This window comes from Musca autumnalis, unplaced genomic scaffold (assembly GCF_047663935.1).
Source record: "Musca autumnalis isolate F117 unplaced genomic scaffold, ASM4766393v1 scaffold_1, whole genome shotgun sequence".
Lineage (NCBI taxonomy): Eukaryota > Metazoa > Arthropoda > Insecta > Diptera > Muscidae > Musca > Musca autumnalis.
This window is the reverse complement of record NW_027411644.1, coordinates 41450996-41523084: the sequence shown is the minus strand read 5'-3', so window position 1 is coordinate 41523084 and position 72089 is coordinate 41450996. Positions and strand designations below refer to the sequence as shown.

The following is a 72089-nucleotide window of genomic DNA, read 5'->3' as shown; positions in this document are numbered from 1 at the left end:
AAATATTCTTTAAAAATCCACGTTTAATGCTCCACTGATCCTTGAAAAAATATTCTTTAAAAAATCCACGTTTAATGCTCCACTGATCCTTGAAAAAATATTCTTTAAAAAATCCACGTTTAATGCTCCACTGATCCTTGAAAAAATATTCTTTAAAAAATCCACGTTTAATGCTCCACTGATCCTTGAAAAAATATTCTTTAAAAAATCCATGTTTAATGCTCCACTGATCCTTGAAAAAATATTCTTTAAAAAATCCACGTTTAATGCTCCACTGATCCTTGAAAAAATATTCTTTAAAAAATCCACGTTTAATGCTCCACTGATCCTTGAAAAAATATTCTTTAAAAAATCCACGTTTAATGCTCCACTGATCCTTGAAAAAATATTCTTTAAAAAATCCACGTTTAATGCTTCACTGATCCTTGAAAAAATATTCTTTAAAAAATCCACGTTTAATGCTCCACTGATCCTTGAAAAAATATTCTTTAAAAAATCCACGTTTAATGCTCCACTGATCCTTGAAAAAATATTCTTTAAAAAATCCACGATTAATGCTCCACTGATCCTTGAAAAAATATTCTTTAAAAAATCCACGTTTAATGCTCGCTCCACTGATCCTTGAAAAAATATTCATTAAAAAATCCATGTTTAATTCTCCACTGATCCTTGAAAAAATATTCTTTAAAAAATCCACGTTTAATGCTCCACTGATCCTTGATAAAATATTCTTTAAAAAATCCACGTTTAATGCTCCACTGATCCTTAAAAAAATATTCTTTAAAAAATCCACGTTTAATGCTCCACTGATCCTTGAAAAAATATTCTTTAAAAAATCCACGTTTAATGCTCCACTGATCCTTGAAAAAATATTCTTTAAAAAATCCACGTTTAATGCTCCACTGATCCTGGAAAAAATATTCTTTAAAAAATCCACGTTTAATGCTCCACTGATCCTTGAAAAAATATTCTTTAAAAAATCCACGTTTAATGCTCCACTGATCCTTGAAAAAATATTCATTAAAAAATCCACGTTTAATGCTCCACTGATCCTTGAAAAAATATTCATTAAAAAATCCACGTTTAATGCTCCACTGATCCTTGAAAAAATATTCTTTAAAAAAATATTCTTGATAAAATATTCTTTAAAAAATCCACGCTTAATGCTCCACTGATCCTTGAAAAAATATTCTTTAAAAAATCCACGTTTAATGCTCCACTGATCCTTGAAAAAATATTCTTTAAAAAATCCACGTTTAATGCTCCACTGATCCTTGAAAAAATATTCTTTAAAAAATCCACGTTTAATGCTCCACTGATCCTTGAAAAAATATTCTTTAAAAAATCCACGTTTAATGCTCCACTGATCCTTGAAAAAATATTCTTTAAAAAATCCACGTTTAATGCTCCACTGATCCTTGAAAAAATATTCTTTAAAAAATCCACGTTTAATGCTCTACTGATCTTTGAAAAAATATTCTTTAAAAAATCCACGTTTAATGCTCTACTGATCCTTGAAAAAATATTCTTTAAAAAATCCACGTTTAATGCTCTACTGATCTTTGAAAAAATATTCTTTAAAAAATCCACGTTTAATGCTCTACTGATCCTTGAAAAAATATTCTTTAAAAAATCCACGTTTAATGCTCCACAGATCCTTGAAAAAATATTCTTTAAAAAATCCACGTTTAATGCTCTACTGATCCTTGAAAAAATATTCTTTAAAAAATCCACGTTTAATGCTCTACTGATCCTTGAAAAAATATTCTTTAAAAAATCCACGTTTAATGCTCTACTGATCCTTGAAAAAATATTCTTTAAAAAATCCACGTTTAATGCTCCACAGATCCTTGAAAAAATATTCTTTAAAAAATCCACGTTTAATGCTCTACTGATCCTTGAACAAATATTCTTTAAAAAATCCACGTTTAATGCTCTACTGATCCTTGAAAAAATATTCTTTAAAAAATCCACGTTTAATGCTCTACTGATCCTTGAAAAAATATTCTTTAAAAAATCCACGTTTAATGCTCTACTGATCCTTGAAAAAATATTCTTTAAAAAATCCACGTTTAATGCTCCACTGATATTTGAAAAAATATTCTTTAAAAAATCCACGTTTAATGCTCCACTGATCCTTGAAAAAATATTCTTTAAAAAATCCACGTTTAATGCTCTACTGATCCTTTAAAAAATCCACGTTTAATGCTCCACTGATCCTTGAAAAAATATTCTTTAAAAAATCCACGTTTAATGCTCTACTGATCCTTTAAAAAATCCACGTTTAATGCTCTACTGATCCTTTAAAAAATCCACGTTTAATGCTCTACTGATCCTTTAAAAAATCCACGTTTAATGCTCTACTGATCCTTTAAAAAATCCACGTTTAATGCTCTACTGATCCTTTAAAAAATCCACGTTTAATGCTCTACTGATCCTTTAAAAAATCCACGTTTAATGCTCTACTGATCCTTTAAAAAATCCACGTTTAATGCTCTACTGATCCTTTAAAAAATCCACGTTTAATGCTCTACTGATCCTTTAAAAAATCCACGTTTAATGCTCTACTGATCCTTTAAAAAATCCACGTTTAATGCTCTACTGATCCTTTAAAAAATCCACGTTTAATGCTCTACTGATCCTTTAAAAAATCCACGTTTAATGCTCTACTGATCCTTTAAAAAATCCACGTTTAATGCTCTACTGATCCTTTAAAAAATCCACGTTTAATGCTCTACTGATCCTTTAAAAAATCCACGTTTAATGCTCTACTGATCCTTTAAAAAATCCACGTTTAATGCTCTACTGATCCTTTAAAAAATCCACGTTTAATGCTCTACTGATCCTTTAAAAAATCCACGTTTAATGCTCTACTGATCCTTTAAAAAATCCACGTTTAATGCTCTACTGATCCTTTAAAAAATCCACGTTTAATGCTCTACTGATCCTTTAAAAAATCCACGTTTAATGCTCTACTGATCCTTTAAAAAATCCACGTTTAATGCTCTACTGATCCTTTAAAAAATCCACGTTTAATGCTCTACTGATCCTTTAAAAAATCCACGTTTAATGCTCTACTGATCCTTTAAAAAATCCACGTTTAATGCTCTACTGATCCTTTAAAAAATCCACGTTTAATGCTCTACTGATCCTTTAAAAAATCCACGTTTAATGCTCTACTGATCCTTTAAAAAATCCACGTTTAATGCTCTACTGATCCTTTAAAAAATCCACGTTTAATGCTCTACTGATCCTTTAAAAAATCCACGTTTAATGCTCTACTGATCCTTTAAAAAATCCACGTTTAATGCTCTACTGATCCTTTAAAAAATCCACGTTTAATGCTCTACTGATCCTTTAAAAAATCCACGTTTAATGCTCTACTGATCCTTTAAAAAATCCACGTTTAATGCTCTACTGATCCTTTAAAAAATCCACGTTTAATGCTCTACTGATCCTTTAAAAAATCCACGTTTAATGCTCTACTGATCCTTTAAAAAATCCACGTTTAATGCTCTACTGATCCTTTAAAAAATCCACGTTTAATGCTCTACTGATCCTTTAAAAAATCCACGTTTAATGCTCTACTGATCCTTTAAAAAAATCCACGTTTAATGCTCTACTGATCCTTTAAAAAATCCACGTTTAATGCTCTACTGATCCTTTAAAAAATCCACGTTTAATGCTCTACTGATCCTTTAAAAAATCCACGTTTAATGCTCTACTGATCCTTTAAAAAATCCACGTTTAATGCTCTACTGATCCTTTAAAAAATCCACGTTTAATGCTCTACTGATCCTTTAAAAAATCCACGTTTAATGCTCTACTGATCCTTTAAAAAATCCACGTTTAATGCTCTACTGATCCTTTAAAAAATCCACGTTTAATGCTCTACTGATCCTTTAAAAAATCCACGTTTAATGCTCTACTGATCCTTTAAAAAATCCACGTTTAATGCTCTACTGATCCTTTAAAAAATCCACGTTTAATGCTCTACTGATCCTTTAAAAAATCCACGTTTAATGCTCTACTGATCCTTTAAAAAATCCACGTTTAATGCTCTACTGATCCTTTAAAAAATCCACGTTTAATGCTCTACTGATCCTTTAAAAAATCCACGTTTAATGCTCTACTGATCCTTTAAAAAATCCACGTTTAATGCTCTACTGATCCTTTAAAAAATCCACGTTTAATGCTCTACTGATCCTTTAAAAAATCCACGTTTAATGCTCTACTGATCCTTTAAAAAATCCACGTTTAATGCTCTACTGATCCTTTAAAAAATCCACGTTTAATGCTCTACTGATCCTTTAAAAAATCCACGTTTAATGCTCTACTGAACCTTTAAAAAATCCACGTTTAATGCTCTACTGATCCTTTAAAAAATCCACGTTTAATGCTCTACTGATCCTTTAAAAAATCCACGTTTAATGCTCTACTGATCCTTTAAAAAATCCACGTTTAATGCTCTACTGATCCTTTAAAAAATCCACGTTTAATGCTCTACTGATCCTTTAAAAAATCCACGTTTAATGCTCTACTGATCCTTTAAAAAATCCACGTTTAATGCTCTACTGATCCTTTAAAAAATCCACGTTTAATGCTCTACTGATCCTTTAAAAAATCCACGTTTAATGCTCTACTGATCCTTTAAAAAATCCACGTTTAATGCTCTACTGATCCTTTAAAAAATCCACGTTTAATGCTCTACTGATCCTTTAAAAAATCCACGTTTAATGCTCTACTGATCCTTTAAAAAATCCACGTTTAATGCTCTACTGATCCTTTAAAAAATCCACGTTTAATGCTCTACTGATCCTTTAAAAAATCCACGTTTAATGCTCTACTGATCCTTTAAAAAATCCACGTTTAATGCTCTACTGATCCTTTAAAAAATCCACGTTTAATGCTCTACTGATCCTTTAAAAAATCCACGTTTAATGCTCCACTGATCCTTGAAAAAATATTCTTTAAAAAATCCACGTTTAATGCTCCACTGATCCTTGATAAAATATTCTTTAAAAAATCCACGTTTAATGCTCCACTGATCCTTGAAAAAATATTCTTTAAAAAATCCACGTTTAATGCTCCACTGATCCTTGAAAAAATATTCTTTAAAAAATCCACGTTTAATGCTCCACTGATCCTTGAAAAAATATTCTTTAAAAAATCCACGTTTAATGCTCTACTGATCCTTGAAAAAATATTCTTTAAAAAATCCACGTTTAATGCTCTACTGGTCCTTGAAAAAATATTCTTTAAAAAATCCACGTTTAATGCTCTACTGATCCTTGAAAAAATATTCTTTAAAAAATCCACGTTTAATGCTCTACTGATCCTTGAAAAAATATTCTTTAAAAAATCCACGTTTAATGCTCTACTGATCCTTGAAAAAATATTCTTTAAAAAATCCACGTTTAATGCTCTACTGATCCTTGAAAAAATATTCTTTAAAAAATCCACGTTTAATGCTCCACAGATCCTTAAAAAAATATTCTTTAAAAAATCCACGTTTAATGCTCTACTGATCCTTGAAAAAATATTCTTTAAAAAATCCACGCTTAATGCTCCACTGATCCTTGAAAAAATATTCTTTAAAAAATCCACGTTTAATGCTCCACTGATCCTTGAAAAAATATTCTTTAAAAAATCCACGTTTAATGCGCTACTGATCTTTGAAAAAATATTCTTTAAAAAATCCACGTTTAATGCTCTACTGATCCTTGAAAAAATATTCTTTAAAAAATCCACGTTTAATGCTCCACTGATCCTTGAAAAAATATTCTTTAAAAAATCCACGTTTAATGCTCCACAGATCCTTGAAAAAATATTCTTTAAAAAATCCACGTTTAATGCTCCACTGATCCTTGAAAAAATATTCTTTAAAAAATCCACGTTTAATGCTCCACTGATCCTTGAAAAAATATTCTTTAAAAAATCCACGTTTAATGCTCCACTGATCCTTGAAAAAATATTCTTTAAAAAATCCACGTTTAATGCTCTACTGATCCTTGAAAAAATATTCTTTAAAAAATCCACGTTTAATGCTCTACTGATCCTTGAAAAAATATTCTTTAAAAAATTCACGTTTAATGCTCCACTGATCCTTGAAAAAATATTCTTTAAAAAATCCACGTTTAATGCTCTACTGATCCTTGAAAAAATATTCTTTAAAAAATCCACGTTTAATGCTCCACTGATCCTTGAAAAAATATTCTTTAAAAAATCCACGTTTAATGCTCCACTGATCCTTGAAAAAATATTCTTTAAAAAATCCACGTTTAATGCTCCACAGATCCTTGAAAAAATATTCTTTAAAAAATCCACGTTTAATGCTCTACTGATCCTTGAAAAAATATTCTTTAAAAAATCCACGTTTAATGCTCTACTGATCCTTTAAAAAATCCACGTTTAATGCTCTACTGATCCTTTAAAAAATCCACGTTTAATGCTCTACTGATCCTTTAAAAAATCCACGTTTAATGCTCTACTGATCCTTGAAAAAATATTCTTTAAAAAATCCACGTTTAATGCTCTACTGATCCTTTAAAAAATCCACGTTTAATGCTCTACTGATCCTTTAAAAAATCCACGTTTAATGCTCTACTGATCCTTTAAAAAATCCACGTTTAATGCTCTACTGATCCTTTAAAAAATCCACGTTTAATGCTCTACTGATCCTTTAAAAAATCCACGTTTAATGCTCTACTGATCCTTTAAAAAATCCACGTTTAATGCTCTACTGATCCTTTAAAAAATCCACGTTTAATGCTCTACTGATCCTTGAAAAAATATTCTTTAAAAAATCCACGTTTAATGCTCTACTGATCCTTTAAAAAATCCACGTTTAATGCTCTACTGATCCTTTAAAAAATCCATGTTTAATGCTCTACTGATCCTTTAAAAAATCCACGTTTAATGCTCTACTGATCCTTTAAAAAATCCACGTTTAATGCTCTACTGATCCTTTAAAAAATCCACGTTTAATGCTCTACTGATCCTTTAAAAAATCCACGTTTAATGCTCTACTGATCCTTGAAAAAATATTCTTTAAAAAATCCACGTTTAATGCTCTACTGATCCTTTAAAAAATCCACGTTTAATGCTCTACTGATCCTTTAAAAAATCCACGTTTAATGCTCTACTGATCCTTTAAAAAATCCACGTTTAATGCTCTACTGATCCTTTAAAAAATCCACGTTTAATGCTCTACTGATCCTTTAAAAAATCCACGTTTAATGCTCTACTGATCCTTTAAAAAATCCACGTTTAATGCTCTACTGATCCTTTAAAAAATCCACGTTTAATGCTCTACTGATCCTTTAAAAAATCCACGTTTAATGCTCTACTGATCCTTTAAAAAATCCACGTTTAATGCTCTACTGATCCTTTAAAAAATCCACGTTTAATGCTCCACTGATCCTTGAAAAAATATTCTTTAAAAAATCCACGTTTAATGCTCCACTGATCCTTGAAAAAATATTCTTTAAAAAATCCACGTTTAATGCTCCACTGATCCTTGAAAAAATATTCTTTAAAAAATCCACGTTTAATGCTCCACTGATCCTTGAAAAAATATTCTTTAAAAAATCCACGTTTAATGCTCCACTGATCCTTGAAAAAATATTCTTTAAAAAATCCACGTTTAATGCTCCACTGATCCTTGAAAAAATATTCTTTAAAAAATCCACGTTTAATGCTCCACTGATCCTTGAAAAAATATTCTTTAAAAAATCCACGTTTAATGCTCTACTGATCCTTGAAAAAATATTCTTTAAAAAATCCACGTTTAATGCTCTACTGATCCTTGAAAAAATATTCTTTAAAAAATCCACGTTTAATGCTCTACTGATCCTTGAAAAAATATTCTTTAAAAAATCCACGTTTAATGCTCTACTGATCCTTGAAAAAATATTCTTTAAAAAATCCACGTTTAATGCTCTACTGATCCTTGAAAAAATATTCTTTAAAAAATCCACGTTTAATGCTCTACTGATCCTTGAAAAAATATTCTTTAAAAAATCCACGTTTAATGCTCCACAGATCCTTAAAAAAATATTCTTTAAAAAATCCACGTTTAATGCTCTACTGATCCTTGAAAAAATATTCTTTAAAAAATCCACGTTTAATGCTCTACTGATCCTTGAAAAAATATTCTTTAAAAAATCCACGTTTAATGCTCTACTCTTGAAAAAATATTCTTTAAAAAATCCACGTTTAATGCTCTACTGATCCTTGAAAAAATATTCTTTAAAAAATCCACGTTTAATGCTCCACTGATCCTTGAAAAAATATTCTTTAAAAAATCCACGTTTAATGCTCTACTGATCCTTGAAAAAATATTCTTTAAAAAATCCACGTTTAATGTTCTACTGATCCTTTAAAAAATCCACGTTTAATGCTCCACTGATCCTTGAAAAAAATTCTTTAAAAAATCCACGTTTAATGCTCTACTGATCCTTAAAAAATCCACGTTTAATGCTCTACTGATCCTTTAAAAAATCCACGTTTAATGCTCTACTGATCCTTTAAAAAATCCACGTTTAATGCTCTACTGATCCTTTAAAAAATCCACGTTTAATGTTCTACTGATTCCTTTAAAAAATCCACGTTTAATGCTCTACTGATCCTTGAAAAAATATTCTTTAAAAAATCCACGTTTAATGCTCTACTGATCCTTGAAAAAATATTCTTTAAAAAATCCACGTTTAATGCTCTACTGATCCTTGAAAAAATATTCTTTAAAAAATCCACGTTTAATGCTCCACTGATCCTTGAAAAAATATTCTTTAAAAAATCCACGTTTAATGCTCCACTGATCCTTGAAAAAATATTCTTTAAAAAATCCACGTTTAATGCTCCACTGATCCCTTGAAAAAATATTCTTTAAAAAATCCACGTTTAATGCTCTGCTGATCTTTGAATAAATATTCTTTAAAAAATCCACGTTTAATGCTCTGCTGATCTTTGAATAAATATTCTTTTAAAAATCCACGTTTAGTGCTCTACTGATCCTTGAAAAAATATTCTTTAAAAAATCCACGTTTAATGCTCTACTGATCCTTGAAAAAATATTCTTTAAAAAATCCACGTTTAATGCTCTACTGATCCTTGAAAAAATATTCTTTAAAAAATTCACGTTTAATGCTCTTCTGATCCTTGAAAAAATATTCTTTAAAAATCCACGTTTAATGCTCCACTGATCCTTGAAAAAATATTCTTTAAAAAATCCACGTTTAATGCTCTACTGATCCTTGAAAAAATATTCTTTAAAAATCCACGTTTAATGCTCCACAGATCCTTGAAAAAGTATTCTTTAAAAATCCACGTTTAATGCTCTACTGATCCTTGAAAAAATATTACTTAAAAAATCCACGTTTAATGCTATGCTGATCCTTGAAAAAATATTATTTAAAAATTCACGTTTAATGCTCTACTGATCCTTGAAAAAATATTCTTTAAAAATCCACGTTTAATGCTCTACTGATCCTTGAAAAAATATTCTTTAAAAAATCCACGTTTAATGCTCTACTGATCCTTGAAAAAAATATTCTTTAAAAAATCCACGTTTAATGCTCTACTGATCTTTGAAAAAATATTCTTTAAAAAATCCACGTTTAATGCTCTACTGATCCTTGAAAAAATATTCTTTAAAAAATCCACGTTTAATGCTCTACTGATCCTTGAAAAAATATTCTTTAAAAAATTCACGTTTAATGCTCTTCTGATCCTTGAAAAAATATTCTTTAAAAATCCACGTTTAATGCTCCACTGATCCTTGAAAAAATATTCTTTAAAAAATCCACGTTTAATGCTCTACTGATCCTTGAAAAAATATTCTTTAAAAATCCACGTTTAATGCTCCACAGATCCTTGAAAAAGTATTCTTTAAAAAATCCACGTTTAATGCTCTACTGATCCTTGAAAAAATATTACTTAAAAAATCCACGTTTAATGCTATGCTGATCCTTGAAAAAATATTATTTAAAAATTCACGTTTAATGCTCTACTGATCCTTGAAAAATATTCTTTAAAAAATCCACGTTTAATGCTCTACTGATCCTTGAAAAAATATTCTTTAAAAAATCCACGTTTAATGCTCTACTGATCCTTGAAAAAATATTCTTTAAAAAATTCACGTTTAATGCTCTTCTGATCCTTGAAAAAATATTCTTTAAAAATCCACGTTTAATGCTCCACTGATCCTTGAAAAAATATTCTTTAAAAAATCCACGTTTAATGCTCTACTGATCCTTGAAAAAATATTCTTTAAAAATCCACGTTTAATGCTCCACAGATCCTTGAAAAAGTATTCTTTAAAAAATCCACGTTTAATGCTCTACTGATCCTTGAAAAAATATTACTTAAAAAATCCACGTTTAATGCTATGCTGATCCTTGAAAAAATATTATTTAAAAATTCACGTTTAATGCTCTACTGATCCTTGAAAAAATATTCTTTAAAAAATCCACGTTTAATGCTCTACTGATCCTTGAAAAAATATTCTTTAAAAAATCCACGTTTAATGCTCTACTGATCCTTGAAAAAATATTCTTTAAAAAATCCACGTTTAATGCTCTACTGATCTTTGAAAAAATATTCTTTAAAAAATCCACGTTTAATGCTCTACTGATCCTTGAAAAAATATTCTTTAAAAAATCCACGTTTAATGCTCTACTGATCCTTGAAAAAATATTCTTTAAAAAATTCACGTTTAATGCTCTTCTGATCCTTGAAAAAATATTCTTTAAAAATCCACGTTTAATGCTCCACTGATCCTTGAAAAAATATTCTTTAAAAAATCCACGTTTAATGCTCTACTGATCCTTGAAAAAATATTCTTTAAAAATCCACGTTTAATGCTCCACAGATCCTTGAAAAAGTATTCTTTAAAAAATCCACGTTTAATGCTCTACTGATCCTTGAAAAAATATTACTTAAAAAATCCACGTTTAATGCTATGCTGATCCTTGAAAAAATATTATTTAAAAATTCACGTTTAATGCTCTACTGATCCTTGAAAAAATATTCTTTAAAAAATCCACGTTTAATGCTCTACTGATCTTTGAAAAAATATTCTTTAAAAAATCCACGTTTAATGCTCTACTGATCCTTGAAAAAATATTCTTTAAAAAATCCACGTTTAATGCTCTACTGATCCTTGAAAAAATATTCTTTAAAAAATTCACGTTTAATGCTCTTCTGATCCTTGAAAAAATATTCTTTAAAAATCCACGTTTAATGCTCCACTGATCCTTGAAAAAATATTCTTTAAAAAATCCACGTTTAATGCTCTACTGATCCTTGAAAAAATATTCTTTAAAAATCCACGTTTAATGCTCCACAGATCCTTGAAAAAGTATTCTTTAAAAAATCCACGTTTAATGCTCTACTGATCCTTGAAAAAATATTACTTAAAAAATCCACGTTTAATGCTATGCTGATCCTTGAAAAAATATTATTTAAAAATTCACGTTTAATGCTCTACTGATCCTTGAAAAAATATTCTTTAAAAAATCCACGTTTAATGCTCTACTGATCCTTGAAAAAATATTCTTTAAAAAATCCACGTTTAATGCTCTACTGATCCTTGAAAAAATATTCTTTAAAAAATTCACGTTTAATGCTCTTCTGATCCTTGAAAAAATATTCTTTAAAAATCCACGTTTAATGCTCCACTGATCCTTGAAAAAATATTCTTTAAAAAATCCACGTTTAATGCTCTACTGATCCTTGAAAAAATATTCTTTAAAAATCCACGTTTAATGCTCCACAGATCCTTGAAAAAGTATTCTTTAAAAAATCCACGTTTAATGCTCTACTGATCCTTGAAAAAATATTACTTAAAAAATCCACGTTTAATGCTATGCTGATCCTTGAAAAAATATTATTTAAAAATTCACGTTTAATGCTCTACTGATCCTTGAAAAAATATTCTTTAAAAAATCCACGTTTAATGCTCTACTGATCCTTGAAAAAATATTCTTTAAAAAATCCACGTTTAATGCTCTACTGATCCTTGAAAAAATATTCTTTAAAAAATCCACGTTTAATGCTCTACTGATCTTTGAAAAAATATTCTTTAAAAAATCCACGTTTAATGCTCTACTGATCCTTGAAAAAATATTCTTTAAAAAATCCACGTTTAATGCTCTACTGATCCTTGAAAAAATATTCTTTAAAAAATTCACGTTTAATGCTCTTCTGATCCTTGAAAAAATATTCTTTAAAAATCCACGTTTAATGCTCCACTGATCCTTGAAAAAATATTCTTTAAAAAATCCACGTTTAATGCTCTACTGATCCTTGAAAAAATATTCTTTAAAAATCCACGTTTAATGCTCCACAGATCCTTGAAAAAGTATTCTTTAAAAAATCCACGTTTAATGCTCTACTGATCCTTGAAAAAATATTACTTAAAAAATCCACGTTTAATGCTATGCTGATCCTTGAAAAAATATTATTTAAAAATTCACGTTTAATGCTCTACTGATCCTTGAAAAAATATTCTTTAAAAAATCCACGTTTAATGCTCTACTGATCCTTGAAAAAATATTCTTTAAAAAATCCACGTTTAATGCTCTACTGATCCTTGAAAAAATATTCTTTAAAAAATCCACGTTTAATGCTCTACTGATGTTTGAAAAAATATTCTTTAAAAAATCCACGTTTAATGCTCTACTGATCCTTGAAAAAATATTCTTTAAAAAATCCACGTTTAATGCTCTACTGATCCTTGAAAAAATATTCTTTAAAAAATCCACGTTTAATGCTCTACTGATCCTTGAAAAAATATTCTTTAAAAAATCCACGTTTAATGCTCTACTGATCCTTGAAAAAATATTCTTTAAAAATTCCACGTTTAATGCTCTGCTGATCCTTGAAAAAATATTCTTTAAAAATTCCACGTTTAGTGCTCTACTGATCCTTGAAAAAATATTCTTTAAAAAATCCACGTTTAATGCTCTACTGATCCTTGAAAAAATATTCTTTAAAAAATCCACGTTTAATGCTCTACTGATCCTTGAAAAAATATTCCTTAAAAAATCCACGTTTAATTCTCTGCTGATCCTTGAAAAAATATTCTTTAAAAAATCCACGTTTAATTCTCTGCTGATCCTTGAAAAAATATTCTTTAAAAAATCCACGTTTAATTCTCTGCTGATCCTTGAAAAAATATTCTTTAAAAAATTCACGTTTAATTCTCTGCTGATCCTTGAAAAAATATTCTTTAAAAAATCCACGTTTAATTCTCTGCTGATCCTTGAAAAAATATTCTTTAAAAAATCCACGTTTAATTCTCTGCTGATCCTTGAAAAAATATTCTTTAAAAAATCCACGTTTAATTCTCTGCTGATCCTTGAAAAAATATTCTTTAAAAAATCCACGTTTAATTCTCTGCTGATCCTTGAAAAAATATTCTTTAAAAAATCCACGTTTAATGTTCTGCTGATCCTTGAAAAATATTCTTTAAAAAATCCACGTTTAATGCTCTGCTGATCCTTGAAAAAATATTCTTTAAAAAATCCAAGTTCAATGCTCCACTGATCCTTGAAAAAATATTCTTTAAAAAATCCAAGTTCAATGTTCCACTGATCCTTGAAAAAATATTCTCAAAAAATCCACGTTTAATGGTCTACTGATCCTTACAAAATATTCTTAAAAATCCACGTTTAATGCTCCATTGATCCTTAAAAAATATTCTTTATAAAATCTGTGGTATATTTTTAAGACAAAAAAATATTCTTAGTGAAAAATTCTTAAAAATTTCTTCCGAAAATAATATTGTTTCCTTAAAACCACAGCCCTGCTCTCGACCCAGTAGTATGCGTGTATGTATGTATGGATGTATGTATGTATGTGTTTATATCTAACATTGTCAAGAAAGCAATCTTTAAAAACTTTTTCTTTCAATGATATTTTCTTGTTGTTGTTGTTTTTGGCATTTCTTTCTTTTGGTTTTTTTTATTTTCACTTGCCATTCCTGCTGCATTCATTGTTTTTATTATTCGTATACAATTCGTTTTCTCAATTTGTTGTACTGTTTCTTCCATTGTTCTGCACTTGAATTCTCTTAAAGTGCTGTTGGCAATTTTTCATTGTACCTTGATGTGTGCGGCGCTATCGTGAAAATTTCTTATTGGCCAAAAAAATGAGGCATGTTTGTTTGTCCAAAACCACATTCCGGTGCATCCTGATGTGCAGCGACATGTATGCTTTACATCGTTTCGTTAGTACTGGTAAAATCCCCTTCTTGATTTCTGTTTTTCTTCTTTCGAAGAAATAAATAATTATATCATGTGGAGGTTGTAGCAAAACGCAGCGATGTGGCAGAAGTCAGTTCAAGTTAATTATTTATAATAACACTAATAATAATTCGAAGCAGTGCTTCACCGTACTGAAATGGGGCAAAGTTCAGGAAACAGGTTATACAAGTAATAATTATACATACGAGTACATACATAGGACTGCGCAGATGATATTCTCTCTATCTTTAAATACATATCACTAAGTTTTCCGACTATACGGCCGCTTTCGACAATCTAGTACAATACATACATATGTATGTATGTATAGGAATGCTATTGCAATAATGCCAAAAATACACTAGCTATAGCTCTATTCCTTTACGTTCACGAATTTTCAAGTTTTGCCACTTTTTGCTCGAAAAGCGTTCCTTTACTTCAGATACCATACAATTCATATGATAGCTGTTTACAACTTTTACTACTTTTGCCGATTTTACCATTTTCAAAGGTAAAGGAACAGACCTATTGAGATCTCATTACGTTCTCTTAGTGGGTATTTTACACGATATGATTTTTAATATGGGTTATAACTTTTTATATACAAAATGAATATGCAAAGTGAAAACACATACAGTATGCAAAGTTCATATTCGTACACCCCTAAAAAATGAATAAAATCGTTATTAATTCCATATTTTATGTGCAAATATGAAATAATTGATGGGAATTACCATAACGAAGAAAGATTTAGGAATAACAAAACAAATTTTTAATTTATTCCGTCATTTAGGTATAGATGGCGCCTGTGTGGGTGGCAAAGTTCGTATTCGTACACCTATAAGCACTATATATTTGGAGTTTTTAAGGATTTTCAAAGCAAACTACCCCAGATTCTTGTTCTTTTCGTTTTTTGGAATGCCTCTGCTATAGAAATATGTACAAATAACGGAAATTTTATTAAAAATTTTGCATGAATAAAAAGTCGGACGAATATTTGAAATAATTAAGAAAAATGTGCTAGATGTGATTAACTATTGCAATTTATTCCCCAATATTTGACGAAAATAGCTAATAACAGTCCTTCTGAAACAATATTCGAGGTCTAATATGAAAATAAATGTTGTCAGCGTTTGAAAATGCAAAGAAACGTAATCCGGGCTTAGGTAAAGTAAACACATTTTTGGTTTTTACTTGGTGAAAATCGCACGTTTAGTTTTATATTTGACATTAAATGTATTGAAGTTTTAGAATACGGATTCGAACGTGATTTTATGTCAAGACATATCGGAAATTACGAGGAATAATAATTTTTTAAGGATGAAAATTTCCCCGAAAATAATGCATTTCTTCAAAAGGTTACCCCACGTTCTTTTCTGGACAATTTACTTCATTCTTTTGACATTTTTGCACTCATTTTGGATCCTTCGGTAAAGAAATATAATTTTCAAGAAGTAAAAACCATTATTTTCCCAATTTTGGCAGCCATAACCCTCGTTCATAGTAGGCGTAGAATTTCAGTCGTACGCGGACAGTATGAAAACTTGTACAGTTTCATTTTTCTTCATAATTTCTCACACTTTTTGACATAAAATGATTTTCGAACCCGTATTCTAAAACTTCAATACATTTAATGTCAAATATAAAACGAAACTTGCGATTTTCACCAAGTAAAAACCAAAAATGTGTTTACTTTACCTAAGCCCGGGTTACGTTTCTTTGCATTTCCAAACGCTGATAACATTTATTTTCATATTAGACCTCGAATATTGTTACAGAAGGACTGCTATTAGCTATTTTCGTCCAAAATTCGGGAATAAATTGCAATAGTTAATCATATCTAGCACATTTTTCTTAATTGTTTCAAATATTCGTCCGCCTTTTTATTCATGCAACATTTTTAATAAAATTACCGTTATTTTTACATACTTCTATAGCAGAGGCATTCCAAAAGAAGAAAAGAACAAAAATGTGCGGTATTTTGCTTTGAAAATCCTTGAAAACTCCAAATATATAGTGTTTATAGGTGTACGAATACGAACTTTGCCACCCGGACAGGCGCCATCTGTACCTAAAAGCCGGAAGAAATTAAAAATTTGTTTTGTTATTTTTAAATCTTTCTTCGTTATGGTAATTCCTATCAATTATTTCATATTTGCACATAAAATATGGAATTAATAACGATTTTATTCATTTTTTAGGGGTGTACGAATATGAACTTTGCATACTGTATGTAAAATAACATATCGTGTAAAATACCCATAAGCGGTGTTTACTCTAGCCATCTCTAGCCTGAATGTTGCACATAGTGTAACCACTGTAAAAAATGCATCTTTCAAAATGTTGTAGCAAGTTAATGGGAAAGAAAATTGAGGGAGCAAACAGGGGTAAATGTCAAAAATGACTATAAAAACTCGACAAAATTGATTAGTTGTCAATGAGAGCCGTACCTTAAATTTTCCGAGCGGCATTTTTGCTGAACATTTCGAAGCTGAAAAACGTCATCTTGTGGTACTTTTATAGCGGCTCTTAAAATAAAGGACGAAACGGGCATTGAAGGAAGCAAGTTAGAAGGTCGAAGTGCTCTACGAAAATAATCCTCATTCGATTCGACTGAAGACATGTCATCTCAATAATAAGCTAAAGCAACAGTGAACAAAGATATAACGCCAATTTCTGACAGATTACAGGGTCTCTAGCAAAACCTTCAGCACGTCATAACGCGGAAGTTCGACTCACGGCGGAATGTCCTTCGGGGTTCTTAATATACTCACCAAGGCCTTTCTTCCCAAAGAGGAATTTTGCGTGCCCCAGACTTTCACCTCCATTTTGTTGCACAGTGTTATCCGTAAAAATTAATAGTAAACATATACATATGTATTTAATTAATTTTTAATGAACTTTAATTTAATTTCTATGAACAATATCGCATAATCAAACGAGGAAATGAATGTGAAGAAGAATCTGAAAATTGACACAAACATTATTTGCGTGCCTAAACTGCAAGGAAATTTTAAAGGAAATTGAGAAGAAAATTTGCCATTCCAGTTTGAACGTATAAACACGGACTTATTAATGCATGACATCTACAAAAATAAATGGCCTGTTCCCGTACTTTATAAAGTGGTAAAAGTCGTAAAAGTTGTAAAAGTCGTAAACGATTTTCATATAAATTCTGTGTACGGGAACGCAAAATGTGTAAAAGTGGTAAAAATTGTAAAAACTTTTTAGTTCTGGAACAGAGTTAAAAATATCAACCCTGTAGTGGGATTCTGTAACTCATTTTTGCTGTTACCGACAAAAATCGGTAAAATTAAATCGCAAAATTATGACTAAAAACATAAAGAAAAGTTGGCATCACTGTTTGTGTAGGTAGATGCTAGCGACTACTTTTTATTCATCGTTAACTTACCGAAAAATTTCGTTAATTATCGAAATTATAAGCATTTTAATTTTACCGACAATTATCGATAACAGCAAAAATGAGTTACAGAATCCCACTACTGGCGTCTTTGCTTCTTTATATGTATGTACATACAGTGTTGAAAGTAAGTGATAGCATGTGTTCGCTTATACACAAACACCTGCTATAAAAAGAGACAAATGGAGAATCTATGGTGATACATACTAAAAAACCACATTCGCATAAGAACGCTTGAAGAATACGATTGATTCAACAGCGCGGGAGAAAAGTAAAAAAAAATGTGGCAAAAATTATTGAAGTGACTGGAAACCAACAAAAATCACAGGTAAGATTCTCTAACCGAATGAAAAGTTCACATAAAAGGTAACACTCTTGCTATCGGTGCTTTTTTACGACTGCTTTTTTATACAAAATGTTAATCCAGAGGAATTTTTCTATAGGTAAAGTGAATCCTGATGATTTTTTTAGTAGAACAAGTTCATTTTATGATTTTTTGAGAAAAATTGCATCCTTATTAATTTTTCCTACAAAAAAATTAAATACTTTGTCCTGATGAATTTTTCTTAGGAAAAGATCTTCATCATTAAATTTCTATAGGAAAAGTTCATCCTGATGATGGACTTTTCTATGGGCATTCTTCTATAAAAAGTTTATCCTTACGATGAAAAGTTTATCTTTATAATATTTTCTAAAGAAAAATTTCGTCCTGATCAAGCCTTTTTGGCGGCTTCATCATCGCTCCTAAACGCAATCGTTTCGATACGTTTAACTATACCAGATACACTCGTGGTTCATACGTCAACGCAGCTTGGTCCATAGATCTTTTGAAGAATGATGTCAATGTCGTCGGCATAAGCTAGTAACATATGGTTTTGACTGACGACCGAGTATTCTGCTGGGTTTACATTTACGAAATCCACTCGATTTCAACTGTCAATTGCATTGCTCAAACGTCAAATAAAATCCAACTGACAATTTATCATCGTTTTCGTATCTCAATACAATGAGGTCTTCGAGACATTGCCTTTGTTATATTGAATTTAGTAAATGCATTTTGTTTTCGAACTTAAAATGCTAATAACAATAATAATAACAATATTTTTTTTTTTTTGTAGGAAAAAAATTGATACCAAAATAAAGCCAAATCTGGCAAAAACCTTAAAGGTATCCAAGACCTTAAAAAACATTTTGAAGCCTAACAAGTAAAAAAGCGTTAAGTTCGGCCGGGCCGAACTTTTCATACCCTCCACCATAAACTATTCTGAACTAAAATGGAATAATTAGTTTTCATTCCTGTCCCCAACTTTAAGTGGGTACGTTAAAAAGTCAGATAATGTACATAAAATGCTTCATTCGGGAGGCGCTTTTTTATGGTGCCTATATCTAACTATGTATGTTGACAATTTTTGGTGTGCGAGAAATTGGGAGGTACCGTTATATAGGGGTTATAATAAAACATGGACCTATGTTGACAGTTTTTGATGGGAGCCTTTAATGTCAAATAACTCCTAATTCGGTTAAAAATTTTAGCTAGAATCCTCAAAATACCGAAAATCGGTACATAACGTGGGAACTTCAAATGTCATTAACAGCTAGTTTGGAGGTATGTGGGCTATACGAAAATATGGACTTAAATGAACACTTTTTGTTGCAGAATTTTTGTTGGCTTTTAAATTTCAAATTACAGAAAGTTCGTCCAAAAAATAAAGCTAAGGTACGGAAAATCGGGAGGTTTGTTTTGGGGCTATACCAAAACATGAACCTACGTGGTTAAACATTTTAAGTAAAATCCTCAAAGCACCGAAAATCGGGAAGTATCGTTATATTGGGGCTATGTTGAAAATTGTTGATGCAGATGTGTGGTGACCACTACAACCTTCAAAAGTCAAATTACAGTTAGTTCGGTTAAAAATTTTAGCTAACATTGCCAATTACTGAAAGTTGGGAGGTACCGTTATATGGGGGCTATACCAAAACCTATGTCCACAAGTTTTGTTATATAAGTTTATTGAAACTTAAGAACCCTAAATGTCAAATTATAGCTAAATCGGTCTTAAAATGTAGCTAAAAACGTCAAAATACCGTAAATCGGGGTGTACCGTTATATGGGGGCTATACCAAAACGTGGACCTATGTCCACAACTTTTGTTATGTAAGTTTATTGACACTTAATAACCCTAAATGTCACATTATAAATACATCGGTCTGAAAATGTAGCTAAAAACGCCAAAATACCGTAAATCGGGGGGTACCGTTATATGGGGGCTGTACCAAAACGTGGACCTATATACACAACTTTTGTTATATAAGTTTATTGACACTTAAGAACCCTAAATGTCAAATTATAGCTACATCGGTCTGAAAATGTAGCTAAAAACGTACCGTAAATCGGGGGTACCGTTATATGGGGGCTATACCAAAACGTGGACCGATATAGCCCATCATCGAACTTGACCTGCCTGCAAACAAAAGACGCATTTTCCTAACATTTCAGACAATTTAGGTGGAGAGGTGTGGTGACCACTAAGAACTTCAAATGTCAAATGTTCAAATTACAGCTAATTCGGTTTAAACTTGTAGGTAAAAATCTCAAAATACCGAAAATCAGGAGGTACCGTTATATGGGGCTATACCAAAACATGTACTTATGTTCATAATTTTTTCGAATATAAGTTTTTTGGTCACAAAGAACCCTAAATATCAAATTTTAGCTAATTGGGTCTAGAAATGCGACTTAAATCGTCAAAATACCTGAAATCGGGCGGTAACGTTATATGGGGGCTATTCCAAAACATTGATCTATTACCACTAGTTTTGTTTTATAAGTTTATTGACTTATTAAATCGGTCTGATGTAGCTAAAAACGTCAAAATACCGTAAATCGGGGGGTACGTTTATATGGGGGCTATACCAAAACGTGGACATATGTCCACAACTTTTGTTATATAAGTTTATTGACACTTAATAACCCTAAATGTCACATTATAGATAAATCGGTCTGAAAATGTAGTTAAAAACGTCAAAATACCGTAAATCGGGGGTACCGTTATATGGGGCTATACCAAAACGTGGACCTATGTCCACAACTTTTGTTATATAAGTTTATTGACACTTAATAACCCTAAATGTCACATTATAGATAAATCGGTCTGAAAATGTAGCTAAAAACGTCAAAATACCGTAAATCGGGGGGTACCGTTATATGGGGGCTATACCAAAACGTGGACCTATGTCCCCAACTTTTGTTATATAAGTTTATTGACACTTAAGAACCCTAAATGTCAAATTATAGCTAAATCGGTCTGAAAATGTAGCTAAAAACGGCAAAATACCGTAAATCGGGGGGTACCGTTATATGGGGGCTATACCAAAACGTGGACCTATGTCCACAACTTTTGTTATATAAGTTTATTGACACTTAAGAACCCTAAATGTTAAATTATAGCTACATCGGTCTGAAAATGTAGCTAAAAACGCCAAAATACCGTAAATCGGGGGTACCGTTATATGGGGGCTATACCAAAACGTGGACCTATGTCCACAAGTTTTGTTATATAAGTTTATTGACACTTAAAACCCCTAAATGTCAAATTATAGCTAAATCGGTCTGAAAATGTAGCTAAAAACGTCGAAATACCGTAAATCGGGGGGTACCGTTATATGGGGGCTATACCAAAACGTGGACCGATATAGCCCATCATCGAACTTGACCTGCCTGCAAACAAAAGACCCATTTTCCCAAAATTTCAGCGTCCTAGCTCCATTTTTGTGGGTGCTAGAGTGATTACCACAGACGGACGGACGTGCACAGATCGACTTAGAATTTTACCCTGATCAAGAATATATATACTTTATAGGGTCGCAAATGAGTATTTTAATGCGTTACAAACGGAAAAACAAACTTAATATACCCTCCATACTATGGTGGAGGGTATAAAAATTAAAATAGTTTAACAACATCGATTTCTACCTCACAGTGAAAAGTATGCACTCTAAAAGTTTCATGAAACCAAAAGGATTTCTTAGGAGTTTAGCACTTGGTATGACATTCTTTGTTATCCTTTACAGCTTTTAGCCTTTTTAGCAAAGATTTAACTAAGTTTTCGGGGCAATATATCGGAATTTTCCCCCATTCTTCTTGCAAAGTATATTTCAGGGTTCCTATACTTTAGATGTTACGATTTTTTATATTTGCCTCCAAAATACTCCATAAATTATAGGATTCAAATCCGGGGATCGGGGAGGTGTTTGAATCACTTTTGGACAGTTACATAGCATCCATTTTGGAAAAATATGTGATTTGTGCTCGGGCTCATACATTGATAAAATTGGAATGTTATCCCAAATCCCATTTTTAAGCGCCTAAATTTCAAATTATCCTTTCTGAATGTTTAAATAATACATCTTATCCTTAATTCCTTCGATAAAGACACGATTTCCTACACCGGAGGCACTCATACAACGCCATACCTCTCCTCTCCTCTGGGCTTTACTGTTGAAATTGTGTGTTTAGGGTCCAAGGCGGTATTTGCCATATGACATACCTTAATTGGTCCATATGACCAAAACAGGCTGCCAATGAAAGCAATGAAGACAACTTTAACCTGTTTTGGTCATATGGACCAATTAAGGTATGTCATATGGCAAATACCGCCTTGGACCCTAAACACACAATTTCAACAGTAAAGCACAGAGGAGACTCTGTTGTGGTATGGCGTTGTATGAGTGCTTCCGGTGTAGGAAATCGTGTCTTTATCGAAGGAATTAAGGATAAGATGTATTATTTAAACATTCAGAAAGGATAATTTGAAATTTAGGCGCTGATAAAATGGGATTTGGGACAACATTTCAATTTTATCAATGTATGAGCCCGAGCACAAATCACATACATATGCTATGTAACTGTCCAAACGTGATTCAAACACCTCCCCGATGCCCGGATTTGAATCCTATAGATAATTTATGGAGAATTTTGGAGACAAATATAAAAAATCGTAACATTTAAAGTATAGGAACCCTGAAATATGCCTTGTAAAAAGAAGAATGGGGAAAAATTCCGATATCTTGCCCCCAAAAATTTAGTTAAATATTTGCCAAAAAGGATAAAGGTTTTAAGGATAACAAAGGATGTCATACCAAGGGCTGAAACCCTAAAAAATCCTTTTTGTTTCATGAAACTTTTATAGTGCATACTTTTCACTGTGAGGTAGAAATCGATGTTGTTTAACCAAATTTTTATTTTTTTATCAAACCTACCAGAATTTTATTAATTTTATTTTATAATATTTAAGTTAAGACACTAATGTAACAATATAAAAAAGAATGAAATCGCTATCATTTGGTCTATTCCTTCTGAAAATAGTAAAACCGGCAAAAGTTGCAAAAGTTATAAACTGCTCCCATATGAATTGTATTGTGTCTGAAGTAAAGGAACGTTTTTCGAGTGAAAAGAGGTAAAACTTGAAGATTCTTGAACGTAAAGGAACGTATGTAGCTATTAATTAACTCTTAGAAATCGCAGTTTTAATGAAAGAAAGTGAAGTGGATACTTTTGACTGTGATTCACTGTATACACAGTCTTACATAAGTATACGTACGCCCCATAAATCTCGGGTTTTAGAAAAAGTAATGATATTTATGAAATTCCAAGTACACAGGTTTATTTCGTCTCACTAATAAACAATATTTAATACAACATAAGTATATTCCATAATATAAATAACGGTAAATTTTACAGAAACCAAAAAATGATACTTACAAAAGTATACATACGCCCCAAGGAAATATGAGTATTATCGTACAATTTATGGAATTAGCAGCAAAATTTATACATTTTATTGTTTTGGCGAATGTGTCTGGGTGTCCGAGATATATTTTAAAGAAAAAAAATAATTTTTGGGTGTTAAATGCCGTTATTTAATGCCAAACTTCTTGTATAGCTCGTTAAAGCGGACCCTTGCCGATTTCTTTCCGTTTTAGGTAATTGAGTATACAAAAGCCACAATATTAGTGTCAGATTATAGATTTTGATATCCTAGAAAGCTTTTTAGTTGACCTTGTGCATAATACACCTTCCTGGGTGTCGATAAATTCACATTTTTCCTGGAATATCTCAGGAAGTTAATAGATTCCTCGGAATTCTTGGCTCAAATTACATACAGACGACCTTGAATTGTGTTTTAATATGGTGTTATATAATCCTTGGACACCAATTGAATCAGAAATGTACAATTATCCGATACTTTCCGACCTTATATTGACGGTAATGTTCATAATACGAAAACTACGTTGTTCACAGTGTAAATTTCATGCTTTTTGGTAGTGATTATATTTTGATGCTCTGGGAGCAGGTTTTTAACAGAATAGTTCACATTTCTCATTCAATTGGTGTCCAAGGATTATATAACACCATATTAAAACACAATTCAAGGTCGTCTGTATGTAATTTGAGCCAAGAATTCCGAGGAATCTATTAACTTCCTGAGATATCCCAGAAAAAATGTGAATTTATCGACACCCAGGAAGGTGTGTTATGCACAAGGTCAACTAAAAAGCTTTCTAGGATATCAAAATCTGACACTAATATTGTGGCTTTTGTATACTCAAATACCTAAAACGGAAAGAAATCGGCAAGGGTCCGCTTTAACGAGCTATACAAGAAGTTTGGCATTAAATAACGGCATTTAACACCCAAAAATTATTTTTTTTCTCTAAAATATATCTCGGACACCCAGATACATTCGCCAAAACAATAAAATGTATAAATTTTGCTGCTAATTCCATAAATTGTACGATAATACTCATATTTCCTTGGGGCGTATGTATACTTTTGTAAGTATCATTTTTTGGTTTTTGTAAAATTTACCGTTATTTATATTATGGAATATACTTTTGTTGTATTAAATATTGTTTATTAGTGAGACGAAATAAACCTGTATACTTGGAATTTCATAAATATCCTTACTTTTTCTATAACCCGAGATTTATGGGGCGTACGTATACTTATGTAAGACTGTGTATATAAATAATGTATTTCTATTTTTTTTTTTTTGTCAGAAGAGAAAAGATGTGACATACATATTTCGAAAGTAATAGGAACGGCTTAAAATATGTGCAGTTAACAGTTGGCGACGAAAAATTTGAAGCCAAAGCTACCCCAAGTTAAAATAGCCAGGCCAAAGCTGTCATCTTGGCGTGTAATTCACTTCTCAAAACTCAATATATGTATTTAAGAAAATATATATGTATATGTACATATTATTATATTAATGCAGTTTGTATAAAATTATTTTATTAATATATAATATACTAATATTAATAATTAATATAATTTTTATAACATTATATATTCCAAAGCACTGAAAATTAAAAATAAATTGAATTTTAATTGAACATATTAATGGAGTTTGCATAAAATTATTATATTAATATATAATATACTAATATATAATAATATAATTAATATTAACAATTAATATAATTTTTATAACATTATATATTCCAAAGCACTGAAAATTAAGAATAAATTGAATTTTAATTGAATATATTAAACACAGAGTGTTATTTTTTTTGACTTTCTTTTCAACATAGGGTTTGGACTTTTTCAACATGGGGTTATTTTTAGGACTTTCTTTTCAACATAGGATTTTTTTTGGACTTTCTTTTCAACATAGGGCTTGGACTTTCTTTTCAACATAAGGTTATTTTTTGGACTTTCTTTTCAACATAGAGTTATTTTTGGAGCGCTCGATTTGATTCTCCATTCTCGTATGTTAACAAAAATGTATCAGCTGTTTTGTTTGGCGGACGCAAATAAATAATTGAAAAAACGAAATAATTTAAACAAGAAAATTAAAAAGTATGTATTTTTAGATACTCAATGAAGTAAATAGTCTTATGATACCACAAAGATCTGTACTTTTTTAATTTATTTTCTCCTTTCCTCTTTTTTATTAAACTCATTTTTCTTCAGCCAAAATTAAAATTTGCAACTTAACGATAAATGTACACAACGACCAAAATACAGCTGTTATAGCCTGTTTATATTATAGCTTTTTGCCGGGTTAACCTTTTTATGAAGATTTATTTGACACTATGCAATGGAATTGACATTTGAAGCCCGGCGGGTTTATTAAATCCAGTTATATGTAAACGTATGTGCTATTATTTATTATTTTATTATTTATGTCATATGGTTATGTCTGCTACCACAGGCTACCAGACAAATTTCAACATGTAAAAAAATGGTAGAACTGATTTTTCGACAATTGTTTGACGATTATTTCACAATGAAGAAAAGATGAACAGATGAAAAAGGCGAACGTTGCAAAAAAAATAAAAACTGTGAAATAAAAGAAGAGAATTGAACTTTTATTTTTGACATTGCTTTTCTCATAAAAATGTTCATGAGAGAGCAAATTTGAGCAATTCTGACAAATTTTCTCTTTTACCACTTTTACCATTAAAAAAGTAAAGGAACAAAGCTAACGTATAACAATATGAGAGTAGGATTAAAAGTTAATCTAACCTCTGTAACAATTGCTCAATTGTCTTATTTTTCTTCTTCTTTTTTAACCTTAACAATGCCGTAATTTAATTTCTAAATTCATTCCTACGCTCTACAACACAGTAGCTCAAAAGAATTTCAATGAGCTTTATTAACCCACTTATGTATGTACGTATTTATAAAATATCCCGCCACAATTTCAGGGCTTAATTAAATTTTTCACACAGCCCACCAACATTCGAATACGTAGCCAGCTATTCATGTGAGTGTGGGCACCAGGCAGGCATTATCATCATGGCCTAACATTGGAATTGGTATGTAGTAGCAGCAGTGGCAGTAGTAACACGTTTAAATTTTCGGCCTCCTGGCATTCTAATCAGCATAATTTCCGTTGGCTATTTGTTAACATCCGTTTCCGTTTTGCGGTAAAAGGGATTTTACACAGTAGCAGTACCATAGTAGTCGCGTATATGAGTCAGTTAGTTTGCCTAGGCTAAGCATTGATATTTTCACACACACATACATATACATGTCGTGGTGGCCAGAAAAGAAAGTCAAACATTTGTTAAACCGACCAGTAAACGACGACATTCACATACTAGCTGAAGGTTTTCTTAAGCGCCAATAACCAAAACAGTTTTAAGGTAAGTATGTGTGTTCGAGGAGATGAATACAGTAATAGAACAATCATATTGCTTGTACATGGGATGTAAAGCAACTCTGTCAACTTTCTCGTAAGGTAATTGTATTGTCTAATTCTACTTATAGGTTATGGTTGAACGTCAAAACAATGATAATTAGGTTTACAAAATAATCTCTAATTAGAACATGATAAAGTTATAAAAGCTGGTGATGGTTTTAAGCATGGTGCAACACATAAGGTAAAGTGATAAGGCCAGCTGATTTCGTACAATCTGTCAAACTCATTGTTATTGTAAATTAATCGTATGAAAACGTAAACAAAAACAAGGGAGGGTTATAGTCGGACAGGGCCGACAATGTGAAACCCTACTCTATTACACCTGGGCACTTTTTCCAAAGAAATTCTTTTATATGATTACGACATATTTTAGCCGTCCGGTCATACATATGCTCTGTTCCAGAACCTGCAAGAAGCTACTACTTTTTACTACGATAACAATTTTCACTTTATGTTATCGGAAAAAGTAGTAAAAATAAGTAGATTCTTGCAGTACTGGAACAGACCTATACATAACTTAATATACATATGCTTTGTTCCAGAACCTGCAAGAATCTACTATGTTTCACTACGATAACAGTTTTTCCTTTATGTTATCGGAAAAAATAGTAAAAATTAGTAGATTCTTGCAGTTCTGGAACAGACCAATATATACGCCGTCATTGTTGGAAACGTAAGGTATTATTTTCCGTATTTTATAAAGAACAGTCGGTGCTTTTCCGCTACATATTATTAAAAAAGTTAGAAAGTATCAGTCAGTTGTGCGACGGAGATATACCCTCGCATCGGACACAAAGAAAATAAGTAAACTCAATACTTATAACGTCAAAATAGTTTTTTTAAAAAGACGAAAAAATGCAAAAAATTGCAACAATCCGAGACGAGTCCTTAAACGGCACTCTTTCCAAAATTTGTGTCGGTGGCACCCGAAGGAGTGTTTTGAAGACGTAATCCAAGTCTCTAAGAAATAATACGATGTACACAATTAAGACCAAACCGTCTTTTATTAATCTACCAGAAATGACACAAAACTTTACTCAAACGTTGGATGTGTTTAGTGCCTAATGCTTGGTTTACATTTACGAAATCCAATCTGTCAATTCCTTTGTGTATACGTCAAATGAAAACTCATCTGAAATCAATTGGATTTCATTTGACGTTTGAGCAATGGAACTGGCAGTTGAAATCGAGTGGAAATGCTGCTTATTTTGGAATATCTAGTCGAATATAGTTGAAATAATGTGCAAAAGTCACGAAAGTATAGAAATAATCGATTTCGTGAAACACATAAGCCAGCCAAAACCAAGAACTGGGAGGGAAGGTAGAGGAATCTCATGAAGAATTACGACTAAACCGCCCTTAATTTTCTTGAAATTGGTCACTGAGTCCTAAATGACTTTCAGAAGATAGAAAATATGCACTTACATTACAAAAGAATGGTAGGGTAGCTGAATTTTTTTCATAAATTATCTTTGTAAATGAACTACTTAAATTATATTTCTAATTATAAATTTTAAAACCAGAGTAGATGTCATTCAAATCAATTTATTTTTAATTTTAAATTTTTTTAAATTATTGTTAGCATTTAAGAAATGTACATTGTATTTATTGTAGTATACTAGCCACATATGGCCATTTGGCTTGGCTTTGAAATGAATAAATAATAATAATAACAAGTAAAAAAGCGTTAAGTTCGGCCGGGCCGAACTTTTCATACCCTCCACCATAAAATATTCTGAACTAAAATGGAATAATGGGCTAGAAATTGGGAGGTACCGTTATATAGGGGTTATAATAAAACATGGACCTATGTTGACAGTTTTTGATGGGAGCCTTTAATGTCAAATAACTCCTAATTCGGTTAAAAATTGTAGCTAGAATCCTCAATATACCGAAAATCGGTACATAACGTGTGAACTTCAAATGTCATTAACAGCTAGTTCGGAGGTATTTGGGCTATACGAAAATATGAACTTAAATGAACAATTGTTGTTGGCTTTTAAATTTCAAATTACAGAAAGTTTGTCCAAAAAATAAAGCTAAGGTACGTAAAATCGGGAGGTTTGTTTTGGGGCTATACCAAAACATGGACCTGCGTTCGGTTAAACATTTTAAATAAAATCCTCAAAGTACCGAAAATTGGGAAGTATCGTTATATTGGGGCTATGTTGAAAATTGTTGATGCAGATGTGTGGTGATCACTACAACCTTCAAATGTCAAATTACAGTTAGTTCGGTTAAAAATTTTAGCTAAAATTGCCAATTACTGAAAATTGGGAGGTACCGTTATATGGGAGCTATATCCGAACATGGACCTATGCTGACAATTTTTTATGGAGAGGTGTTGTGACCACTATGAACTTCAAATGTCAAATTACTGCTAGTTCGGTTTAATATTGTAGTTAAAATCATCAAATACTGAAAATCGGGAGGTACTTTTATATGGGAGCTTTATCAATACATCGACCTTTCTTGACAATTTTTGGTGGAGAGGTGTGGTGTTCAAATTACAGATAATTCGGTTAAAACTTGTAGGTAAAATTCGCAAAATACCGAAATCCGTTATACCGAGATACCGTTATATGGGGCTATACCAAAACATGGACCCACGTTCATAATTATTTCGAATATAAGTTTTTTGGTCACTAAGAACCCTAAATACCAATTATAGCTAATTCGGTCTAGAAATGTGAATTTAAACGTCAAAAACATGGAGCTATGTCCACTAGTTATATAAGTTTATTGGCATTTAAGAACCCCAAATGTCAATTTATAGCTAAATCGGTCTGTAAATGTAACTAAAAACGTTAAAATGGCATAAATCGGGGGTACCGTTATATGGGGGCTATACCAAAACGTGGACCTATGTCCACAACTTTTGTTATATAAGTTTATTTACACTTAAGAACCCTAAATGTCAAATTATAGCTTAATCGACCAGAAAATGTAGCTAAAAACGTCATAATACCGTTATATGGGGGCTATACCAAAACGTGGACCGATAAAGCCCATCATCGAACTTGACCTGCCTGCAAACAAAAGACGCATTTTCCCAAAATTTCAGACAATTTTGGTGGAGAGGTGGGGTGACCACTAAGAACTTCAAATGTCAAATGTTTAAATTACAGCTAATTCGTTTAAAACTTGTAGGTAAAAATCTCAAAATACCGAAAATCAGGAGGTACCGTTATATGGGGCTATACAAAAACATGTACCTATGTTCATAATTTTTTCGAATATAAGTTTCTTGGTCACTAAGAGCCCTAAATATCAAATTATACCTAATTCGGTCTATAAATGCGACTTAAATCGTCAAAATACATGAAATCGGGCGGTAACGTTATATAGGGGCTATTCCAAAACATTGACCTATGTCCACTAGTTTTGTTATATAAGTTTATTGACACTTAAGAACCCTAAATGTCAATTTATAGCTAAATCGGTCTGAAAATGTAGCTAAAAACGCCAAAATATCGTAAATCGGGGGTACCGTTATATGGGGGCTATACCAAAACGTGGACCTATGTCCACAATTTTTGTTATATTTAATTTTCTTGACACTTAATAACCCTAAATGTCACATTATAGATAAATCGGTCTGGAAATGTAGCTAAAAACGTCAAAATAGCGAAAATCGGGGGGTACCGTTATACGGGGGCTATACCAAAACGTGGACCTATGTCCACAACTTTTGTTATACAGTGACACAGAAAAGTATACATACACCCTACAAAAATGCAGTTTTGGCTAAATCGTTGGGTTTTTACAGCAACAAATGCACTGTGTGGCTCCTTGGTGACAAAATAACCATAATTACACAAATTTATTTTAATCTAATGCATATGTTTAATACAATTGAAGAAATTCAATTTTCACAACACAGAAAAGTATACATACACCCCAAAGAAATACGAGTATTATCGTAAAATTTATGGAATTAGTAGCAAAATGTATACATTTTTTAGTTTTGGCGAGTGTCTCTGGGTGTCTGAGATATATTTTAGAGAAAAGAAAACAATTTTGGGGGGGTCAAATGTCGTTATTTAGGGTCAAATTTCTTATATACCTCGTTAAAGCTGACCCTTGCTTAATTTTTTGCGTTTTTAGGTATTGTACCTTACAAAAAGCACAAAATTCGTATAAGATGGCAAATCTTGAGACCCTAGAAAGCTTTGAAGTTGTTTTTGTGCGTAATATACCTTCCTGAACGTCGATAAATGCACGTTTTCCCTCAGATTTCTCAAGAAGTGAATAGATTCCGCGGAATTCTTGGTGCAAATTACATAAAGATGGCCTTGAATTGCCTTGTAATATTGTCGGATACAATCCTTGGGCATCAATTGACTCAGAAATGTACAATTATACGAAACGTTTCGCGCCTATAGTAACGGTAATGATCATAATACGAAAACGACGTTGTTCATAGTACAAATTTCATGCTTTTTTGGTAGTGCTTATATTTTGTTGCTTTAGAAGCTTTGGGAACAGGTTTGTAACGAAATATGTCTCATTTCTGATTCAATTAATGCCCAATGATTGTATCAGAATATTATTACAAGGCAATTCAATGCATTTTGTATGTAATTTGCGCCAGGAATTCAGCGGAATATACTCACTTCCTAAGAAATTTGAGGAAAAACGTGCATGAATCGACATCCAGGAAGGAATATTTTGCTCAATAACAACTCCAAAGCTTTCTTGGGTCTCAAGATTTGCAATCTGAAACTAATGTTGTGCTTTTTATAAAGTACAATACCTAAAAACGCAAAAAATTAAGCAAGAGTCAGCTTTAACGAGGTATATAAGAAATTTGACCCTAAATAACGGCATTTGACCCCCAAAAATTATTTTCTTTTCTCTAAAATATATCTCAGACACCCAGAAACATTCGCCAAAACTAAAAAATGTATAAATTTTGCTACCGATTTCATAAATTTTACGATAATACTCGTATTTCCTTGGGGTGTATGTATACTTTTCTGCGTTGTGAAAATCGAATTTCTTCAATTGTATTAAATATACGCATTACATTAAAATAAATTTGTGTAATTATGGTTATTTTGTCACCAAGGAGCCACAGAGTGCAGTTGTTGCTGTAAAAAACCCAACGATTTAGCCAAAACTGCATTTTTATAGGGTGTATGTATACTTTTCTGTGCCACTGTATAAGTTTAGTGACGTTTAAGAGCCCTAAATGTCAAATTAAAGCTAAGTTGGTCTGAAAATGTTGCTAAAAACGTCAAAATACCGTAAATCGGGGGGTACCGTTATATAAGGGCTATACCAAAACGTGGACCTATGTCCACAACTTTCGTTATATAAGTTTATTGACACTTAAGAACCCTAACTATCAAAGTATAGCTAAATCGGTCTGAAAATGTAGCTAAAAACGGCAAAATACCGTAAATTGGGGGGTACCGTTATATGGGGGCTATACCAAAACGTGGACCTATGTCCACAACATTTGTTATATAAGTTTATTGACACTTAAGAACCCTAAATGTCAAATTATAGCTACATCGGTCTGAAAATGTAGCTAAAAACGTCAAAATACCGTAAATCGGGTGGTACCGTTATATGGGGGCTATACCAAAACGTGGACCTTTGTCCACAAGATTCCTTATATAAGTTTATTGGCACTTAAGAACCCTAAATGTCAAATTATTGCTAAACTGGTCTGAAAATGTAGATAAAAACGTCAAAATACCGTAAATCGCGGGGTACCGTTATATGGGGGCTATACCAGAACGTGGACCTACAGTCAACCAAAAAAGTCTACATACACCCTATAAATCTCGAGTTTTAAGGGTAAGGAAGCATTTTTATGAAAATCCAAGTACATAGTTCAATTTCATATCCCTAATAAACAATATTACATACAACAAAAATATATTCCATAATACGAATAACGGTAAATTCTATAAAAATTAAAAAATTAATAGGGAAAAAGTGTATGGGGTTTCATAAACTCCCAGACTGAAAAACTCAAAGATATCTGCAAGGCTCCGCCTTAACGAGCTATACGCGAAGTCTGACCTTAAATAACGGCAATTAATCCACAAATATGTTCCTATTTTGTCTAAAATATATCATAGACAACCAGAGGCATTCGATAAAGCAATAAAATGTAAAATTTGTATTGCTTATTCCATAAATTTTACGGTAATCTTAATATTTCATTGGGTGTATGTACACTTTTTCCCTATTATTTTTTTAATTTTTATAGAATTTACCGTTAATCGTATTATGGAATATATTTTTGTTGTATGTAATATTGTTTATTAGGGATATTAAATAGAACTATGTACTTGGATTTTCATAAAAATGCTTTCTTACCCTTAAAACTCGAGATTTATAGGGTGTATGTAGACTTTTTTGGTTGACTGTATGTCCACAACTTTTGTTATGTAAGTTTATTGACACTTAAGAACCCTAAATGTCAAATTATAGCTACATCGGTCTGAAAATGTAGCTAAAAACGTCAAAATACCGTAAATCGGGGGGTACCGTTATATGGGGGCTATACCAAAACGTGGACCTATATCCACAAGTTTTCTTATATAAGTTTATTGACACTTAAGAAACCTAAATATCAAATTATAGCTAAATCGGTCTGAAAATGTAGCTAAAAACGTCAAAATACCGTAAATCGGGGGGTACCGTTATATGGGGGCTATACCAAAACGTGGACCTATGTCCACAACTTTTGTTATGTAAGTTTATTGACACTTAAGAACCCTAAATGTCAAATTATAGCTACATCGGTCTGAAAATGTAGCTAAAAACGTCAAAATACCGTAAATCGGGGGGTACCGTTATATGGGGGCTATACCAAAACGTGGACCTATATCCACAAGTTTTCTTATATAAGTTTATTGACACTTAAGAAACCTAAATATCAAATTATAGCTAAATCGGTCTGAAAATGTAGCTAAAAACGTCAAAATACCGTAAATCGGGGGGTACCGTTATATGGGGGCTATACCAAAACGTGGACCTATGTCCACAACTTTTGTTATGTAAGTTTATTGACACTTAAGAACCCTAAATGTCAAATTATAGCTACATCGGTCTGAAAATGTAGCTAAAAACGTCAAAATACCGTAAATCGGGGGGTACCGTTATATGGGGGCTATACCAAAACGTGGACCTATGTCCACAAGTTTTGTTATATAAGTTTATTGACACTTAAGAACCCTAAATGTCAAATTATAGCTACATCGGTATGAAAATGTAGCTAAAAACGTCAAAATACCGTAAATCGGGGGGTACCGTTATATGGGGGCTATACCAAAACCTGGACCGATATAGCCCATCATCGAACTTGACCTGCCTGCAAACAAAAGACGCATTTTCCCAAAATTTCAGCGTCCTATCTTTATTTTTGTGGATGCTCCATTTTTGTGGATGCTAGAGTGATTACCACAGACGGACGGACGGACGGACGGACGAGCACAGATCGACTCAGAATTTTACCCTGATCAAGAATATATATACTTTATAGGGTCGCAAATGAGTATTTCAATGCGTTACAAACGGAAAAACAAACTTAATATACCCTCCATACATACTATGGTGGAGGGTATAAAAATATACTGAAACACACAAAAATTGTGAGAAAAAATAGAAAACATGAATGAAACTAATATAATTTAATATTAATGCCTTGTTCAGACTGACGGTGTTTCGCTCTCTATTCGTTGTTCGACCCCAAATTACGATGTAATTACTTCATTTCCCATACAAAATATTGAGAACGAACAACGATTTGTGTACATTGTTCAATTTAAATTACTCTCAGAACGACGATAAAATATGTCCCATCTCTAAAAAATGAGAGAACTTATCGAAATAAATTAATTATGGCAGGAAAAATACAAAATTTAAAAATTTATTAAAAACCCAAACATTTTTAGAAAAGCTGCAAAATATGAATGAAAAGTAAACGGTTTAACGTCTAGTATATATTCAAATCATAGGAAATTGTGTCTTCTCTTTCATTGCACTTGCATTTCTTGTCCATCGTTTCAAATTCGCGTACAAATTTAGAAACAAAAATCAAATGCCTGCCGGAAAGTCTGTATACCAAAAAGCTATTTTGGCAGGTCTCTCTCGTGTATTTATAAATAGAAAAATTTGAAAATATACTGAAAACACCAAAATTGTGAGAAAAAATAGAAAACATGAATGGAAATAATAAAATTTAATATTGAATAGATATCTGAAAGAAGGACAAATATTTTTTCAGTTCATATCAATTAACTTTACTCCTCTTTTGGCTGAAACTTTCTTTAAAATCAGTAAACAAAAACTATGAAAATATGAATCATGTTGCTATGAATGATGAACCATGTCGTATGAACGGGTTAATTCGTGTACGTAATTATGAGAACGAACGACGTTATTCAAATGCTGGTATGAACATGGCATTAGAATGCGGGATCGCGGGTAGTTGTTTCTATCGCTTGGGAGTGACTGCTTCGGGTAATGTGCGATAGAAAATGCTTGCTGGGATGCACTGGATTATCGATAGTTCGATAAGAGAAATGTTATCGTCAAATTTGTCATCACTAGCCGGTGGCAGATCAAAAGTCGAAAATTTACTGATTAAATTGTCTGGAAGAGAGGTTGAATTTTTTAGTTTGTTCGCAATAATCATCAACGTCAAACACACCGGAAAAATGGCAACCGAGGGACAGGTAAGTAATCTAGAACATTTCGCAAAAACCCCATTTAACTACTATAAATTTTATTATTCCCCCTCTTTGATTGACACGAATAGGTTATTAAATGCAAAGCTGCCGTGGCTTGGGAGGCTAAAAAACCTTTAGTAATTGAAGAAATCGAAGTAGCACCTCCCAAAGCTCATGAGGTACGCATTAAGATAACAGCAACAGGTGTATGTCACACAGATGCCTACACATTGGGAGGCTTCGATCCGGAAGGTGTGTTCCCAGTTATTTTGGGTCATGAAGGAGCCGGTATCGTTGAAAGTGTCGGTGAAGGCGTAACCAAATTCAAACCTGGTGATCATGTCATCCCAACATACATTCCTCAGGTACTTCTTTTCCATTAAAAAATATGTTTATAATTTTGTTTATTATATTCTATTCCATCCACATCTGTCTGTATTTCCAGTGTGACGAGTGTAAATTCTGCAAAAGTAGTAAAACCAATTTGTGTCAAAAGATTCGTGTCACTCAGGGCCAAGGTCTTTTGCCCGATGGTACATCACGTTTTACTTGCAAGGGTAAGACATTGTATCATTTTATGGGTACATCAACATTTTCAGAATACACTGTCGTTGCTGATATTTCACTGGCTAAGGTAAGATTAAACAAAAAACTATGTATTTTTACTATTTCTATTGATGAATATTTAAACGTGGATTAAGGTTGGTATAATTTTTATTTGCCACCACCATGATTATACATTGTATTTTCTGTTTGTCATTCGGTTTATAATGGTCGGCCAAAAAGTAATACAAATGTTGATAAGCAATTGGTCGTGTAGAAAATGGTATACAGTCAAGTCTTGCTTTAACTAATGTGTTGTTTCCCTACTTTTTAGTGCGTTTACATATAACCGAATTTATTAAACGCCCAGGGTTTCAAATGTCAATTCCATGCATATACATCAAATAAATCCGTCCAGATATATAACACCCCCTTCCGGATGAATCCTTAGCAATGAACGTCGAAGTATGTAGGTCCACTTTGTTGTGTTAATGCCTAACAATTGAAATAGTATGGCTGACTTCCGAAGCGTCAGTTGCTTTGTAATAGTGCATGACACTGGGGATTCTTAGATCGAGTTCCATACTAGGGTAATTTTATGAAATTGTAGTAGTGAGGAACTCTGTCTAAGAAACCCTACTTTTATGCACGACTACAAAGCAATTGTTGTTTCGGAAGTCAGCCTATGAGTCGCTTTGCCAATATCTCATCCTGTAAATATACAAAATATACAGGGTGATTATAGATGTAAACTCCCCGTGAGTATTGTCATTCTGTCGTTTCAACTTAAAGGAAAAAGTGAAAAAAAAACTCACGGGGAGTTGATATTCATAATTGGACTGATAATAACAGGAACGCTGGACTATAGAAGTTTACAGCGGATATTTTTAGGCGTTTTAGGTCCAGGTATCAAACGAATTACCACGGAATTGTTCATCATTTGGTCATTATGTCAACAAACATAGACTTGCCCACAAAAAAAATGTTACCGTTGTAAACACAATCACAAACAGGGAGGTACCCGAAGTTATTGTAATTCAAAAAAACGTTAATGATTTTTTTTAAATCCACGTTGATGAAAAGAATATTTTTAAAAACACCGCGTTGATTAAAAGAATACTTTAAAAAAATCCAAGTTGATGAAGGAACAAATTTCCTTTAGAGGCACCTGGCGGAAAAATCGGCATTTTCCCCACACATAGCCCATTTTATTCTGATTCCAACGATGTATAATTTTTGTCCCGGAAATGTATACTTCCCGAGATATAGGCCTCGAAAGTTCCGGAAAATCCTTATGTTAGACTTAAGTTAAACATATTTGTATCGTATGAAAATTTTATTATTACTGGTAAGTCTCGTCTCCCCCAACACAGGAATACAATTATATAGGGGAAGTCCAAACTTCCCGAGAAATAGGTCAATGAAATTTTTTTCAATTTTTTCCTTAAATAGCCGGCCTTCGGCCGGGGATTTAAGACTTTCTCCTATGGACAGGTGCAAATCTCGGGAACGGGAACAAAATTTTCTACTAAATTTTCAATTTTTTTCTCTAAATAGCCGGCCTTCGGCCGTGGATTTAAGGCTTTCTCCTATGGACAGGTGCAAATATCGAGAACGGGAACAAAATCTTCTACTAATTTTCAATTTTTTCTATAAATAGCCGGCCTTCGGCCGGGGATTTAAGATTTTCTCCTATGGACAGTTGCAAATCTCGGGAACGGGAACAAAATTTTCTCCTAAATTTTTAATTTTGTTCTGTATATAGCCGGCCTTAGGCCGGCGATTTGAGACTTTCTCTTATGGACAGGTGCAATCCTCGGGAACGGGAACACAATTTTCCTCTAAATTGTACATTTTTTTCAAACAACCGGCCTTCGGCCGGGAAAACAAAATTTCTTTTAAATTTACCTCGGGTAGTATGGACTTCCCCACTTATATTATTTACTGTTGTGTTCGGAGAGACAAGACTTACCTGCAATAACAAAATTTTAACACGAATTGAGATTAATAAATGCGTTTTAACAAAATGTTAACACGAATTGAGTTTAATAAATGTGTGTTTACTTAAGTCCAACTTGGAACTTGGGGTTTTGGTGGAACTTTCGAGGCCTATATCTCGGGAAGTATACATTTCCGGGACAAAAATTATACACCGTTGGAATCAGAATAGAAAGAACTACCTTTGGTACAAATATGGTCTTCCTACCTTAGGTGCCTCTAAAGGAAATTTAAGCCTAAAATTCTTTTAAATATATCTTTTTTAAAATACACATTCGTTGTCCAAAAAATCTCTGTTTTGTTACATTTCCAGGTTGATGAAAACGCTCCATTGGACAAGGTTTGCTTGTTAGGCTGTGGTATCCCTACTGGTTATGGTGCTGCCCTTAACACCGCAAAGGTAAGCAATTTTTGCTTCTAGTTTTTAACAATTTTACTAAAATGTGCGGTAATTTTATAGGTTGAACCTGGTAGTACCTGTGCAATCTGGGGTCTTGGTGCTGTCGGTTTGGCTGTTGCTTTGGGCTGCAAAAAGGCTGGTGCCTCAAAAATCTACGGCATTGATATTAATCCCAGTAAATTTGAAATTGCCAAGAAATTCGGTGTAACCGATTTCATTAATCCCAAGGATGTCGAAGACAAAGGACCCCTACAAAACTATTTAATTGACCTAATGGATGGTGGTTTTGATTACACTTTTGAATGTATTGGCAATGTTAACACTATGCGTGTGGCTTTGGAATCCACCCATAAGGGTTGGGGTACATCTGTGATAATTGGTGTTGCTGCTGCTGGACAAGAAATTTCTACTCGTCCCTTCCAATTGGTTGTGGGACGTACATGGAAGGGTTCCGCATTCGGTGGCTGGAAGAGTGCCCGAGATGTACCCAAACTGGTTGATGAATATTTGAAAAAAGATTTGTTGGTCGATGAATTTATTACCCATACAATGCAATTGGATAAAATCAATGAAGCTTTTGATTTAATGCATGAGGGTAAAAGTTTGCGCAGTGTGGTGTATTTTTAAAGTGATATTTCTTTGGAATCTATAAAACAACAATAAAAGATTAAAATTCTGGTGTCCAACACTAACAAAAGCAACCCCAAAACATGTACAAAGTCTTATCTATGTATGTATTTTCTATATTCGATTCGATTGTTATCATGTGGAGACCAGGCAAACCACCACACAAATTATTCTGTTTCACATTTTTGCAAACTAATTATCGTCCAAATATTTAAAACACCCAAGGTCAAAACAGAGTCTCTAATCGGCCAATATTATTTTAATAAAATCAATTTCTTGTTTTCTTTAAAATTTCTTGGTAAAAAATTTATTTATTTTTTCCTTTCAAAAAATAACATTTTTTGCTTATTTTCTAGAGTTTTAACAAAATTGTTACTAAAATTTACTTGTAGTCTTTTAAATTCATTATTGTCATTGTGGTACTTATTGTGCTCGATAACCTATAGTTTAAATTTTTCTCAGTCGTAGAGTTTGTGCGCCCTTTTGATATTCTTCTTTACGACCACTACTAATATCATCTATATCTTCCGATTTATCATCGTTTAGAAAACTCAACTCATCATCGTCTTGTAGACTTCCACTGGAATACTTTGGTGATTCCAAAGCCCGGCCAGCTTTCTCTTGAACTTTTTGTGTAAACAATTCATATTTCTTTTGTAGGTTATGGATCCATGTTGCATTGGACCAGTGATACCAACTGAGTAAAAATATTACCAGGATGAAGAAGAGATTTGTACTGATAGCTAAAAGTAGAAGAGGAATGTGGTGGTGACATTAAGAAAATATTTATAGGAGTCAGTTGCTAAAAATCGGTACTTACCCACTATGGCAGACATAACTGGCCAATTGTGCATTATATAACGTAGACCTGAAAAAGAAAAAACGTTTGATTAATAATATCAGACCAAATAGGAGAAACATAGCTCTGCGAGGGTGTCCTATAGATTGAAGAGATAGAAGATCGCCTAAATGCCTTTTATAGATAGAAGACCTCCGATAGGTCTTCTACAGATATAAGGTCTCCTATAGATAGAAGACCTCCGATAGGTCTTCTACAGATTGAGAATCTCCTTAAGGTCGGCTGATTTCCGTATTGTCAGTTGCTTTGTATTCGTGCATGAAACTAGGGGTTCTTAAATCGAGTTCCATACTAGAGTAAGGCCGACTTCCGTATTGTCAGTTGCTTTGTATTCGTGCATGAAACTAGGGGTTATTAAATCGATTTCTCCACTACTGCAATTTCATATAATTACTCTAGTATGGAACTCGAACCCCTAGTTTCATGCACGAATACAAAGCAACTGACAATACGGAAGTCTGCATAATTTTATGAAATTGGAATAGTGGGGAAATCGATTTAAGAACCCGTAGTTTCATGCACGAATACAAAGCAACTGACAATACGGAAGACTGTCGTCTACTATAGATAAAAGCCTTCGTAAAGATCTTCTATAGATTGAAGAACTCCTTAAGGTGTCCCATAGAGAGGAAACTTCCAATGGTCTACAGATAAAGTATATCCTATAGGTGTCTTATACATAGAAGAACTCCTATAGGACATTTACAAATAGAAGATATTTTTTAGGGACTATAATCGATTGAAGACCTTCCAAATTACTCCAATGCATAAAAGGTCTCAAGAAAAGAAGACCCCCTAAAAGTATCTTATAAAATTAAGACCTGCCAAAAGTCTCTTTAAAATTGAAGGCCCCTCAATATCTCATGTAAATAGATCTTCTAAAGATTTCCTACAGATGAAATACCTTCAAGTTATCCCCTATAGATAGAAAACCCCATAAAGGTAGCCAATTGATAGAAGACCTCTTATAGACAAAATACCTAAACGTATAGACAGAACACCTCCTAAAGGTATCCTATAGATGACCTTCCAAACGTCTCCTATAGATAGAAGACTTTACAAAGGTCTCCTAAAGACTGAAGAAATTAAAAAGGTCACTTATAGATTGAAGACCTTCTAAATGTATCCTATAAATAGATGACCTTCTAAAGGTCTCATACAGATAGAAATACTTCTAAATGTATTCTATGTATAGAAGCTCACCTCAAGATTGAAGAACATCCTAAAGTCTCCTATATATAGAAGACCTCCTAAAGGTCTTCTGCATGTAGATCTTCTATAGTTTTAATACTTCTTCTCCCCCTTAAAGTCTACTATAAATTAAAATTTCGGTTACAGAATCTGCAGGAATCTACAAATTTTTACTGCGATAAGAATTCCCTTTATGTTCTTGCAGTTCTGGGTCAGACCAAAAGACTTCCTAAAGGTATATTATAGACTGTAGACTTCCCAAGGGTCTCCCATTGTCTGAATTCACACGTCCAAAATTTTCGGTAAAGTAAATTGAGTTTTTGGGAGTCTTTTCCTTATCAGTTGTTAATTCCTTTAGCAATACTTAATACTCCCTTACTTTCCAAGGAAATCAAATTCGTTTTACTTATCCAAACTCACCTGTAAAATCAGCTACAATATGCAATGACACCGTATAGAATTGTATTTTCTGAGATTGTATCTCCACATAGACATCCGTAATGGGATGATGTTTCTGTTCCAGATAATTTGAAAATATCTCTACGGATACTTTTTGGAATTCCTCGCGAAAACCTAAAACATATAGAGGACTTAAAGCCCATGTTGAAATCGTGCGTATCAATGGTGATCGATAACGCATCATTGCCGAACGGCAGGAATGACCGCGTAACATTGATTCCAAGTCACGCATTTCACCACAAACCATAAACATTCCCAGATCCAAGTTTTGTGGTGATTCAGGCATTTCAATTTGTATAATAACACGATACGACTGGCCAACCATGAGCAGCTGTTGTTTCTTTGTCAGCGAGACATGGGCATGGGGAAATGTGCAAGGTGTGCTGGTGTCCAAACATGTTCTGAAAGAGATCGAATTAAATTAAATAATTGTTTTTCATTTTAGTGCATCACTTAAACCTTACTTGAATTGCATATGCACGGGACGGGTGTGCGAAATGGCCGGCATATAAGCGTAATAAAACGATGCATACATAAACACTGCCGCCCAAATTATCAACGCCACAACAAATGCTATTAAACCAATACGTAGCACCAATTCACGCATAGACTCGACCTTTTGATCTGCCTTCACTTTCACGCGCTCGTAAATGTTGTTTCCCACATTCCTGGCTGGTTGGATGAGAAAACGACGCCATAATCCCAAAGGATCACAACAGAAGACAATTAAGCGTAATAAAATATTCATCCTCAACCCTTCCGTGTCCGTGATCCAGAAATGTTAAATAAATACTAGAAACAGTATTATGTTGAGACTTGTTGCCGTTGTCGTCTTATCAGTACGTACAACCCAGAGAGGGAGAGCATGCCAACAACGATCTTTATTAGTTTCCTTGCTTTATCACACAAAACTAGCCAGAGGCACTGCAAACAATTTTCATTGCAAAGGTGAGTTCACATTCGCTGGAGAAAGATTGCAATGGGAATGTGGTGTCAATGGTCTAAAAATATTTCTATCACATTGAACTATGAGCAGCCTCACTCAGAGAATTTGTGTTAACACGGTCATCTATATTATTATAATTATTAATAACGCCCATCAGCTGAGTGTGTTGTGAACCTCAATCAAACTCACAGTCCGTTTATCTTTATGATTGACTGTTGTGATAAAATATATGACAATGTAAACATTAGGGTAGTGTGGTCATTGAAGAAGTTACAATTATACCCCGTTTATATATAACCGGATTTAACAAACCGACTGGGTTTTAAATGTCAATTGCATTGCTTATATTTCAAACAAATCCTCATAAAGAAGGTTAACCCTGCAAAAAGCTCTAACATAAACAGCATATTACACTGCAATTATTATTGGTATGTTCCTTTACTTCTGAAAATGGTAAAACCGGCAGTTGAAAACTGCTCCCATATGAATTGTATTGTGTCTGAAGTAAAGGAACGCTTTTCGAGTAAAAAGTTGTAAAACTTGAAGGTTCTTGAACGTAAAGGAACAGGGCTTATATTTTAAGGTAATGACCAAGGCACATTTATATAAGGTATATGCATGAATTACAACAACGAACAAATTTACAAAAACAACATAAATACATTTTGAAAATCCTCTAAAATAGAACAGATTCGAATCAAAATGTAAATATAAAACATTGAGAACTGTCATGGTCCCTTTTTATTACACGTTTGAAATGAAACGAAGTATTCTCTGGATGAAAATTTCGAATTTTTAAATTTCATGAGTAGACCCTATTACATTTTGAAAACCACATTTACAAAAAAGTAAAAATACAGCTGATTGTCACTTCTACCTCATGTAAATATGACTTAGTAATGACATTGGTACAATCATTACAAGGTAGGACAGTTTGCATAGAAACTGTCACTGTTTTTTCGCCCATAAGTGTAATTCCTTCTACACAGCAAAATTTTATTTTTCATTCGTTTTCTGTTTTCGTTTTTTATATTGCGAATAAACAAAACAGCTAATTAAAAACCTTGAATAAAAAAATGTTTTGAGTTTATGGGTAAGAAGGGAGAAAGGGAGCTCCTTCACCTCCTCTCTCTCCTAAAAGTTAAAATATTTTCATGTTATATTTTCAATGTCTGGCACAATAGTTTGTTTCTTTTTGACATTATTGCTCTGTTCCAGAACCTGCAAGAAGCTACTATTTTTTCCTACGATAGCATTTTTTACTTTATGTTATCGGAAAAAATAGTAAAAATTAGTAGATTCTTGTAGTTCTGGAACAGACCATATGTGTGTTCAAAATTGCAATCTTGGATGTATAAATAGGAGCTCCAAACGGCGAAGATTGTCTAGCAACAACAACAACATATAATATGCCTGATGATGTTAGCCTAACCAGCTAACGAAACGCATAGTGGTTGATGTGTGTGTGTATGACTTCACTAGATATCAATTTTTCAATGTAATCTCCTTAGTCGAAGGTCACACTAGAGAGTTTCATTGAAACAATTTCATGAAAACAAGGGTTCCTAGGTCGAGTTTCACAGTAGAGTGATATCATAAAGTTGCTGTAGTGGGGAACTCGATCTATAAATACCTAAAAGTTTCACGAAAACCACTCTAGTGTGACCTTCGACTTAGGAATTTGTTCTTGTTTGTAACGTTACTGCCAGTTGTATTTGTAAACAAAACAAATGTCTATAAATTATTGGAATTTAAAAAACTAATAATTTTTCACATTTGGTTGAATATTTTGGAAAACATGAATGAAAATTCGTTACATTTTCAATTTTTATGTTTCCACATCATTCCACTAAATGCATAAATTCTCGCAGAAAGTAGAATTCTTGCAGAAAAGGATGGGGTCGCTGGAAATTCATAGAAAAAGGAGAAGCTGATTCAATGTTTTGTTTTAGAAATCAAAGAAGCGCATGTTTATTAGGGCTTTATTTTTTTTTAATTTTAACAAAATACCTCACATATTAACAAATGTTGTATCGCCTCTACAAGCGGGGATTTACTCGGGGATTACTCGTTCGAACTTAGAGGAGGTTACATATCATTGATATGAAGAAGTCTTTCTGGGAAATGGTTTTTTCCGAATGATATATTTTTTTCTCAAAAAATATATGTCCCTAATGTACATCGAAATAGAAATAAATGTATAAAATGTCATATGAAATTTGACACTAACGTTACAACCTAGTTCAGTCAGCTGTGTATTGCTGCTACCTTTTCTTACCCTGCGTTTACAAAAGACAGGACAGTTGACTTCATGTATTGATTGTCAAAACCCCACAACTTGTCTGTGTGACGTAGGCGTCCAGACAACTGCAAAAACATTTGTAAAATTATGAATGAAAATCAGCGATTTCTTTTCGTTTTCCGTTCACATATTTTGTTTTTGTAGATATTCTTTTGTTTTCAGCACATTAGAATTATCGCACCGGCTGTCTGTGAAAAACTGATGGACAGCTGGGAGACAACCGACAAATGTATGTATGTGTTAGTAAATCAGAGTTGTATTGGAAGACAAACTGTCTGGTGTAAACGCCTAGTTATTCTACCATGGCCGACAACTTAGAAAAATTTACAATTTAAAAGAAAATGTTGTTCCTATTCCTGAGATTTGCACCTGTACTTAGGAGAAAGTCTTAAATCCCCGGCCGAAGGCCGGCTATTTAGAAAAAATATAATTTAAAAGACAATTTTGTTCCCGTTCTCCAGAATGTCATTGGTATTTGCGGAACTTTAAAGGCCCATATTTCCGGAAGTATGGACTTGTGCAAGACAAAATATATATCATTATTCTCAGGGTCACAAAGGCTACATGTAGTATATATATCATCAAGATCCGCGACCGGGCCCTAAATTCGTCTTGTTCCTTAAGAACTACCAAGGCAAATTCGAATCAGCGAAATGACAAAAAAGTAAACAATTAACTCTCTCTTCTAATTGATCTCTGATTATGAAGAACAATCGAACAGAGCATTTCTCTTATGTATTTATGAAAATTTGTCAATAAACTACATATCTTCATGCAGTTATAGCCTGTTTATATTATAGGTTTTTGTCGGGTTAACCTTCCTTATGAGGATTTGTTTGACGTATATGCAATGGAATTGACATTTAAAACCCAGTGGGTTTGTTAAATCCAATTATATATAAAAGTACTATTATTCAAATTTATTATTATTTCTTATTTTTTACAAATATAACCTCTTCAAGTATCGCTGAACGCTGGATATTAATTCAACGTAACAACGTATTGACATCACTTTTATCTTGACAATGTTGCCATATTGCATATCTCTTTTACCTTGACAATGTTGCCATATTGCCTATATCTGTCAACAATAGTTTGACATCTCACTGGCCAAAAAAAGAAACTCCAACCGAGAAATTTTAACAAACGATAAAAATATAAAGAAACAAAGAAAAACTTGCCAAAAATATAATAAAAACTGGAAAAATATAAAATCTAATATGTAATACATCTCCGAAAATGATATGAAAAGAAATTGAATCTCAAGTGCAGGCTGTTTTTTGTCTTCTTTGCAAAGGGAAACAAAAAAGAAGGCGTAGCAAACAAAGAATTGTCTAGTCAATAGAAGAGTATCATATTCACAACGATCGAGGACGTCGACAAAGGAAAGTGACAGGTCGGCGCGTACTATCCAATTAGAAGAACCCATTACCATCTGTTCATCTATTACAAGTTGTGTGCAAGGCTTAACGTGAGATATACACCGATGAGCAACTACAGACATCACATAGGCAGTGGAGGATATTGTGGAATCGAAGTACGCGACATGCATCCTAGAATTTCTCAGAATTTCACATATGTGAGTTCATGTGTTAAATACATGATATTCATGTTGAATTTTATTTTTTGGCTATTTGGTGGCCTTCTTCTTGCCATTGGACTGTACGCATTTAAAGATAAATGGGAATCGATGGGCTCGGTGCGTCTGGAAAGTTTCTATGATGTAATATTGAATATTTCTTTGGTGCTAATGATAGCAGGTGTGGTGGTATTTGTTGTCAGTTTTGCCGGGTGCCTGGGTGCTTTAAGGGAAAATACCTGTTTGCTCAAATTCTATTCAATGTGTCTGCTGTTGTTTTTCCTTATGGAAATGGCGATTGCAATAATGGGTTTTGTATTTCCTCAAAATATGAACTCCTTTTTGGAGGATACATTTACAGATAAGATCATACACTCGTATAGAGATGATCCAGATTTGCAGAATTTTATTGATTTCGCCCAGCAGGAGTTTAAGTGTTGTGGTCTGAGTAATGCGGGCTATCAGGATTGGAGTGAGTAGAGTAGTTTTAAATGTTAAAAATTATAGTTGTAATAATTCTTGTTGTAATTTTGCAGGCAAAAATGAATACTTCAATTGCTCCTCGCCGTCAGTGGAGAAATGTGGTGTTCCATATAGCTGTTGCATTAATGCCACCGACATAAGCTCTGGTTTGGTGAATATTATGTGTGGCTATGAAGTTCAGGCGCATTCAGTAGCCGCTGCCAGCAAACGCATCTGGACAAGTGGATGTATTGAAATTGTACGTGTATGGGCTGAAAGAAATCTTTATGCCATTGCAGGCATAGCTTTGGGTATAGCTCTCATACAACTATTTGTTATATATTTGGCCAAAACTTTAGAGGGCCAAATCGATTTGCAAAAGTCACGTTGGTCAGCGTGAAATCCGTAGTATTAACACTACACTAGTGAGCGAACAAGTGATGTGTTTTAGAAACAACAAAGAAAAATTCTAAGAAAAGACCCGTAACATTTTTATTAGCTACGCCTCTCTCCCCCTATTATTTACACACCAATATATATTACTATTATTATTTAAGATGGTTCTTGCGCAATATTAATGAGTGCTCCATTATAAGAAATTAAGTTGAATTTTTGTTTTCGTTAAGAAAGGACCAGCAAACCAACTCTTCCTATTTTTCATATGGTCCTTTGTGGTATGTCTAATAATTTAAATTTTTTATTTTCTGTGTTTTTCTAAGAGATATCTTTTTAGGAATTTGTTTCAGTTATCAGTTTTTCTTTATATTTGATTTATGTACAAAAAGTTTAGACAGTCTAGAATTCTTTTAACTTGTAGTATCAAAGCGAATTTCACATAGAAGGCATGAATTCTCCCCAGATAGTGTTCTTTAGTAGCAAGAAAGCCTGAAGCATGTCTTCTAATATATTACAATGTTAAAGGAAGTCTTTGGTTGCTAAACACCCCATTAAATAATTGATTTACAATTCCAAACAAAAGACTATTTTACAAATTTTTATACAAAAGCACATTTTTTCAAAGCGTGAAAATTTTTTATATATTTTTAGACATTGCCAAAGAAAAAAAAAAACAATATAAGTGCATTTTACTTCCCTCAAATGGAAGAGTTATCTTAACAAATTGAAAATGTGTTCCTTTTTGGGGAATTCTCCACCTTGAAATAACAACATCCCTTGATTTTTAACCCAAAACGCAATAATATACACTACGTTTTTTTTTCTGTTTTTGTCTAAATTTTATATATTAACTAAACAAACAAAAAAAAAAACATAAACATTGCCATTTTTAATAGTTCAGAAAGATTTGCAAAAAAGGCCAAAATTAGTAGAAGCCTTTGTAAATCTTAATTGAAAATCAGAGTAACGATTCTCTTATTATCTATGTAGACCGCGCCATTTGAAGAATCTCTTTTCTTGTTGACATATTAAAACACCAATGATGTTGTCTATGATACAAAAGAGTGAATAATATGTATGTGTAGTATTAACAAAACAAAATATTTTTATTCAAATACCAATTATTGTCTGTGTGAAATAAGCAAATCCAACATACAACTCAAGAATACTCTCTCAAAACTTATATACTCCATTTTCGACAAGAAAAAGAAAAAAACCAAACGTTAGATGTACAGTAACTGATAGCAAGTAGAAACCCATAGATGCAGTAAATGACAACAAAAGTATTATTTACCCAAATGCTGTGGTGCTTCACTATATTACCAAACACTTCAATATACATTTCCGTTTTACATCCTACAATTACCATTCAATTATCATCAAATAGCTGTATTTTCACTTGCCCATCTGTGGGTTTTTATTTGCTTCAAGACTTTTTTTATCATATCTCAAACTTATTACAAACATAAAATGATTGAAAACAAGAAGTAAAAACAACTACATAAGTAAAATATATAAAAAACATAAGAACACCATGAAAAACTTTGTTGTATTTTGTAGTTGCTCTCTCTCATTCTTAGCATGTATTGAATGAAAAATCTAGTTAATAGATGAAATAAAGCAAATAAATAATTGCGAAAGCGAAAGCATTTTAAATAAATATAAATTTAGAATATATACAAATATTTAAATGTAGTTTATATGTACTTCAAATAAAAACAATATATGAAAAAACCGAGTTTTATATATTTTTTCTAATTTCGAGGTTACAAAAAAAAAAACATTGTTCCACAACATCCCATACAGGACAAGGGAGACTTCTCTCATATCAATGAGTGCACCCCGATTCATATTTAGCTCAATGATATGGGACCTACTGTTTATCGCCGAGTCCGAACGGCGTGTCCTAAGACACCACTTGTAGAGAAGTTTTTCAAGGCTGAAATACTCAGGAAATGTCGCCAACATTACTGAGGGGTATTTTGCCACCGTTGAAAAATGTTTGGTGTTGCCTGGCCGGGGAATCGAACCACCGACCTTCTGCGTGCAAGGCGGGCGTGCATACCATTGCACCACGAGGTTATGCTACCGTTTTTATACCCTCAGCCTTTGGGATTACGAGTACAGTCGAAATCGCTTATAACGTAATTTCGCTTATAAGGACTAAATCAAAAAGTCCCGAATTTCTGTCCTTTATAGCCCACACAAATTAATAGCTCCGTTCCAGTACTTTTTTAATGGTAAAATGTGCAAAAGAGAGAACCGTCAAAAATGAGTTCAACGCACACATTTTGGAAAAATGTAAGGGAACGGAAAAATGACAGAAACGTCAAAAAAACCGGAACAAATGTCAAAATCGGCGTGTCAGCCAATCGGAAGCCGGCAAACATGTTGCTCGCTCAAATTTGTCGTGTAAAAAGTTTCTAAAGAGAGGGCCATTCAGCGCCATTTTTGTTCAAAGAGAAGTGAACATTTTTGGTGTACACTGTACGGGAACGCATTTTGGGGAAAAATGTGTTAAATGTGTAAAAACGTTTTTGTTCTGGAACGAAGCTAGACATTTTGACAGTTCTTTCACTGATAGTTTGCAAATTCTTGCTGGACAAATTTCTTCTAGCAAGCACTAGCAATTCTTCCTGAAAACTAGCTAGGAGATTTCAATGTTCATCATGAGCTTTGGCATTCCGTTCTGGGCAATGACCAGAAGGGGTATAGAGAGCAAATTATCGGGTATGTTCTGAGACACACTTCACCTCTCACTTCAAGCCTCAAGCATTTTGTTCACCCCATTTACTCTTATTTTTTCGAGTAGAGTGTGTACTCTTCTTTTTAAATACCCTAATGGATCCTAGCCCACAGAAATTCGCAAAAAATATGAGTAAATGGGGTGAACAAACCGCTTGAGGTGTGAAGTGAGACGTGAAGTGTGTCTCAGAACATACCCGTATAGCTCCACATTTTGCACGATGGACGAAAATGTTCCTACGAGGATAAGAAGAGATTGTCACAGCTTACAACCGATAAATGATTTTTCCTGGCAACCAATTATTTATCTAGGCTTGGACCATTTTCCTAACATGGTCTTCTTTAACGTACCACTTCATTATCTCTCACCACCGTATTTTTCTGAACCATGAGAATCTGATTGACCATTGTTCAGAGAATTTACCTATCACCACTATAAAGAGTCAGTCGCTACATCTACTATCACACCGTGATGAGACTCCCCCTGAACATATTGGTCGATGGTGTCCTGATTCCGACCACTACTTATTGGGTATAACGTTCGATATTATTTTTATGTATCCCGCACAAGCCAAGCCAGAGTTATATGCGAACATATTGGTCGAAGCATAAGCAGCGCTGTAAAAGGTACCTTTACTGTTCTAGGTCTTGCAATTATAGTGCATACTGTCAGAACCTACGGCATCAGCTTAGCCAAAAATACCACATGCCTTAGGCTGTCGAGAGAAAGAAAACTCCTCCATTACAAAACCTGAACGTTAAAGTAACTGCGATGGTAGGGCCCATTCCGTCATTAAGGCCTCGGCGATCGCTGGAAGGAGATGTCGCTTTAATTCGTGCGAAATCGTTCCGATAAAGCCTTCTACTCACCCTATTATTTAAATACCACATTTTTCGATTTGTTTTTCATTATTTATTGAACATTTGTATTTAATATAGTTAAGCCTTATCTAACATCACCGTCTCTACTTTGCTTTGAAAAATTTTTACAAATCTGCTAATTTTTTTATCATCAAAATGTTCCATAGCTTTACACTCATTAAGTATGCCTTTGCGTATATCATTAAAAACTAAAGCCATTTCCTTCTTATTTACATTTGGTCCCACACTATTAATAACATCCCCAATATGTTTTCTCATCAGTAAATCTAATTCATGAACCTGAGATTGTTTTGTGGGACATTTAACTGGCAATTCTAACGGTTTTAAAGGGTTAGCAAATAGTTGAATAATGAATGGTATCAAATTTAATGAAACATATTCCTTATTAATATCTTCAGTTACTAATTTAAAAGTATTTAATTCCCATGCATTATTTTTCACATTTGGAATTTCCAATTTCTCATGCATTTTTATAACAACTTCTTTGGGTATTCTTTGAATTTCATCTCTTAAAGCATTTCTTTCTAGACACAATTCCACAGTACTATTAAAAAATATCTGTCCATATGATATACCAAATTTACGGGCAATTTGATAAAGACGATAACGCATACTGCCGTAATAGTGATTATCATCACACAAAAACAGTAATCGTTTTTGCTTATTATCCTTGTAAAAGGAATACAGTTCCATTAATGATTTACCGAGGAGTTCAGAGTTCTTCCATGCTTCAATAAGAGACACAATGGAATTTAAAGCTCTCTCACGTTGTTCTTTGTAGTGGGCTAAATTTTCCTCTGTAGTTTTTATAAAATCATCATAGCAAAAATAACAAATGTTAAAGGGTAGTGAATCAATTTCTAAGAGCAATTTACTGAAGCTTGTTTTGCCCACACCTGGCAATCCAATCAAGGCTATAATACACATTTCATCCATTATGTGAGACTTTAATTAAACAATATCAAAAACTATTAACTACTTGTAAATTATTAACAAAACTTTATATACATTTTCTATGCTAATAGTTTTGGTGTGGGGTTAAATGCATTTGTTACTTCTTCAGCTATTGTACTCTTATTGGCTTGTGACTGCTGTTGCTGTTGTGCTAGTTGCTGCTGCTGTTGTTCCTGATTTTGTTGTATCACCTTTTGTCCTTCCTCTACTTCCTGCAAACGTTTCTGATTTATTTCCGATTGTACTTCAACATAGACTTTCATCATATTTTGATTGAACAATGCAAATTTATTAACACAGCGATTTACACAAGTTTCCTAAAGGAGGATGAAATAATTGAAATTTGATATGGTTAAGACAGAAGTTGACTACTCACCTCATGCTTTGCCAAATCCCTTTCATTCATATTATCCACACATCGATTAAAGCAAAGTTCCGTGACTTTGTTGTATAATGTAAGGAAATCTTTGAGCTGTAATTAAAACGTAGTAAACACTTAATTATTACTTTATTGGGTTACAATATGTCCAGATATGACCCACATTTCTCAAATTAGGGTCCATTAGAAGATTTTTGATAGATTTTTATTGAAAAATTAAATATTAAAAGTGTTTGAGATTTTCACTGATGAACTGATGATTGAAAATCAGCTGTTATATTACTCTTCTTCTTGTTTACATGAAAAGTGAGCCGTGATGCCAGATAAATTTGGTCGAAAATCCACAATTTTCGGGAGCCAAAATCGTCAAATCGGCAAAACAGTATTTCAAATCGTCAAAAAATTGGCAAACACAATAAATTGTATTTCAGTTCGAATTATTACTATATAAGGCCATGTTTATACTATAGCCTTTTGTAGTGTTATAATACGTTTATATATAACCGGATTTAACAAACCCACTGGGTTTCAAATGCCAATTCCTTTGCGTATACGTCAAATAAATCCTCATTAAGAAGGTTAACCCGGCAAAAGGCTATAATATAAACATGGCCTTAACCTTCTTAATGAGGATTTATTTGACGTATACTCAAAGGATTTGGCATTTGAAACCCAGTGGGTTTCTTAAATCCGATTACATTTAAACGTACTATAAGATATAGAATAAAATGTTAAGTCCCTGTTTACACAGGAAAAGTTGATGGGAAAGAAAATTGAGTTTATGGGCGAGGGAGTAGAGAGGAATAAGAGGGGGTACACACACCTCTGTACTGGCAAATTCTGTTTTGTTTCGTTTTTCTTCGTATACAACCTGAAGTTGGCTGCAGATTTGTTTTTGCATTTTCTTTCATTTTATTTTCTCTGTCGAGAAACAAACATCAGCGGAGACAATTGAAAAAAAAAACAATTTGGAGGAAAAACTAGTTTTTAAGCAAAAACAATTCAAAATAAGTGGAAATATCAAAAATGAAAAGCAATTCAAGGGTTCCTTTAATAATTAATTGTTTATCAATCACGTCCATTTTTACTTTTTATTACAATTTTGCTTTAGCTTTGTTTTTGAACTGCGCAATGAGAAAATGAGTGTGAAGAAGAATAAGAAAAATTATAAAATTGACACAAACATGATTTCCGTGTCTAAACAAGGAAATTTTAAAAGAAATTGAGAAGAAAAATTTTCTTTCCAGTTTGAATGTCTAAACACGGTCTAAGCAAAGAAAACAATTACCCTACGTTTATACATGACAGGACAGTAGAGAGTACTTACTTACTTACTTAGCTGGCCCATTACAGAACATTTGTTCTATAGGCCGAACTAAGAAGAGATCTCCATTCCTCTCTATTTGTTGCTTTGCACTCTGGAATACCGCGCCTTTTCATCTCATCATCCACTTGTTTGCGCCATCTATTCCTTGGCCTGCCAATTCTGCGTGCACCGCCATGTGGCATGTATTCATACGCCTTTTTAGCGGGTTCATCATCGCTCATTCTTTTGATATGGCCTAGCCAACGCAATCGCTGCTTCTCGATACGTTTAACAATATTGATGTCGTTGTATAGCAGATACAGCTCGTGGTTCATGCGACGTCGATATTCACCGTCAACGCAGATTGGTCCGTAGATCTTTCGAAGAATTTTTCTCTCAAACACACCAAGCACTGCCATGTCTGCTTGCGCAAGTACCCAGGCTTCAGAGCCATACATCAGCACGGGTAGTATCAGTGTTTTGTAGAGCGTTATTTTTGTTTGACGAGATGTGGCTTTGTTTTTAAACTGCTTACTTAATCCAAAGTAGCATCTGTTGGCCAATACAATTCTTCTTTTTATTTCACAACTGATGTCGTTTGTTGTGTTGACGGAGGTGCCGAGGTAGACGAAGTCTTTTACTTCCTCAATATTATAGGAACCAACTTCCACAGTCAGTCCGAGCTCAATGGACGCATTGCGCGTCGACACCATCAACTTGGTCTTCTCACCGTTTACCGCCAGACCCACTTTAGCAGATTCTCCTTCGACCTTTATAAAGGTATCAGTTACTTCTTTTACTGATCGACCCATGATGTCTATATCATCAGCATAAGCAAGTAACATGTGACTATTGGTGTATATTGTGCCACTTCTTTTGACGTTTGCCTCTCGTATAACCTTTTCTAGCAGGATGTTGAAGAGGTCACACGAAAGGCTGTCTCCTTGTCTGAAACCTCTTTTGGTACCAAACTCTTCGGAGAGGTTCTTTCCTATTTTAACTGAGGACCTCGTGTCAGTTAAAGTCATTTTACAAAGCCGGATGAGCTTTGCGGGAATACCAAATTCAGACATGGCTTGGAATACCTTTGAGCGCAGCGGACTGTCGAAGGCTGCTTTATAATCGACAAAAAGGTGGTAGGTGTCGATCTGCATCTCTTGGGTCTTCTCCAGGATTTGCCGCAGGGTAAATATCTGGTCAATGGTGGATTTGCCAGGTCTAAAGCCGCATTGGTATGGTCCAATAATCTCGTTGACCATTGGCTTTAGTCGTTCGCACAATATCCCTGACACGATCTTGTAGGCAATAGGGAGTAGACTTATGCCCCTATAGTTAGAGCATACAGTCTTATCTCCCTTCTTGTGGACGGGGCACAGGATACTCAGGTTCCAATCGTCGGGTACTCGTTCTTCCTGCCAGATGGTGCTAACTAGCTGATGAATACACCTTATCAGCGTGTCGCCTCCGGTTTTGAACAGCTCGGCTGGTAAGCCATCGGCCCCTGCTGCCTTATTATTCTTCAGCCGATTTATTGCTGTCTTTACCTCATCTTGGCTGGGCGGTATACATTCAATACCATCTTCTGGGATTGGGACTGTGGTATCTTCGTCGTCTTCGCTGCTATTGGATACCAACAGATTTGAAAAATGTTCTTTCCATATCCTGAGTACACTATCTGTATCAGTTACCAAATTACCTTGCTGGTCTCTACAGGAGGATGTGCCTGTACCAAAGCCATCAGTTTGATGCTTGACTCTTTGGTAGAATTTTCGGACTTCATTCTGGCTCCTGTACATCTCGATTTTTTCACACTCCCGCTTTTCCATCTCTCTCTTTTTCCTGCGGAAAAGACGTTTCTCCTCTCTCCTTTTCTCCCTGTATCTCTCTCGTGCGCTACGCGTTGCTACGGATTGTAAAGTAGCCTTATATGCCGCATTTTTCTCTTCGGTGGCAGCACGACACTCCTCATCATACCATGGATTCCTTGGTGGAGGTCTCTGGTATCCAAGTATGGATTTTGCGGCTGTTTGCATGGAGTGGGCAATGCTTTGCCATTGCGCTGATATGTTATCGGGATGAGGAGGGCTTTGATTAAGCAATTGGGCTAGTTGAGTGGAATATGCTGTGGCTATCTGTTGTGATTGCAGCTTACCGATGTCTAACTTTCGTGTTGTGTCTGTTCGTACTTTGTTTGCTACGTTTAAGCGGGTGCGTACCTTTGCTGCAACAAGGTAGTGGTCCGAATCAATATTTGCGCCTCGGAACGATCGTACATCCAACACGCTCGATGAATGTCTTCCATCTATCACAACATGATCAATTTGGTTTCTTGTTTTCTGATCTGGAGACAGCCAGGTGCCCTTATGAATATCGAGATGATTAAATCTGGTACTGCTTACTACCATGTTTTTTGCAGCTGCAAAGTCTATCAGTCTCATACCATTGTCAGATGTTTCACTGTGTAGACTGAATTTCCCGACTGTTGGGCCAAAGATATTCTCCTTTCCAATTTTGGCATTAAAATCGCCTAGAATGATTTTAATGTCATGGGCAGGGCAACGGTCATATGTTTCTTCTAAGTGCTCGTAAAATATATCTTTGGTCTGTTCGTCCTTTTCTTCAGTGGGAGCATGAGCGCAAATAAAGCTGATGTTGAAGAATTTAGCTTTTATTCGAATAGCAGCAAGTCTTTCATTCACTGGAGTGAAGCTGGATACAAGATGTTTTAGTCTCCGACTAACTACGAATCCACAACCAAACTCATGCTTTACGTCATGGCAGCTATAATACAGTGCGTCACCTTTAGGTGTTGTTGTGACGCCTTTCCCAATCCATCGTATTTCCTGTATGGCAGTAATATCGGTCTTGTACTTTTCAAGTACGTCTGCCAATGCGAAGACTGCACCTTCTCTATAAAGAGTGCGAACATTCCAGGTGCAGATTCGCAGATCATGGTCCTTAAAACGTTTGCGGGGTTCGACAACTTTAGAGGGGTTTGTTTTTCTTTTCTTTCGTTTTTTCATAGTAGGCTGTTTTTTCTAGGGGAGGGTTACTAACCCGACGCCCAAACCCAAGTTTTTAACGTTCTTATGGGTGAACGCGCGGCACATGTTAGCTCACTACCTTTAACGGGTGTTAAAGGCAGTTCCCCAGGTGACACCACGGGGAGGTCAGTGTCCACTTGGGATGAAAGAGGGACCAAGATAAATCCTGGGCTTTGCCATGTTAAAACCGGTCAGGACCGTTCCTTGGTATCTTCCATCCCCTACGTCACCCGGACAGTAGAGAGTATGTGTTAGTAAATCAGAGTTGTATTTGAAGACAAATTATCTGGTGTAAACGCCTAGTTACCAATTAATAAAACAAAACAGTTTTGTGACAAATGACCACCTACGCAACGCTGTTTAAAAAAAACGGTGTTCACTATAGGTCGAGAAGGACTATACCAATCATCAAATATTTTTGGGAGTTATAGAGTACAACACCGCCCCAACTCTCACTTGCCGCTTTTGGGATATTTGTGGAACAATTTTACCATATTATTACTAGGCGTTTACACCAGACAGTTTGTATTCAAATACAACTCTGATTTACTAACACATACATACATTTGTCGTTTGTCTCCCAGCTGTCCATCATTTTTTCACAGACAGTAAGGAAGACAAATTTTTGACATTTTTGTAAAAATAAGTGAGATAATAATTAAAATGTGTTGAAAACAAAAGAACATGAACAAAAACAAAATATGTGAACGGAAAACAAAAATATGTCGATGATTTTCATTCAAAATTTTACAAGTGTTTTTGCAGTTGTCGGGACGCCTACGTCACACAGGCAAGTTGTGGGATTTTGACAATCAATACATGAAGTCAACTGTCCTGTCATTTGTAAACGCAGGGTTAATAAGCGAATAGAAACATGTGATGATCCGTCCAGTCGTTTTCGAGATAGAGCGGACACTGTCTCGTAGATGGACATTAGCCACAAAACTATGCAATATTTTTCAACAAAAAATTACCGAAGGTAGATCAAAATGCGTCTCTAGATCGACCTCCATAGTAGAGCAAAATCATAAAATTGCTGTAGTGAGGAATTCGATTTAAGAACACCTAATTTCATATTTTTTTAATGAAATTCACGCTGGTGTGGACAGGGACTTGGAGGTAGGCCACAGCTAACAGCTGATTAGTCCCGGTCCACACTAGAGTGATTTCATTGAAAAAAATGCATGAAATTATGCGTCTCTAGATCGACTTCCATAGTAGAGTAAAATCATAAAATTGCGGTAGTGGGGAATTCGAGTTAAGAACGCCTAATTTCATAAAAATTTTTAATGAAATTAACGCTAGTGTGGACCGGGACATACAAATTCTTTCTTATTATGGCCTATTCTGTCAAAAAGCAGGGTTAAGATTTTATTTATTGTTGTTTTATCTTAAATTTAAAAAAAGAGTTCAAACAATTTTCGTTCGCATGGCAAAATTAAATTCCTAACTTTTTTAATAGTAATACTTGCGAAAGAACGATTCGTCAAATATTGATATTAGCTCTGTTCCTTTACGTGCAAGAATCTTCAAGTTTTACAACTTTTTACTCGAAAAGCGTTCCTTTACTTCAGACACTATAAAATTCATATGGAAGCAGATTACAACTTTTGCTACTTTTGCCGGTTTTACCACTTTCAAAAGTAAAGGAACAGACCAATTAATTGAAATTTGTTCCAAAAGTACGGGAATGGAAAAATTACAATTTTGTAAAAATTCTAGCTGAAATGTATCTGCAAATCGGATGCCAGCAATCACGATGTTAGATCAGAAAAACTTGTAAAGTAGAAAATAAGAGAATGACTTTTTTACTCTCATAAGTTTGGGTACAACCATGGTACAATAATTTGGAAGGTAGGTCAGGTTATATTTGCTTATTCTGTCAGAATTACCATAACTGAATATGCAACAGGTTGTACTGTTTATTTGATATTTTGGATCATTAACTAAAAACGCGAAAAATGAATGGGAGGCTAATGCTTGGTTTATATTTACGAAATCAACTCGATTTCAACTGTTAAATCCATAGGTTAAACGTCAAATGAAATCCAATGGATTTCAGATGAGATTTCATTTGACGTTCGACCTATGGAATTGACAGTTGAAATCGAGTGGATTTCGTAAATGTAAACCAAGCATTAGCATAAGTTTCTTTAGTCTCGGGCCACACTACAGTAATTTCACTGAAATTTTGACACGAAATTATGCGTCTCTAGATCGAGTTCCATAGTAGACTAAAATCATAAATATGCTGTAGTGGGGAATTCGAGCTAAGAACGCCTAATTTCATGAAATTTTTTATTGAAATTCACACTAGTGTGGACCGGGACTTACAGAGTCAGCTTCTGTATATGTTCAAAAGTTTGTTTCAACATGATTGGCCTGTTCCCGTACTTTATAAAGTGGTAAAAGTCGTAAACGATTTTCATATAAACGGGAGCGCATTTTGGGGAATATGTGGAATATGTGCAAAATGTGTAAAAATATTTTAGTTCTGGAACGAAGATTTGGTAAAAAGTTAAGCTGAAAACAGATACAACGTTTGATTAAAGTTAGAATGGAAAATATAACGAATTTTCATTATATTTTCCAGCAAACATTCGGATCCGTAAGTAATAATATAAATAATATAGTCCTTTACAAAGTAATGTAAACAAATTATTTTCTGCATTACCAGTAAGCAGAAAGATAGTGGACACGCGAGTTAAGTATTTCATTGCAGTGGCAACAGTTTGTGGTTTTCTCACCGGCATTTAAAATTCTTTTCGGAATCATTTAATTTCTTCATTTAAGAAAAAAAGAAGAAAAGAACTTGAAAAGCTAATTGGATTCTGTTAATTCGTTCGTTATTTTCTTATTTTCGTTATTAAATGTAAGTAAATAAATTATTTATTATATTATATTATATATTTTATTTTATTTAATTATTAATTTTATATCGGTTTTCTCTTTTTTCTCATTCCTATTTTCTTGAGAATATTTTCTCGAGAATATTTTCTTGAGAATATTTTCTTGAGAATATTTTCTTGAGAATATTTTCTTGAGAATATTTCCTTGTGGAAAAATTCAAAGTTTTATTCTTTCTTCGGTAAAAAACGGTCCAAACTTTGGATCTAGAAATATTGTGTCCATCTTTTAAGTGTATGTTCGGGATCCTTTGGGCAAGTCCATGTTTCCTAAATGATAAGACCCTACAAAATGATATGAACAAAGGTCCCAAGTTATACGCTAATATATCCATAGAAACCCATTCTAGTGCAGCGCAGCTCAGTCAGCGACCCACCATTTATAGTCTGGCACTAGATGGCAGCTGATTCTAATACTGAATATTCTTAAACCCATGACCTACTTTGGAAAATTATTCCCACTAAGAAAATATGCAGCTAAATGGGATTGAAAACTGTTCGAAAATGTATACCGATGTTGTTCGTCGTGGTCCAGTTTACAGCGATGTTATGTTTTCCGGGGACAAATCCATGCTTACTGGGATATTAGTCCCAAAATAACATCCACTTCCGTAAACTATGTCTGTCCATTCCTTTAAGTATCTCCTCTGCAACACTTTTGAACTTTAATCCTAAATATGAAATATGAATTTAGTGGACTGATATGAAATCATTAGAATGGAAAATATAACGAATTTTCATTATATTTTCCAGCAAACATTCGGATCCGTAAGTAATAATATAAATAATATAGTCCTTTACAAAGTAATGTAAACAAATTATTTTCTGCATTACCAGTAAGCAGAAAGATAGTGGACACGCGAGTTTTTTGTTAACAAAACAAGTAAGAAAGTATCAGTCAGTTGTGCTGACAAGATATACCCCAGCCACTAACCCACAAAAAAAAAAAAAAAACAGTAAGAAATAACTTTGTGGATTCTGCCTCCTTATCACATCAAGCTTAAAAAATAATATAATAATTGTTCCACAAACATCCCATAAGGGACAAAGGAGACTTCTCTCATATCAATGAGTACATCCCGATTCATATTTCCTGATATGAGGACCTACAGTTTATCGCCGATTCCGAGAAGTTTTATGAGAAGTTTTACATGGCTGAAATACTCAGAAAATGTCGCCAACATTACTGAGGGGTATTTTCCCACCGATTGAAGTTACCTGGCCGGGAAATCGATCAAAGGTGGCGAAATACCACTTAATAATTTTGACGACATTTCCTGAGTATTTCTGCCATAAAAACTTCTCTACAAGTGGTGTCTTAGGACACGCCGTTCGGACTTGGCGGTAAATTGTTGTATGTATAAATCCCAAAACTATACGCCAGGAGGAGTCAGTGGGTGCCTTCACCTTCACCAAAATTAATATTTCAAAAAAAACTTTAACGGTAGCGACACGGAGTACATTTTGAAAAAAAAAAAAAAACGTGGCGAAGCGATCGCACTGTTCAACAAAAGTAGTATGAATAGTATGAATGAAAGTGAAATGCCGGTATTTTCACGAAAGAATAGACAAAGAAATGACAGATTTTTACAGTGGGTAGGTTAGTTCATTTTCTTTATAAAAAATTACTAAAATTACTACAAAAATCCAAGTAATTCGCAATAATGCACAAACTGGGAATTTCTCTGTCATGGTAGAGACAATTATAGCATGGGAAGCATGGGAGGAAAAAGTGGTTCTCTACAAAAAACCCACTTTATATTAGGCAGCAGCCCCGTTATCTACACAAACCTATTATTGCAATTTGTATCAGTGGAAAGGTCAGTCGTTCTATTTTCATATCGTCGTTGTCATGCTTAAGTGTTCCATACGCCATTTGCCTGATTCGAGAAAAACTAAGTTAATGTTTTAGTCCATACAGTCCATACAGTGTGGTGCAAAAATCCAATACTTTTCAAGCTACAGGTCGTAATTTTGATCGGATGGTCACGAAATCTTGGTTGCTTATGGGAGTCCTAGAGACAAAGAGGCATATTAGTTTTGGTGGTAGTCGGATTATATTCCCTAAAAGAAATGTTTACCAGTGAAAAGCTTAGGCATATTAAAGCGGCTTGGGGAATTGGATTATCTAAAACAAAATACATTGTTGGATTAATTTAACATAACAAGAGTATGAAGAGTATGAAGCTAGTCTTTAAAAGTGCGATTTAGTGAAAGTGGAACTTATTTAAAATTTCTAAGCTCACATAATGGAATTTTTGTAAATTTTTAAACATGGTATACACAATATATGGGTGAAGTCAAGGTTGCACTATTCTAATTCGCGATATATTGCAGTAATAGTGGACCAAATGATCATTTACATTTACAATATCAATATCTTTTCGATTATTTAGTTTGTTTGACGGTCCGAATCATATAAATCATAGATCTTGAAAATCCATACCCTAGAACGGCGGAAACGGCTACTGAAACCCTGTAAACCCAGAAAAATGTGCGAAAATTGTTTTTGAAAATATCGCGGATTTTATGGCGTTATCTTTAATTTTATTTTCAATGAAGAAACTGACAAAGTATCCGTTTTATCCCAAAAATAGTGAGTGATACTACATCGTTTAGAATCGATGTATTTTTACATGGTTTATAGTGAAATCGGATGCGCGTAAAAAGTGTATGCCATAAACTGCAGACGATGCAACATCCAAAGTAAATCCTGGCAATTGTGTACAAATTAAAAGAGAAGAATTCGTTGTATTGGTAAACCGCATGCGCATCAAGTGATTTTGAGGATTTCGCGATTTAAAAGCATTTCAAGATGAACATCACCCGATGCAGTTGTATTTCAAGATTATACTCCATTAAAAAATAAAACCGACTGTTCTTGCTACGGTTGTTTCGCTTTCGTTTGCGTTTGTGTTGCCCTTGAAAATCTAAATGGAGCATCTTTGTTTTATAGATAATGACCATTATTCAAAGTGTCAATGCCATTTTATGTTTACGAGTGTGGACGAGAGCCCACGAAATGCTATAATTGGTACTTAGTCTCCCTTGCGGGTAAAAAACATTTGAGCAGAGAAGCATAGTTCCACGTGGACGTACCTTCACGAGTTTCAATATTTTGGAGTCTTTAGAGTCATTATTCCACCGAAAAGGCTACTTATGGGTATAAAACATTACCGGTAGAAGTGTTATGTAGCCTCCAAGCCTCCATTGAACGATACCTTCCGGTTCTCCTTATTTTCAAGGTTTTAGTGGCATTATTCAACATTATTTGGTGATTATTTGGTATGTAGAATTGTCGGTAAAATCCACGTTTCCATATAGCCCCCATAAAACGATGCCTACCGATTTTTGGGGATTTTTTTCAACCGAAATGTCTGAAACCTGAAACCTGATTGCTGGTGGGTAACGTCGTTTTTGCTTGTGGTAACAAATAACAAAGTGCTTGTTTCATTGAGCACGTTATTTATTATTTTACACTTTTAAACATGAAGCATCACTTATATTTGTTTTGTTTTGCTATTATTCCTCAAATCGATGTCAGTTAAATAACCACTTTTAAGATCTATTTGTGGCCTAGACCATTTGGTAAACCAAAGGACATAGATAGATATTAGTAGATATTCCCGGTATAAGACCTATAGGACCCTGTTTACATGTAATATGATCTGGTACCCCCTTGGTCCATATAGTAAACCACTAAAGTAAACCTCCTAGTGGGGATATTCCATGCCTAATATGCAATATTGTTGATACATTTGGTAGCAAATAATCCTTGTTAAGAATAAAATTCATAAAATGTCATGTTTTTTAACATTTACCACATTTACCAGTACTAAGCAGAGCTCCGATTCACTCGCGAGTGAAAATTTGGGGGGAGGTGGTAATTTTTTTTGGTTGCAATATTTTTGGTGGTTGTGAGGCAAGTTTATTTTGGGGTGGGATAAGTTTTTGTTTCGAAGTCGAGTTTTCGCTCGCGAGTGGAATTCGAGCGAATTCGAGCGAGTATTCGGAGCTCTGGTACTAAGTGGTTTTATCGCAACTATTTGTTAATGCATGGAAAGTGTTCGTTTTCTCAGTTTGAAAACATTTCCTTGGCAAACTGTATATACTAGCAATATGAAAATAGTGGACACTATCCCTATCAAACAGTTATTTTTTTGACACATTTTAATTTTGCCATTAAAAAAGTAAAGGAACAAAGCTAGATTGGCTTTTTTGTGGGCAATAAACGTGGATTTTTTAAAAATGTTGTTGGAGGACAATAAAGGTCGATTTTTTCAATATATTTTGGAGGCTATAAACTTGGATTTTTAAAATATTTTTTGGAGTACAATAAAAGTTGGACTTTTTAAATATTTATCCGATGACAATATTTTTTGGATTACAATAAACGTGAACTTTTTAAATATTTTTTGAAGGACAATAAACGTGAATTTAAAAAAAATCAAGGACAAGAAGCGAGGATTTTTTAAAATTTTTTTCGAGAACAATGAACGTGGATTTTTAAACATTTGTTCAATGATGAGATTTATGCATACGGGCAAAAAGTGCCTCATCGAAATAATGGTTTTAGACCCCAAGTATGTTTGGACAATTTGGAGTCGATGGAATGTCCGTCCGTCTGTCTGTCCGTCTGGCTGGCTGGAGCGCACGATAACTATCGAACGGATCAACCGATTTGGTCCAACATTTGGTCTTCGTCATATTATATCCAAACTTAGTTTCATGGGCAATACCGGTCCACAACTTCCGGTACTTCTCCCCAATATTTAAAAATGTCACTGAAATGCTAGGACGATATCAACATTTGTTTCTTAGTGCAGTTAATTCCTAATCCACATTTTTGTCGGAAAGTTCACATGTCTAAAAAGGGCTACAAAATTCTGGCTTCACATTAGCTGAGGGTATATAATCTGTCGGCAAAGCCGACTGACACTTTTTTACTTGTTTTATTACAAATTCAGGACTTTCAGATTTCGTCGTTATAAGCGATATGACGTTATAAACGATTTGGACTGTATTGTTTTTTTTATTTTGCAGAGAATGGAGAGAATGGAGATTGACAAGATTGACAACATCGACACCATTTGGGCGCTGAAGACTTACAAAGACCTTGGCCAATACCTCCTAGCCATTTCAGCGGCTAAAAAGAAGGCAGAGGAGGAGCGAGATGCCTTTGCTGATGGAAAGCTGATGGAGGTGCAAAAAGCAAAAAGGGAATTGGAGGAAAAGTTAGTGGAGATCGGAAGATTGGTACAGGGCCCGGAGGTCAAAAGGAAGAAGCCTGCTGGCTTCCAACCGGTGCCCCCTCCGTCTCCAAACTCCTCATCCTCCTCGCTATCTCCAAGCTTCTCCCCAATAAGGCCACGACACTTCATCATCTTCATCAACGACGACAACGACAACACTGACAACAATGACAACAACAGCACTGACAACAACAATGACGACAACGACAACAACAACAATGACAACAACAACAACGACAATGACAACAACAATGACGACAACACTGACAACAACAACAATGACAACAACAACAATGACAACAACAACAACAATGACAACAACAACAACAATGGCAACAACAACAATGTCAACAACGACAACAGCAACAAGATCTTCAACGACGGCATTGTCAACAACGGTAAATACAATACATACTTACCTTCCTTTTCCTTATACTAAACTAACATTATTTAAAATAAGTATATAATTAAAAAAATTAAGTAACAGTTTTCTACTTTTTTTAAGTGCATTTATAAATAAAACAATGTTTCTTAATTTTTTAATTATATACCTAGTTTTTAGTGCATTAAAAAAAGGATTATAAATGATATTTAATGATGGTGCCCATATAGCGGTACCACCCGATTTAAGACAAAAAACACTTGAAATCGGGCGGTACCGCTATATGGGCGCTATACCAAAACCTGGACCTATATCCATAATTTTTAATGGGTACGTTTCTGTACCATTGGAAATCCTAGTTGCCAAAAAACAGCCAATACGGGCAAAAAGTGCCTCATCGAAATAATGGTTTTAGACCCCAAGTATGTTTGGACGAAATGTGTTTCAGACAATTTGGAGTCGATGGAATGTCCGTCCGTCTGTCTGTCCGTCTGGCTGGCTGGAGCGCACGATAACTATCGAACGGATCAACCGATTTGGTCCAACATTTGGTCTTCGTCATATTATATCCAAACTTAGTTTCATGGGCAATACCGGTCCACAACTTCCGGTACTTCTCCCCAATATTTAAAAATGTCACTGAAATGCTAGGACGATATCAACATTTGTTCAACATTTGTTTCTTAGTGCAGTTAATTCCTAATCCACATTTTTGTCGGAAAGTTCACATGTCTAAAAAGGGCTACAAAATTCTGGCTTCACATTAGCTGAGGGTATATAATCTGTCGGCAAAGCCGACTGACACTTTTTTACTTGTTTTATTACAAATTCAGGACTTTCGGATTTCGTCGTTATAAGCGATATGACGTTATAAACGATTTGGACTGTATTGTTTTTTTTATTTTGCAGAGAATGGAGAGAATGGAGATTGACAAGATTGACAACATCGACACCATTTGGGCGCTGAAGACATACAAAGACCTTGGCCAATACCTCCTAGCCATTTCAGCGGCTAAAAAGAAGGCAGAGGAGGAGCGAGATGCCTTTGCAAGAAAGCTGATGGAGGTGCAAAAAGCAAAAAGGGAATTGGAGGAAAAGTTAGTGGAGATCGGAAGATTGGTACAGGGCCCGGAGGTCAAAAGGAAGAAGCCTGCTGGCTTCCAACCGGTGCCCCCTCCGTCTCCAAACTCCTCATCCTCCTCGCTATCTCCAAGCTTCTCCCCAATAAGGCCACGACACTGCATCAACGACGACAACGACAACACTGACAACAACAACAACACTGACAACAACAATGACGACAACGACAACAATGACAACAACAATGACAATAATAAGCCATTAAGTACCTGCCAACATCATGAGTCCCAAATCATATTTTGATGAACCTGGAGATCAAGGCGGAAAACTATCCAAGAAGGCCAAAGATTCACCATTCATGGTTTTTTTTTTTTTTGTTGGAATATGTTGCCTTATACAGACAAATAGTGTTGGTCAGCTACCCAAAGTAACCATGAACTACAGCTGATTACGAAATGTTATTAGTTTATCGTGATTTTCTACTTTCTATTTTCCTTTTTGCTTTCCTCTTTGTTTGTTTTGATTATTATGTTTTTTTTTAATGACGAGTTTACAAACTAATTTTCGCCTTATGAATGAAATTGCACAGTTCATTAAATAGTGATGAAGAGTGAGTTTTCAGTAAACTGGGTAAGTTGTTGTATGTCCTAAAGAGTGTATAATCCTTTCTTAAATTATTATATTTACAGCATGTGAATATGACGTGGTCATCCGTTTCAATTGTATTACAAGTGTCGCGGTGGCAAGTTTTACTCTGTGGAGGTAGGTTTTGCCATAAGTGTGCCCAACAAAAAGTCTATTGATGAGCTTTATATCGGCTAGAGGAAAAGAGAGATTGTCGTGCCAGTGGCGTTTTGGAGGTTCATTGAAGAATTGATAGAAGTAAGTGCCCTTTGTTCTTGATTGTTCTTTATAGTAATTGGTCCATTCTTCCCATAGAAGCTGGTGTATGATAGCATAGCCATCTTTAACTGCTAATTGCGATGGAATTACACATCCTACCGTGGCAGCATGTTTCGCAAAATGGTCTGCGCGTTCGTTTGCTGGTATTCCGATATGGGAAGGAGTCCATATAAAGGTGATCGACGAAATGGAGGAAGTGTTTATTTTTTTGATAATCTCATTAGCCAGGTAATTGTTCGATGTGTTATTGCTCAAGAGAAGAAGAGAGTTTTTGCTGTCAGTTAAGATCACTGCTTTTTCAAAGCCATCTTCAACTATGATATCAACAGCTTTGTTGATTGAGTGGAGTTCCCCCATCAAAGATGAGAGTTTAGAATTAATTCTGAAAAGAAAGTTTTGGTTGCAAGACATGTTGCACACAGCGCAGCCAGTAATATCAGCTATAACTGACGCATCAGTCGCCCATATAGATGCTCCTATAAATCTGGTTTCATTTAACTTTTCTTGCAGCACCGCTCGAAATAATTCCTTGGGATGAGTGTGTTTGGAGAATTCGAAGATATCCAACATAAATGATATTTTTTTTTGCTGGCACAACATACTCATTGGTCTTTATATTGCCAAAAATGTTTCTGAATTTTGTGTAGACTTTGCCTAAGCTGGTCTTGTTGGAAGGTGCTGATGTGATTTTGTCGTAGATGTCTTTATGGAATATTTTGAACTTTATTAGTTCTTTAGACGCCAAGTATTGAGACCTTTGTTCTGGCGGCAAGCTTAAGGCTAGTGCATAAATTATGTGTACAGGAGTAGATGGTGTGAGACCGAGACTTCTTCGAAATGTTTGATTTTGAAAACTGGTCACTTTTCGATTTATGTATGTTGGCATATGTGCCATTGAAGAAATTGAGTATTCAGTTTTGGAACAGAGTAGCGATTTGGATAGAGTTAACGCCGTTTTTGGGTTAATTCCTTGTTGAAATGAATTAATCATCTTAAGCGCATTTACCGAATTGTTGCATGAAGACATGACATCTTCATAATGCTCTTTCAGTGTGAGACTATTTTTTATGTTCCTCCCAAGAAATTTAATCATTGTAACAGATTTGATTAGATTGCCCTGTATGCTTATCATGGGCATTTTTCTCGCCCCTTTGGCAACATACATTACTGCTGTTTTTTCAATGTTTTGTTTAAGATTCAGTTGAGATAGAGTTCGATGAAATGAGTTTAATTTTTGTTGGAGGTTAAAGTTGGCCATATCAAAGTCTTTATTTGTGGATAACAAGATGAAATCATCCGCAAATTGAAATGTATATGTGTTTTCGTCATTGATTCCATGGAGACCGAGGGTATAAATATTGAAAAGAGTGGGACTAAGACAACTCCCTTGAGGCAGTCCATTGAATATCTCTAGTTCGCTTTTACCCATAACTAGAACACGATGTCTTAAAAAGTTTATTATCCACTGTGTAAGGTCTGAGGGACAGTGTAGTTCTTTTAAAATTTTGTGCAGCAAATCTATTTTAACACAATCATATGCTTTTTCCCAGGGGTGCCAACTGTTCCGAGGTAAAAATCGCTACAGCCACATACGCACCATAGGTCTGTAGCGATTTTTACCTTAAAACTGTTGACATTCATGCTTAAACAGTGGTTTTTGTACGTCAAAAATCACCACAAGTAGCGGAAAAACCACCAACTTGGCACCCCTGCTTTTTCCACATCTAGAGAAAGCATGAATACTTTATCTCCATTTTCTTTGTGAAAATTTATGGTATGTAAGATGTCATTAATACACATTGAGGCAGAAAGATGTTTTCTATATGCATATGTATTGGCAGGCAAAATCTTGTTATGATCTAGAAAGCTTTGAAGGCGATCCTTTATTATGAGATTAATTATTTTAGCAAAAACAGAAATAAGCGCAATTGGCCTAAAGTTGGTTATGATGTCCAAATCTTTTCCTTTTTTCGGAATGGGGACAATTTTGATTTTTCTCCATTCATCCTTAATCTCGCAGTTCTTCCATGCCAGGTTCATGGCTGCTAATAGATATGACTTTGAAAATTCTGAAAGATGATTCACCATCTCATATGTTATACCATCGAGACCAGCAGCAGATGGTTTGTTTTTGGTTTTTAATACTTTAGAGAATTCTTCAAGTGTTAAGTCCATATTTGTTTGAGGGGTTTCAAAATTAAAAAGAATTGGTGTGTTATCAGAAACTTGGTTTCTTAGATGCATAAGAAAGTCATTGTCATTGTCCGAAGACCATTTTGATTTTGTTGATGATGATAAGGAGTTCTTGCAACCACGCACTAATCTGAATAGACCTTTAGAATTCGGAGCGTTACTCAAATGTTCAACATTCTTTTTAAACGAGTGTCTTTTTGCATAAATTGTTGAATTTCTAAAATTCTTTTTGGCTTCAATGAGCTTTTTTGCGTTTTCGTTGTTATTGTGTAAATCGTATATTTTTTGTGCCGCAATCATCAGTCTGTAATTTTTTTCCACAACGGAATCCCACCAGGGTTTTGGAATATTTTTATCATTTATTGTGAAGGTAGATTTTTTAATCTCTTCTTTAAAGGTTTTTTGAATGTCATCAAAAGATGAGTTAATATTCACGTTTTCTAAGTTTTTTAAAAGTTTCTTTTTTGCCAGAAATTTTTGAGGTTTATTTAACACACTTTTGATTTTTATTATTACAGGAAAATGATGGCTACCACCTATTGTGGAGGGATGAACATCCCAAGTAACATTCAAGGAAGTGTTTGTGAAAGTTAAGTCAAGCACCGAACCTGCAGGCTCACTTAAACGTTTCTTAAAGGTGTGTTTACCACTGTTTATATTGCGAAAGAATGACGAATTGGTAAAAAGTTAAAAAGTTAAGCTGAAAACAGATACAACGTTTGATTAAAGTTTTGCGTTGGGCGTCGAGAAAAAAACAACAACAACAACAGGGCGACGACGATACCAAAGTCCAGCGTTTATCTGTTCGTCGGCATATATTTCAAATGAATTTGAATTTTTAGGCATCATGCCCAACAGTGTAAAAACGGCCAAAACGACACAAAACTTTAATCAAACGTTGTATCTGTTTTCAGCTTTACATTTCCTGCCACTTGTCTTACGTTGCAATTAAAGACACACTTAAGAAGGCCATCCTATTTTTAAACAGCTGTTATGTATTTCATTGCAGTGGCAACACTCTTTGATTTTCTCACCTTTCATTTAACAACAACAACATAACATTTTCTCTTTTTTAGAGTGCAGTTTGAGTTTGTTCGTCGGCTACGAGAGTGGAACGGAAAAGTTTTTCCGAGTTTTTTTAAGTAGTTTAATAAGCCATTAAGTACCTGCCAACATCATGAGTTCCAAATCATATTTTGATGAACCTGGAGATCAAGGCGGAAAACTATCCAAGAAGGCCAAAGATTCACCATTCATGGTTGTGGGCAAGTTTTGTTGCCAAGAGCTCACTCAAAAACCACATGATGCCTGCCAAATACCTATCTGAAATACTTGATCTGTTCCAGTACTGCAAGAATCTACTAATTTTTACTATTTTTCCCGATAACATAAAGGAAAAAATGTTATCGTAGTAAAAAATAGTAGCTTCTGGCAGGTTCTGGAACAGAGCAACTATTTTGGCACGAAATTTTACGATTTTCGAGAAAACTTATCTGGCATCACTGTCCATAACTAGAAGTATCGATAACACTAATCGATTGTATTCGTTACGTTTGCCGCATTGAAAAACTCAACGCCGTTACTGACCATATGACCGGCATTTAAAATTCTTTTCGGAATCATTTAATTTCTTCATTTAAGAAAAAAAGAAGAAAAGAACTTGAAAAGCTAATTGGATTCTGTTAATTCGTTCGTTATTTTCTTATTTTCGTTATTAAATGTAAGTAAATAAATTATTTATTATATTATATATTTTATTTTATTTAATTATTAATTTTATATCGGTTTTCTCTTTTTTCTCTTTCCTATTGAAATTGAGAATATTTTCTCGAGAATATTTTCTTGAGAATATTTTCTCGAGAATATTTTCTTGAGAATATTTTCTTGAGAATATTTTCTTGAGAATATTTTCTTGAGAATATTTTCTCGAGAATATTTTCTTGAGAATATTTTCTCGATAATATTTTCTTGAGAATATTTTCTTGAGAATATTTTCTCGAGAATATTTTCTTGAGAATATTTTCTCGAGAATATTTTCTTGAGAATATTTTCTCGAGAATATTTTCTTGAGAATATTTTCTTGAGAATATTTTCTCGAGAATATTTTCTTGAGAATATTTTCTTGAGAATATTTTCTCGAGAATATTATCTCGAGAATATTTTCTTGAGAATATTTTCTCGAGAATATTTTCTTGAGAATATTTTCTTGAGAACATTTTATCGAGAATATTTTCTTGAGAATATTTTCTTGAGAATATTTTCTCGAGAATATTTTCTTGAGAATATTTTCTCGAGAATATTTTCTTGAGAATATTTTCTCGAGAATATTTTCTTGAGAATATTTTCTTGAGAATATTTTCTTGAGAATATTTTCTCGAGAATATTTTCTTGAGAATATTTTCTCGAGAATATTTTCTCGAGAATATTTTCTTGAGAATATTTTCTCGAGAATATTTTCTTGAGAATATTTTCTTGAGAATATTTTCTTGAGAATATTTTCTCGAGAATATTTTCTTGAGAATATTTTCTTGAGAATATTTTCTTGAGAATATTTTCTCGAGAATATTTTCTTGAGAATATTTTCTTGAGAATATTTTCTTGAGAATATTTTCTCGAGAATATTTTCTTGAGAATATTTGCTCGAGAATATTTTCTTGAGAATATTTTCTCGAGAATATTTTCTTGAGAATATTTTCTTGAGAATATTTTCTTGAGAATATTTTCTCGAGAAT

General features: G+C 33.8%; 6 protein-coding genes and 1 long non-coding RNA gene across 11 annotated transcripts; 3 read left to right on the top strand and 4 right to left on the bottom strand.

Moving 5' to 3' along the window:
- The first annotated feature begins 35398 nt into the window (after positions 1 to 35398).
- Fdh (alcohol dehydrogenase class-3 Fdh) lies at positions 35399 to 39219 on the top strand. The gene is made up of 5 exons (XM_073973735.1): positions 35399 to 35575; positions 35659 to 35934; positions 36015 to 36203; positions 38424 to 38510; positions 38571 to 39219. Exons 1-5 carry the CDS (start codon positions 35423 to 35425, stop codon positions 39135 to 39137), a joined length of 1272 nt encoding a protein of 423 aa, XP_073829836.1. The 5' UTR covers positions 35399 to 35422; the 3' UTR covers positions 39138 to 39219.
- A 190-nt stretch (positions 39220 to 39409) lies between these two features.
- Seipin (lipid droplet biogenesis associated protein seipin) lies at positions 39410 to 42848 on the bottom strand. 2 transcript variants are annotated; one of them, XM_073973762.1, is made up of 5 exons: positions 42516 to 42826; positions 42111 to 42438; positions 41608 to 42047; positions 39958 to 40005; positions 39410 to 39880 (listed from the first exon to the last, which is right to left on the bottom strand). In XM_073973762.1, the coding sequence occupies exons 2-5, from the start codon at positions 42392 to 42394 to the stop codon at positions 39585 to 39587; spliced, it is 1068 nt and encodes a 355-aa protein (XP_073829863.1). In that variant the 5' UTR covers positions 42395 to 42438; positions 42516 to 42826; the 3' UTR covers positions 39410 to 39584. The 2 variants fall into 2 exon arrangements, with proteins under 2 accessions (XP_073829863.1, XP_073829852.1); XM_073973751.1 differs by having other exon boundaries at positions 42111 to 42848.
- Positions 42849 to 45959: 3111 nt separating this feature from the next.
- Tsp86D (Tetraspanin 86D) lies at positions 45960 to 49069 on the top strand. Its single transcript, XM_073973719.1, has 2 exons — positions 45960 to 46945; positions 47010 to 49069. The coding sequence occupies exons 1-2, from the start codon at positions 46381 to 46383 to the stop codon at positions 47333 to 47335; spliced, it is 891 nt and encodes a 296-aa protein (XP_073829820.1). The 5' UTR covers positions 45960 to 46380; the 3' UTR covers positions 47336 to 49069.
- A 1905-nt stretch (positions 49070 to 50974) lies between these two features.
- Pstk (Phosphoseryl tRNA kinase) lies at positions 50975 to 51894 on the bottom strand. The gene has a single exon (XM_073963451.1). It carries the CDS (start codon positions 51892 to 51894, stop codon positions 51016 to 51018), a length of 879 nt encoding a protein of 292 aa, XP_073819552.1. The 3' UTR covers positions 50975 to 51015.
- Positions 50975 to 52594, bottom strand: Tim9b (Translocase of inner membrane 9b). Its single transcript, XM_073963452.1, has 3 exons — positions 52455 to 52594; positions 52289 to 52384; positions 50975 to 52229 (listed from the first exon to the last, which is right to left on the bottom strand). The coding sequence occupies exons 1-3, from the start codon at positions 52473 to 52475 to the stop codon at positions 51972 to 51974; spliced, it is 375 nt and encodes a 124-aa protein (XP_073819553.1). The 5' UTR covers positions 52476 to 52594; the 3' UTR covers positions 50975 to 51971.
- A 6778-nt stretch (positions 52595 to 59372) lies between these two features.
- Positions 59373 to 71105, top strand: LOC141397461 (uncharacterized). Of its 4 annotated transcripts, none has more exons than XM_073973674.1 (7): positions 59373 to 59513; positions 64591 to 65197; positions 66100 to 66891; positions 66951 to 67143; positions 67201 to 67339; positions 69876 to 69994; positions 70434 to 71105. In XM_073973674.1, exons 2-3 carry the CDS (start codon positions 64967 to 64969, stop codon positions 66562 to 66564), a joined length of 696 nt encoding a protein of 231 aa, XP_073829775.1. In that variant the 5' UTR covers positions 59373 to 59513; positions 64591 to 64966; the 3' UTR covers positions 66565 to 66891; positions 66951 to 67143; positions 67201 to 67339; positions 69876 to 69994; positions 70434 to 71105. The 4 variants fall into 4 exon arrangements, with proteins under 4 accessions (XP_073829775.1, XP_073829764.1, XP_073829786.1 ...); XM_073973663.1 differs by having other exon boundaries at positions 66091 to 66891; XM_073973685.1 differs by having other exon boundaries at positions 66091 to 66891; positions 67201 to 67392.
- Positions 66771 to 70034, bottom strand: LOC141397467 (uncharacterized). Its single transcript, XR_012411409.1, has 2 exons — positions 68872 to 70034; positions 66771 to 68703 (listed from the first exon to the last, which is right to left on the bottom strand). It is a non-coding gene; the product is annotated as an uncharacterized lncRNA (long non-coding RNA).
- Positions 71106 to 72089: the final 984 nt, after the last annotated feature.

Bases quoted from the DNA above. Each gene is read 5' to 3' on its own strand.
- Fdh (XM_073973735.1), top strand. From the start codon at position 35,423: ATGTTATCGTCAAATTTGTCATCACTAGCCGGTGGCAGATCAAAAGTC. The intron at 36,204-38,423 runs GTAAGATTAAAC...TTACATTTCCAG, and splicing joins CTGATATTTCACTGGCTAAG to GTTGATGAAAACGCTCCATT. The intron at 38,511-38,570 runs GTAAGCAATTTT...GTAATTTTATAG, and splicing joins CTGCCCTTAACACCGCAAAG to GTTGAACCTGGTAGTACCTG.
- Seipin (XM_073973751.1), bottom strand. From the start codon at position 42,394: ATGAATATTTTATTACGCTTAATTGTCTTCTGTTGTGATCCTTTGGGA. The intron at 42,048-42,110 runs GTAAGGTTTAAG...GATCTCTTTCAG, and splicing joins CCCGTGCATATGCAATTCAA to AACATGTTTGGACACCAGCA. The intron at 40,006-41,607 runs GTGAGTTTGGAT...TTTCTTTTTCAG, and splicing joins TATTGTAGCTGATTTTACAG to GTCTACGTTATATAATGCAC.
- Tsp86D (XM_073973719.1), top strand. From the start codon at position 46,381: ATGAGCAACTACAGACATCACATAGGCAGTGGAGGATATTGTGGAATC. The intron at 46,946-47,009 runs GTGAGTAGAGTA...GTAATTTTGCAG, and splicing joins TGCGGGCTATCAGGATTGGA to GCAAAAATGAATACTTCAAT.
- Pstk (XM_073963451.1), bottom strand. From the start codon at position 51,894: ATGGATGAAATGTGTATTATAGCCTTGATTGGATTGCCAGGTGTGGGC.
- Tim9b (XM_073963452.1), bottom strand. From the start codon at position 52,475: ATGGACCCTAATTTGAGAAAT. The intron at 52,385-52,454 runs GTGGGTCATATC...TTTTAATTACAG, and splicing joins TGGACCCTAATTTGAGAAAT to CTCAAAGATTTCCTTACATT. The intron at 52,230-52,288 runs GTGAGTAGTCAA...ATCCTCCTTTAG, and splicing joins GGGATTTGGCAAAGCATGAG to GAAACTTGTGTAAATCGCTG.
- LOC141397461 (XM_073973663.1), top strand. From the start codon at position 64,967: ATGACAACAACAGCACTGACAACAACAATGACGACAACGACAACAACA. The intron at 65,198-66,090 runs GTAAATACAATA...TTTATTTTGCAG, and splicing joins CGACGGCATTGTCAACAACG to AGAATGGAGAGAATGGAGAT.